We start from the raw sequence: 71,812 nt of genomic DNA on the forward strand, positions 1-71,812 counted from the left end.
AACAAGTAGATTGTAATTGTACAGACTGATACAGAGTAAAGTCTGCAAAACAACCATCAAGGAACCAAGAACATCCATTAACCTTTCTAAAAAAAAAAATCTAAAATGAAGACAGTAAGCCAAATACGTTTGGCATTCCCCCCTTTTTCTTGGGTGAAAAAGGTGCGAGCCTCTGTTATATTCAACTCAAATCACCTTTCGTCCTTCAAGTCTTAAGCATGAGGATCATTTAAACGGTTTGGTTGTCCTTTAATATTAGGTCTCACATGACTTTACACTGATCTCCACTGACAGGAGAAGATCCATTGCTGCCTCCCAGCAGTCCGTCCAGACTGAGGCCTTGGAAAGCTCCGAAGAAGGAATCGTCCTTCACTGGGGCTGGTTTTCTGGCAGTGGGGGGCTGCTTGCATGTGAAAGAGGGTGAAGTATGGATTTGCATGTCAAACAAACAAATGTCATAAAAAGTCAATAGCATGAATGTCATAGTAATAGTATGCTGTAAAAAAAAGTTATTTTATTTTTTACACAATTACCCTTTGGAGGCAGTGGTGGCTCCTGAAGTAAGTCCCTCTGACCGTCCTTTCTGCGTTCTTCTTGGCCAGTATGTCTTGCTGTCGTTTCCTTTGGCAAACCGCACAGAGCAACATTAGACAACACATGGACAAGCAGCTTATTCATGTGAGGAACAGCCTTAGCCTCATTAGGCCAAGTCTGTCTGGTCAAGAGTCTCAGCTGGATACCAGCACATTAACTCCATACTTCAATTTCTTCATCAGATATTACACTGTCAGAGAAGTATGAACACTATTCTCTAAAAAATTAAAAAAGGAAACAAACCCATCATTGGATGACAAAATATTACTATTGACAGACTAAGCCTGCTTTAGAGCTGATGACTAAGAAAAACAACAGAATTATTTGCCATTAATGAATGAGTTATACATAGAAATAAAATGGTTACCCTACCTTTCTTTCTTTAGTTCAGCCTGGTATATTCTGAGCCAGGAGTCCGGGACTTTCTGGCTGTTGCAGGGAAGGCTTCTCCTCCTACTGACACTCTTCCTGCGGGTGAAGCTGCTCCTGCGGACAGACTGGCTGCCCTTGGCTGCTCTCTTGGTGGAGGGTTTCTTCTCTGAAACACAGCTGGTGAACTGCTTCAGAGGAGCACCCAGTGAAATTAGGGAATCCATTTCAAGAGCTGTCTAGTGCCGATGTCGTTTGTGTGGTGTAGCAGATGGGGTTTCCTAGGCTCTGTGACCGCACACAGGATTATACACTGATGATGTTTTGACTCTTCCAAAGTCCAGGACAAAACTCAGCGTTGTTGCTCTTCTAATTTAAAGAATGAGGCTTTTATCTGCAAATACAAATAACAATTATGCCCACTGATATCAGAATGTATTAACAGCAAAATTTTCTAAGGTTGCCTTCATTTCTTTTATTATCTTATCAATTAAGAAAAAGCACCTGATCATTTACCTAAATTTAAAGTTAGAGCACCTTAAGTATACTTTGTTTCTGTGCCAACGAACACAATGCACTGTACATGCCTTAAAGAAAAAATGGGACTCACCAGCAAGTAGTATCTCCTGTAGACACAATCAGGTGATAGTATGAAAGCTGCAAAGTGTACAAGCCATTTGTTGCATTGCTTCCAGTACTTCAGCGTATGCACACGTAAACACCTCTGCTCGGTCACCGTCTGCTCTTATTGGGATTTGACGGATGACCTTGCTGGTCTTCAAACAAGATTAACCAAAGACGTAAGAGATTATCTCATTAACATGAGAGCAGAGCCAAACAAACCTGCACAGAAAAACAGGTGCTTGTTGACATTTGATCTCTGAAAATAGCCTGTATAAACTTGACATTTACAGTTGGGGGCTGGTTGGTCTTAGTTCGAAAGTCATATTCTCAATTTCAGTAAAGAGCACATGTATAGTTTGTGTTTAACAAGAGTAACAGCTGATGAGGTCAATTGGTGACAGACAGATGGAGCGTCGACAGACTGAGAAGATGGAAGGTATGTGACGCAGAGAGGATTTTTGTTCTTTACCCCAAATCCATGAAGCTGCCCATCGACTGAAAAAACTGAGTTACAAACAGTGAATTGTTAATATATATTTCAAAATTACTGATTTCAATTCTATATTTGCAAATTTCTTGTTTACAACAAAGCTACAGTGCTGTAAGCACTGTTAGTCAAACGGCAATCTTATATTAATCATCTCCGCTCATAAATTATATAATTTCTTCTCTGACCATCAGACAGGATGGGACCACGGTTAAAATACCAACCAACCATAGTGGGCAACTGACCCAAGTGACCCAGACCATCAACCTCCAGGGTCCCAACATTTCTCCGTTAAATTAGGCACACTTTTAACCAAGTGGTAGTAGTTATAAATTATTTTAGGAAAAAAGTGGATGGAGGTTAATAAAGCAACGGTATGTTACAAACAGCTTTTGCCAGACAAGTTGGGCTCAGTATCAACACCTACAAAACACAAGTGATGTGTGTCAACTCCATCCCCACAGCACCCATCCTTGTTAATGAGGAACCACTTGAGTTTGTGGAAGATTTCACCTCTGGGCAGTCTCATCAGTAAGGACAGCGGGACATCTAAAGAGACATTAAAGCAAGGCTGGGAAAGGCTCAGGGTGCCTTCTCCCAACTCCGTCCCATCTGGAGATCAAAACAACCTTAAAATGAAGCTGCTCCTATATAACTGCAACGTAAAGTCTGTTGGAGAATGGAAATGTCTCCGACGAACATGCCAGATCGTTTGGCCTACTAAGATCTCCAACAATGAACTGTACAAGAAAACGGGAAGCCGGAGCATCACCAAGATTACGCACAGACGCCTGAGATGGCTAGGACATATGTTGAGGATGGAGCAGGACCGCATCACAAAAGTTGCCTTAAGATGGACACCACCTGGCAAAAGAAAACCTGGAAGGCCCAAAACCACCTGGCACAGAACTGTGACACAAGAGCTGGAACAGATGAACCTGTCATGGGGAGAGGCCCAACATGCTGCCAGGGACCAAATGCAATGGAGAGTGCTCATTGAAGCCTGATGTCCCATAGCGGATGAAGAGGACTAAGTAAGTAAGTACGTTACCGACAGATGGGGAAGCTTTGGTGACGAAGCATCGATACACCCGTTGCAGGCTAGCAGATCTTCTGTCTTTCCCTCGCTTCCTGTCCTGACAGGGTGACAGCTGAGCTTTGATTTTGGAAGGAAATGAAAGAGATTAGTTTCCAAAAGAACTTAACAGACAAGAAATGAAAGGTAATAGGAAGCATACAATACCTGTAGGACTTACCAACAAAAACAAAAGTAATTTCACAATTAAAACTAATATTTAGAAGTCCTTCAAGTAGTGAAAAAAGAAGACCCATTTTGGAAACAAACCTCTAAACCTAGTGGTATACTGGTCTGCACACCTGAGCTACTTTCTAGAAAAACAATGAAGTGACAACTTTCTAAAGGTTGTCACTTTGTCAATAAGTTAACTAATATGTTAATTTCCTGCAAGCAATATATTTATCTTTATTCATTTTAAAGACCAATTAATGAGTTCACCTTAAATAGAACAACGTAGACACCATGTTCGACCTTCACTTACATATATCAGACACGCCTCTGACTTTATGCACATCATCCAGCAGTGGCTTTAGTCAGTGAGGTAAGAGATGGACTCAGACACAGTGATGGTATTTAAAGACAGAATGCCTCCCTTTAGCTACCAGAGGCCCGAACCGATACTGAGAGCCCCATAAGCCTTTGGTAAGGAGGACTTAACTTTAATTCTACACAATCTTACATATATACAGTTTTATACGCTTTAATTTCATACAAAAAAAACCAAGTCATGTACAGGTGGGGGGTGGGGACTATGACCTATTGGAACTCAAAATAAATACAAACAGGAGTTGTGTGTGGCTCATTGACAACCACTTGGAGCTGTGTGCTTAACCTCAATGGAGAGACTGCTGGTCTGACCAAAACACACATGGGAAAGGCAGTGTATGTTTTTTTTGTGTTTAAAAATATGCAAGAATGTTCCCATGACTAATGCTGAACTACTAAGAAGTCACTGAGCAAAACAGGAATATGAACGTGTCACCCATACCATCCCACCCCTACACATACACACACACACACACACTCAAAACATGGCATAACATAAACACATCTATCAATAAGACCTCTGTGTGTGTGTGTGTGTGTGTGTGTGTGTGTGTGTGTGTGTGTGTGTGTGTGTGTGTGTGTGTGTGTGGGGTCCATTATCATCTCATTAGCAAAAAATAACAGACCTAATAGACCAAGAGATTAAGGGCAAGAATCTCTTTGTGAGGGCTCTCTTTTTCTTTTTAAAGACGTAAAAAAAGAAACATGAAAAATAATATGCAACACAAGTGCTCACTTAACAAAAACTTGAAACTGCTGGAGATACTTGCAATTTCAAAGGAAATACGATATTCAATTTGAATGATTTGGTGTTAGCATAATAGAATATCTTGCATGTCTTCATGTTTAGAATTATGTGGGTGAGGACTTGTGCTGCATATACAGCTCTATCTCCTTTTTTTCCCTTTCCTTGACTTCAGAATCGGAAGACATTTCTTCTCTAAAACTGAGTTTTTGTGTAACCGGTTTTGTAGTGCTTATTTCCTTATAAAAAAGGGGAATTATTTTCTTTACATGCTGATGAAAATAATAGACGGACGGAAAGGAAGCAGGTAGTTCAGAAGTCAAAGGAAGACAGGAGCTGCATAGAGGGCTACTTTGGGTACAATCTTCCATTTGAGATTTTTGACCACTATTGAGGCTGTGGCAGCTAGAAAATAACTCTTTCCAACTCTTTTCCTGTCTTTTGTGGGTATTTTGGTCTCTCTGCTGCAAAAACATGCCTCATGTGGCTGCAGAGGTGGACGTCAGAGGGGTAGGATGGAGGAGCAAGAAGTTAAGGTGTCCATGCTTTGACAAACGACAGAAAACATCCAAATCCCCGATTAATTTAACAGTTCACCTGCTCCACATATAAAAAGACTTGATCTTCTCTGTCATTCAGTCTTTGGAGGCTCATAGGTCACCGGCTGATGTCCCTGTTGCCCTCCCAGTTCTTGCTGCTCCCTGCCTCGCTAATCGCTCCATTCTCAAAGAAAGGGTGTTTGAGGGAGTCAGCCAGAACGAGCCTCTTCGAGGGCTCATACTCCAACATGCTTTCAATAAGGTCAAACAGCTGGTGGTGCTCCTCCGCCTCCGAAAGCAAGTACCGCTGACAGGGGGAAAAGAAACAAGAAAGATTAAGAGGAATACAGAAAGACTGTCAAGAGAGCTGCAGAACAAAACAATGCACAGTTTTCACTTTTCAGCCCGGTTAATAGAGGTGGTACGGTTCATGAAAAACGCTTGTCTCGGTTCGGAGCGTGTGTGCGTAGCGCGGTTCGTCAATACACTTCTAATGTGCACAAACCACTTACTGCCGTTCTGCCCTCTTTCAACACCTATGTTAAAATACTTACCGGAAACGACGAGCGGAATGAGCATGACAAACGCAACACATGGCAGATGATTGGACGAACGCGTCACGTGGGGCTGGCTGCTCTCGAATTTCAAAACAGACTAATGGCATCTCGTTGTGAATACGATCTCATATTTTATGAAAATAGTTCACCAAAACGTGTTTCTGAAAACATTTTAAGCAAGAAATAGGCCATGCAGTTGCTGAATCAGTCTTCATTTCAAATCGACAAAGGTCAGTTTAAAAGATGTGTCAGATTTTGAGAGGCGGCGAGCCGAGTCGACCGCTCCTCAATGGTGGAGTGCTGCAGGTCACGTCACCTGTATTTTTGTAAGAGCTACACTGAAGTTGTTAGTTTGATAAATGCAAGTTATTTCAATTGTTATTCTGTAATATTTCAATCTTCATGTGCTAAAAAGGGCACATATGTTCCTGTAAATGGCAATACACACAAATTTTTTTGCCAAATAAATGAAAAGCTTGTTGAAATCAAATCATCAATGTCTTCCCTCTTGCTGTATCAAAATCTCACCTAGCTTTCCTCAGAGATGGTCCCAATAACGTGCTTCAAGTCAAATTCCGTTTGTGCATGATTACAAGATAGAACTATGTTTTAATACTGTATCCTACATTGTGGATAATTAGAAATACACTTCAGTATATATATATATATATATATATATATATATATATATATATATATATATATATCTCATATACTGAAGTGTATTTCTGGAGTGTTAAAGATTAAAGAAAAAAATAACAAGAACCGTACAGAACCGTAAACAGTGACCCTAAAACCGTGATACGAACCGAACCGTGGGATTTGTGAACCGTACCACCCCTACCTGTTAATATTAATTAATATTTCTTCCTTTTCCGCTCCCCGTCCGCCCATCTTACCCGCAAGGGTTTGCAGTTTTCTCTGACGTATTTCCCCGCTGAGGAGCTTTCGTCCCAGTCCAGACGGCCACGATAGAAATACTTCTGCTTCCTGAGAGGACACAGAGCTCAGTGTGAGCAGTGTTCAAGTGTGTGCATGCTGTTTTCTATATAAAAAGGGTTATTCATGTGTGTTGCAGGCACTTTTACCACTTTGGTGTGTTTCTGTGTTCTCTCACCTCGTTTTACGAATCATCCTAGAGGGCACTGGTCCCAGGATTCTCTCCATCATTGCCAAATGCTCCCTGTTGTCATGAGTCTAAAAGAAATATGAGTTAGACAACCATGATTCAGCAGGAAAGAAGAACAGACAGAGAGGAAGAGACTAATTCAGAAGGTAATCAAAGTTTAACGACTACTGGTTCTGCTGCTACATATAGTGTGTCAAAGACACAGTCAGAGCTCACAAATGACACCAAGGGTTAATCCCTACCAGATTAACACGTGCCATGTGCACACTTTATGTTTCACTGTTTGGTAAAATACAGGCCAAGTTATTAATATCAAAAGTAGAAAAGTCCTTAATGCCCTAAAGTAGTCCTTCAGTAATTGGCCTAAAATTCTAATTTGAATTAGATCTGACTGAGGTCAAGGTCTTGGCAGCAGCCTGTTGGCAGCAGCGGGGTGCCAATGTACCTGAAACAAGGTGAAGCCCAGGTAGTACTCAAACAGGATACAGCCAATGCTCCAAACGTCGCAGGGATGGCTCCAACCCAGCTCTGCAGGACGAAAACATGTATTGAATAAATGAAAACATCTACAAAAATGTGTCATATGTGGAGACTACTCCAGGCTGTGTTTAATGCTTGCTGACATCACCCACAATTATTTAAATGACTCAGCCTTTAAGCTACATAGGGCAATCCAGTTTAAGGCATAAATACCATGTGCTTCCAAGAAGAGATTAGAACCTAGAGGGCAATAATTCATAGACTAAAACCAGTGTGTTAATTTGTACTCCTCACATTAACTGGCCCTTGATTTTGACACTGACTTGCAGTAGTACTGTTGTTAATATGTGAATCTGCTGAATCAGGAGAGGAGGCCCATCACCTTATCTCTTGCAGAACAAGGCACCTTAAAATGCTTTTCAACAGAGGAATGCTGTGCTTGTTTTAACAGGTAGAACGCAGCCTGTGTGTAAAAGAACATGCAGGGAAATCTTTGGTCTACAAAGCTAAGTAGGAAGAACAACTGACTTGTGCCGACTAAAACAGACACAGGTATTCATCTCCAAACCGGATTCTCCGTTGAATGCCTGGACCTATTTTTATTTGAACTGTGATAGTTTGAAATATTCATAAAATCCTTTCCGAGAAATAGTGTTTTCAATGAATGTATGGCGCAGAGCCTATAGACATCCTCACCTAGTATGACCTCGGGAGCACGGTAATGCCGCGTGGACACAATGGTGCTGTGGTGCTCGTGGTCAAAAGTGGCACTGCCAAAGTCCACCACACGTACTGCCGTGCTCTTAACAGTCCGCTCTTCTCGCTTCTGCAAGAAAGAAAACAGTGTTGTTGTTTTTTTTCATAGCTTTGATGGACTTACCTACAAGGTATTATGTTAATTCAGGTCTGTAAATAGTGCTGTTTTATGGAAAATTCCAGCAGTTTTTTTGGTTTTTCCTCCATACTGCAGCTGTGGGTATTTCATATTTATTCGTGAGACATCTAAGCAATATCTACTGGCAACATTTCCTGTATAACTTTTTTTTTTTTTTTTTTAAAAAAGTACCTTTTAAAACTGACAAATACAATATAACAACAGAAAGCCAAACAGTAAGACCAGACAATGGCATTCTACAGCATCTTACCTTCTCTACGTTGAAAGACATTGTGAAGTCTGAGTTGACAAATAGGATGTTTTCAGGCTTCAGATCTGTGTGTGTCAGCTTACTGTCATGGAGATCTATGGAGAAAAAAAACACATGAATAAATTGGTTATTTAGTCTTCATATTTGCCAGTAAATGAACACAATGCATCTTCTAATCATGCAGTGTGCTGATCTAAATTCCTTCAGATTAGATGAGACAACATTAATGCGGAGTAGGATGATGATGATGATAATAAAGATAGGTAATAATAATAAAAAACATGAGAAATAGTACAAATCCACAGAATACTAAAATTCAAGACTGTAAATTGGAATAAAAAGACCTAGCCAGGAATTCTTCATGACGGAATCATTAATAAAGACACTCCTCTGCCTGGCCTTTGGCGCTATAATGCCCTCATGTGGCTACAGGCTGTCTACCAAAGATAACAGAGGCTTTCAGTCCAGCCCAGCCACTCAATTTGAAGGCAACTGATGACACATTTTGAGTGAGGGTGCATTTGTTGGAAAACTACTTATATTATAAAAAGGTGTATCTTATCTTATTTTAGAGACATTAAGACAAAAAACTAAGACAAAAAACATGAACAGTGAACATGCTAAATTGGTTGCTTTTACTTGTTAGTAATATTTTGAGATTTATATTTACATGTCTTTTGGTGGGGACTATCTGTCGGAGGGCGGGGAATAAGTTGTGTTTTAGTAATCTTCACAGTTTATAATATCATGAAGCTGCACCCCGAGTTCAGTTTTTTTCTGCAGACCAACTCAGGTCTTTCTCCACGATATAAATCTTATAATCATTCATCCATCATTGGCATCTTAAATTTAACCACAGCTGCATTTTGTTGCATTCTTTATATTAAGTTTATTTTGTACTAAAACCAAATAAATACAGGACATAAAAAAAAAAACTTACACTTCACAGCGAGACAGATTTGGTAGGCCATGTGTCTGACCTGACCAATTGAGTAGGGCAGGTAGTTGTTTTCCTTTAGAAAGTCAAAGGTGCTGAGAGCTAGCAGCTCAAATGAGATACACATGTGACCGTGGTAGTCGAACCAGTCATACATCTGTACACACAGGCTGCAAGATAAACAGGATACAGGAGGTTTGAGAGTGATGTGGTACATCATTTAGCTTCAGCTAAATCTAATATTTGTAGAGAGTAATGTAGCACAACATTTCTTGGTAACTGTCTAAAGCTTCCAGGTAAGGTAAGGTTTTTATCAAACATGAGCAAAACAGTGAAGTGACACTTTATGTCAGTACTGGTGAAATTTTAGGTTCATCGCCCAGCTCTGATACGAAAATGGTGTTGGTTCAGGCAGTGTTACTTATAGGTAAGAAGTTTATTTAAATGCAGTGCCACAATACTCAGTCAGAACTCACAATTTGTTATCAGGGTCCTTTTCATTGATCTTCTCTAGTACATTTATCTCCAGGCGAGCTGCTTCCTTGTACTTCTCCACATTTTTGATAATTTTCAGAGCAACATGGGCTCCTCCCCTGTAAAACATAAGATGATATGAAGCCAAAAACGGAGGCTATAAAAACACAAAACATGCATTACATTTGTATGTAAACCTCACTTTGGGGACTAGATGCCCCAGAAAAGGGCCTGATTGAATTGAGGACACAAAAGTGACATGATTTAAGTTTATGGTAATGACACAACACTTAATAATATGCAGCTAAGTCTCTGATATCAATATCAGTCATATGGTGGAGATATGAGAAGACCCTCCTTGCAATAAGCATCTTATCAATGCAAGTTCAGTTGGTAAACAGACATGAACAAATCTGTAAGTGTCACTTTTTAAGGCCCTGCCCATGAAAATGAACTTGCTTGATGCACATTTCTAGCACAAGACAATAAATCTTCCATTATGAATCTAACAAGGAGAGAGCACACGGTCACTAGAGAAGGTCCGATACCATTTTTTGCTTCCCGATACCGATACCTGAACTTGCATATCGGCCGATACCGAGTACCAATCCGATACCAGTCACATGTGTCATATATTTTATTATGTTTTAACAGCTGTATACTACTATCCCTGTATGGATGCGATATTATTTATATCTTTGTTGTCTGTCTGGCTCAGGTTAAACTCTTTGTGAAACATGAACAAATACAAACAATGAATGCCGTAGAACTTTCTTTTATTCTCCAATTTGTCAGTTATGGGCAGCACAGTGGCCCAGTGGTTACTGCTGTGGCCTCACAGCAAGAAGGTTCTGGGTTCGAATCCAGGCCTTTCTGTATGGAGTTTGCATGTTCTCCCCATGTTCTCTGCGTGAGTTTTCTCCGGGTTCTCCTGTTCCCCTCCCCCTCCCTAACTAGCTGATGTGTGGTGAGCGGTCTGGCGTAGTAAGGCGTTGTATGGCTGCCGTGCATCACCCAGGTGGGTGCTACACATTAGTGGTGTTAGAGAGCAGTTAGAGAGCAGTCCCTCCCCCCAAGAGCGATTTGAGTGTCTATGATAAAGCGCTATATAAATGTAATTAAATAAAATAACGGAAAAAGAACATAAATAAACTACTTTAACGTAGATTTTCTTTAGGGCTTTATTACGTGGTACCGGATCGGCGCATAAACTCCAGTACTTCCCGAACGGTCACATGAGGCTAAGATACAGCAAAGCTAACTCGCCTGCAGTAGGCTGCACCATGTTATCAACACAGACAGCAGGGGGAAAACAGAACCTTTGAAGCTGTGGACAACCTGAGGTTTTTAAATTTAAAAAACAGCCACGAAACAGTAGTAAAGGTGGATGTTAACTACTCTGGTCCTAGTCTCATTTGGCTCAAGTCTAACCCCTGAGAGGCATGACACAAGCACACTTGTTTCTAAAAATCAAACACAGTGAGCATTGGACAGTTGGTTTTCTTCAGTGTTAACTGATACATACCTGCGATGGTCAATGCACTGCATCACCCTCCCAAAAGTGCCTTCCCCCAAAGTGCTGACAATCTCATCTGCAACACAACACAGAAAGAAAAGGAAAAGAGAGGGAGGGCGGGGAAAGAAAGAACAGAAGCATTAGACATGTGGACTTAAGCAGGAATACATAATGCAAAGGTGCAGACAGGCGTATCAATTCTAGCGCCCATCCCCTTTTCAAATGGCTGCCTATTCAATCTGGCAGGTTTGAAACACTTTGAGGTAATCTATGATAATTAAAAACATAGCACTATAATACATGTGAAGAAAATAAGGGAGCAAATGTTATGCCCTCCCTTCCTTTGATGACCAATTTGCAGCCATCGAAAATAATGTCACACCCTTTTCCAGATGTGGCTGTCTTTGCCCAAAAGGACACAGGGGTATTGTGTAAAACTGAAAAAATGATTAGTATTTCTACTAAATATTGCATGACCCTGAAAATGACAAACGTGTTAAACTAACTGTCTAAAGGTGTGCTGGTTGTACGAGGAAAATATTAAATAAGTGATGTGCATGTTAGACGTCTACTAAAAAAAGAAAAGAAAATCCCTGAAACCCTCATAGCGGAAAATAGCTATCTTAAATTACAGATTTAGAACTGTAACTGAGTTTTAATCTGAAACGCAACAGAGACAAACATCTGCAAATGGGATTCTATGTTTAGGAGAGTCAAGTAACCTGTGAAACATAGAAAATGCTCCACAGCTTAAAATCCTAGAACAAAAAAGGAGAAGGTATCTAAAGTCCCTCTCAAAATCTTCAACATTCTTGCAATCCACCCTGCTATTTCAGCTAGAGCGAAGACCATTCTAGCAAGGCATCACCATCATCAGGCACTCCCATGTCATGTAAATGCTCTATGCTTTAATACTCATATGGAGAATGGTTACGATAGAGTAGTGGCAGTGAGTACATCTCTCTTGTAGGACGTCCCCACTCCGACAGATCAGGTGCCCTTCCTCGTCGTCCCTCACACTCAGTGCCCTCGTCCGGCTGTCACTCCGCTGTTTTCACACCCAAACCGCCATCAGCAGGTCACGACACGACCAGAGGGAACAGGGGGTTTTCAGGGGCAGCCGCAGCCATGGCGTCAAGCCGCACAGGTAGACGAGGAGGGAAGAGGAGGGTGGTGTTGGTGGTAGTTGTGGTTGTAGGTGGGTTTGGTGGTCATGGGGCGATTCACGCATGACAGCACGTGAAGGAAATATATAACGATAGGGATATAGTGCAAGGGAACAAGTCAAAGATTACATGTTGTCCTCTGCTCCTCTCCCCCCCTCTACCTTTAAACCACAGCTGCTTACAAATAAGGAAGCAACTGGCATATCCATTCATCAACGCAAAAACCAATTAAAACAGTAATATAATTCAAAACTTATCAGGTTGACTTTTCAGATTAAACAAGATGGAAAATAAAATGAGGACCATATGTAATCAAGCAGGAAATATTTAAAGATAACCCCAACATATATACTACATCAAATTCCATCCCTTGCTTACTTAAATGTATACTATGTAAGACACGTGTGGTTGAAAATAACCCACACAAAAATGCATTTTAACAAATCTAAGAGATTTTAAATGTCATATAAAAATGTCAAATAAATTCTAACAAAAATATGTGTTTTATTGTCTAAATTTTGCACAGTGCTTGGTAGAACATTTTCACTTTTTTCAGTGGCCAACCAACTTTTACCAGAGGCATTAAGGCTTTTTACAAAAGAACTAACAACATACAATATAAAATGTTATGAAAGGTAGGACCACGGACACGAATTGTGAGTAGTGACCAGGTGTAACTAGACTTTCAAAAGGAAAAGGTCGGAAAGCTGTGATGGGCGTGTATCTAAAGAGCATCAAGAATAAGTGGTTGATCATTAATGAAAACTACTGAAAAAGTATTTGGATAAAAATGAAAATGCTCTGCCAAAAAAAAAAAAAAAAAAAAAAAAGAATGCCCATAAAGCTCAACAGTGTGGTTCCAGAAGTGAAAATGGAAAAAGAATTTTGATTATTAGCCATCCAAGGTAGACTTACCACAAGCTATGAGATTGTGAAACGATGTTTCAAGCACCTGTAGAAGCCACAAGTCCGTATGAAATCAACCTTGTTTTACGAAAAGCATGTTTTATTCACAATGTCATGGAGAAGCACTACACTACCCACAATCGTAACAGCGACGTCTCTGATTGGTGGAGCTCGTTGTGGCGATGAAAATGTTTACTGCACCCGCGAACCCACAAACAGCTATAGCGAGCTGCTAACACAGAAGTCCATGATTTTTCATGTACACATAGTCTTGTACCTCTGCCCTTTGTCATTTTTAAAATGTTCTTTTGCACCGAATCAAATGTTTTATGGTCATGATTCATCTTGTAGCTGGTTGGATTGGTTCATGGCTTAAAACTCTTTATATAAGCCTTTTATGAAATGTTAATGGAGATATTTAATGGGGAAAATCAGCCCCGGAACCAAAGCCGTTCAAAAAGTGGGCTGTCACTGTTGAGCTCTATTTAAGCAAAACCCACCTAAACAAAAAAAGTTAAACAAAACCGCTCTGAAAAAAACGAAAAACAAATCATAAAGATTTTACTACTTACCAATTCCAGGGGCTGTGGAGAATAAATGGTTAGAGAAAGACAGAGACAGAAAGAGCTGAGTGGAAGAGACAGAGATGGAAGGAGAGAGGATGAGGAGAGTTACAACACAATCTCAGGACTGGCTGTACTCACCGAGGAGGATGGGCTATAGGACCTGGTTCTACGCCGCCTTCGTTTGTGCTTACGCCTGCTGCCTTTCCGCCGGTACGACTCATCCCGTTCGCGCCCCCTCTCGCGGCCACGTCGGTAGTCGTACATGTTTGGGGAGAAGTCACGTGGATAGTAACTTTCAGCTGCTCCATGTGGCTCCCTTTCTCTGTCGCGGTCTTTATCTCGGCTCTGATCCAAGCGTCTGTATCCCTCGTATCTTCGGTCAAATGGCCGGTTCTCCGTAGAGCGATTGTCATAGCTACGACTGAATCAGGACAGAAGCATATGTTGAAACCAAAAGACTGGCAACCAACTAAACCCACAAAAAAAAATCTGCAGAGTTGGTACTTGTGGTAGAAAATTACTGAACTGTATGCGTAAAATTTCAGCCTAACAAACCAAATAAATCTAACCGTACACACAAACATACCTCCTTGAGCGTACAAAGCTTCCTTCCTGTCTTTGTCCCCGTCCCCTTCTGTCTCGGTCTCGGTCACTGCTGGAGGAGTAAGAAGGCGATCTTCTGTGCCGGTGTCTTCGCCCTCTGTCTCTGTAACGGTCTTGGTAGCTGCTTCTACTGTCTCTGTCTGAAGACGTGTACCGTCTAGTGTGAGGCATCTAGTGGATCATTAGGACAAACAAAACATTAAGATTTGTTCTATAAAATACCCTTTAAAAGCGCATAGAAATGCTTGTGAATTAAAAACCACAGGGAACAATTGTAGGAGATCCCTTTTTACATTTACGTTTACAATTTTTTTCTTGCCAAATATTCCTTTCAGTGGGACAGCTGTCCAATGCCAGACTTAGTCATAGATGTATAGCTGTAGGAGTCAGTATGAGGAACAGTTGTAGTAAACACAGAAACACATTGGATCCAAAACGAACTGAATAAGCAGCCTCATTTTTTAATCACACACATTCTACTGCATGTGAAGACAAACGTTAACTTCACTGTTCAATAAAGCTGCCCTTGAAGAAAACACACATGGCTCCTTAAAAATCAGATAAAATGGGCTGATTGACAACAGCTTACGAAACAAATTAGTTTTTTAAACTTGGTTGTGTAGGAGACCTAACGTTACATTTGGATACAACCACAGAACCACACAGTTAAACACTCCAACTTTTACGATGATCCAGATAAAGCATACAGCCTATAAATATGTGCAAAAATAGCTGCAGCTAGACAGACAACTGTTGAAGCAGGCCTCGACGTAACGTTATGTGAACGGAGAAATGTGATTAAATGCGGCGAAGCATTTTTATAATGCCGTTGATTGATCCTATTTAACTATTAACAACGCAACACAGATAAGCCTAACACCGCTTCAAACGATTGTAAACATACTAACGTTAATTGGCTGTAACGTAACGTTGTCATTGTACAACTACTAGCGTAGCTAGCTAGCTAACTGATACCGGTAACGTTATGCCATTACCAATTAAGTTTTAACGTTAACTAAGCTAACGATCGATCCATAACAAAACGGAGTTCCCAGTTCCTAATGCTAACGTTAAAAGCGTTTTCTTCTACCATGCAGCTAACGTTAAGACGATGGGCTAGTGACTCTGCTGTTAACGCTATAAAACATTAACGTTAAGCTCTGTGACATTAAGTACTATCACTCAATATTTTTGAAACACCAACATATTAACAGCAAAATAGCTTTAAACTAAAACCAGTTGGTATAACGAGCGACGTATCTTGGCTGTTAACATGCTCTGCTAGCAATATTAGCTAATGTAAATACTTTGACCGCCATCTTAGCCTAGCTACGTTTGTCAATTAGCAAAACAGATACTTTCCCTAGCTGCTGTACTAACAGTTTGGTCGAAATGTGTCTTACTTAACAGCACGTATATAACATTTAACGTTACCGTTTTAGCAGCGAGGCCTGTACGTTTGTCCCACAAGAAATCCGTGGTTGCGTTCTAGTTTTCTCTTTTACTGTCTCGCTAGCCCGATGTTCAAAGCTCTGTTGCCAGCAAGGAGCCAGCTTTTTTTTCCTGCTGCCTTCGCTGTACGCTAGTTCTGGTTCATACTGGTGGTTCTACGCCTCCCTGCACCGAGGAAGTAACGTTAATACAGTCCTGCATGTAACGTTACTAACAACCGCAGATGACTAGCGCAATGCACTGAACCTGCTGCAAGTCATAACTAAATCATATTTTTAAACAATCAAAATGGCGTGTTTGCTAAGTTTTGAGTCAATATATATTGTGACTGAAAGCTATAACCTTAGCTCGATCATTATTCATATTTTTATTTAAAGCTGTAATCTCGAAGATTTTCATTTAAATAAATATGTTAAGTCAATATCTATCGCAGGAGGTGACACAATGGTCAACGAGCCCATGGCCCCTTATGAAAGTATTGCAATATGTATATATTTGCAGTATTACCAACTGAGTGTCTGGCGTGACATCTCCCGGAAAAATGATGCATTACATTTTTTTTTTCTCCATTTTATACACACAAAATGGAACTATGCAAACCATTCTGAAGACTGCACACACAAAACACTGCTTTTCAAATATGAATAAATATTTTTGATTAAAATTAGTTATGTTGATAATCAAGCAAGAACCCTGTGAGTGATTTTATTTTCATCATGTCCAACTTTTCATGTATTTATTTTGTTTTCATGGTTTTTATGTTCATGTACATCTAGTGAATACTGTTTCTTTAACAAGTTAAAATGAGCTTAGAAAATCTTAAGAAATTAAAGACATTTTTATTTAAGAACAATTTTAATATTAATATTTTAAAAAACTACAATATAAATACACTTAAAACAATGTAAGAAAGACACAGTTTCAATAAAGTTGAACAGTTTCCAGTCATAATAAGCAGTTAAAATCTTTAAAGTTAGTCTATGCTTGGTGAGCAAGGTTCAATGAATGCATGGGGTGCCATCTTGGGACACAGCATCCAGTTCTCTAAACACATTCATGGTCCCATCAGTGTGCCGATTGGATGACTGAAGTATACAAGACAGTGAAATACCAAAGAGAATGATGTGAATAACTTGAAAAACGTTTTAATTAGTTTACAAAAGAACTAAGACCACAGACACAAATTGTGAGTAGTGACCAGGTGTAACTAGAAGGTTTCAAAAGGAAGGTCGGAAAGCTGTGATGGGCATGTATCTAAAGAGCATCAAGAATAAGTGGTTGATCATTAATTAAACTACTGAAAAAGTATTTGGATAAAAATAAAAAATAAATGGTTCCAGAAGTGAAAATAAAAAAAGGATTTTGATTATTAGCCATCCAAGGTAGACTTACCACAAGCTATGAGATTGTGAAAGGATGTTTCAAGCCCCTGTAGAAGCCACAAGTCTTTATGAAATCAACCTTTTTTTTTTTTTTCGAAAAGCAAATGTCATGGAGAAGCACTACACTACTTAGTCTGGCTATCACCAGACCAAGCTCAAGATTGAACATTAGTTCAAATGACTCTGTACGCAATTGGATAGTCCTTCAACCAATCAGACCAATGATCCAGGATGCCGTAGCAGCGACAGCGGCATCAACGGGTTGCTGCGCTTCGGTGTCAGCTTGTTGTATGTAAACAAAAAGCTGCTTGGGTCGCTTCTCTATCGTCATCGTGTTAAACCCGCCAATAGTGCGCCAGGTGGATAAGTCAGTTTGCGATTTGTTCCTGCAAATTTGTAACGGAAGCAGGATAGATAAACGTACAGGTTTCATCAAATCGCCAGCAGATCGGGCTGGGTTTACCCAGTCTACTACACTACCCACAATCCTAACATCGACGTCTCTGATTAGTGGAGCTCGCTGTAGCAATGAAAATGTTTACTGCACCCGCAAACCAACAAACAGCTATAGCGAGCTGCTATCAAAGACGTCTACGATTGTTTATGTACACAGTCTTGTACCTCTGCCTTTTTTTGTCATTTTTAAAATGTTCTTTTGCGCTGCATCAAATGTTTTATGGTCTCGTAGCTGGTTGGATTGGTTCTTGGCTTCAGGTTGTAGATTTTGATTTACTGTTAACTGTGGTAGATGTCTTCTTCTGCTCATCCTTCTTTTTCGACTCCAAAAGCCCCTTGATATTACTCATGTGTTCCAAGCATGTGGAGCCTCGGTAGATCCACTCCTTACGTTGATCCGTCTAAGATTGATGACACACAAATTACTTAGTCTCAAAATCTAAATAAATATAACAGGGAAAACATAAACCAAGAACCAGATGGAAATAGTTTAAAGAATGATGTTCATAGATACTGACCTCAACAACAACCTGTATCAAACTGCTGTCAATCGCCTGCACCTCACACTTCTGCACGACTCCATTAAGTTCTGCATTAACTGCCTGTCCAATCCTGTACTGGGTCTGTGGTGGGTAAGGCCAGGCCTTTAGATACTGCTTTACGAAATTCTTGTAGTTGCCATCGGGAATATCGTCCAAAGGGTCTGTCACTATCACAGGAAAACAAAACAGTCTGTCACTCTGCTTACGGGCAGCATTATAATAATAATAATAATAATAATAATAATAATAATAAATGTTTGACAGGTACAAGAATTTGGCTCTGATTTCATTTGGGTTACCTGCTTAAAATGTGTCATTATGCTGCTCCATACTTCTCTTCATGGTTGAATGCATGTAAGTTGCTTTGGATAAAAGCGTAAGCTAAATGAATGTAATGTAATAGTTTATCATTTCTATCATTGGCAGGCGAGCCAACCTGCTGATGGCAACAAACGCCTGTCTTTATATTATTGGGTCCGCGGCGTCGTTGACATACTGCTGAAGTGCACTGTTGTCAGTGAGCTTTTTCGCAGAGGACATTTAGATGTAAACAACAAAAGTAATGATGGCTGAATTCCATTTAGCTGCTTCAGTTTCAGGGTCCTGGTCTTGTACAACTCCAACTCATTGTCACAATGTCATGGCTTAAAGGGACACTTGAATTGAACAGAACCAAACTACTTTTTATAGACCCGAGCAGAGCGGGCAGACCATACAGCTTTCAAACTTGACCGAGTGTACCTCTTTCAGATCAGATGGCATTGAGTCTGTAATAAATAAACAGTCTGTGTGTGTGAATGAAAACCCCCAAACTTACGTGGTCTGCACACCAGGTGAAGTAAAGGTAAGCCAACATAGACTGGCGTGTGATCATCCATGAAGACCAGGAACCTGGAAAATGATAACACGTATTTCATCAAACAATACTTGGGTTAAAGTAACTGCATTTTATCCAGGAAACCATGACTTTATTCACATTTTAAATCAGACTTAATCTTAAAAAGTTATCGATTACACAAACCTCATGCGGTTTTTTCTGCTGGGGAGCTCTGCCAGGACACCAGGGCAGAACCGGCATTCTTTATCTTGAGACTTGACTACCACACGAGCACCGATAAACAGCTGCTCCACCTTTGGCATATAGTCAAAGGCAATGTGGTGACCAGAAAATAGGGTCTTTTTTTTCTCGTCAAAATTGATCTTGTATTTCAATCTACCATCTTCTGCAAAAAAAAGAAGAAAAAAACACTTCCAATAAGCAAAGCCCTCTTTAAACATGTCATATCTCTGCATCAGTAATTTGTGATGGCTACATTTCAGAGCTTTGTTGTGGTGCTGAAACCCTAAAAATTTAAGTGGTAATGTACAAACTTGGCCGACATTCGAGAATTGTGAGAAAGTTTGTAATTCTGTTGATGAAAGGGCCCTACAATATTGGCCTACAACCAAAGCCCAAGAGTACAGCATTTACATTTTATACGTTTTACATCTACGCTGGAAGTTTCAAATAATTTTGTACAGGTTTGCAGTCTACCATGTTTACATGTTCTGAGGCAGATTGAGTCTGTGGTGGAAGTTTTTCCGTGAAGCAGCAGAGTTTAGTAAATATCAATGATAAGAATGAAAACGAATAAAGACTGTTTGAGAATTAAACCAAAGTCTGGTCTTTGAGCATTTATTATATTTTGCAAAATAGAGGAACCCACTTTCAGAGGTTCAAGCAGCACGTCTGAAAAAGTATTTCTAACCTAAAGTCTAAACATCAAAACATCATATAGTGAAAACCTCCGTTAAGCCACCCCTCTACTCTTATCTCTTAGCATGGCCATAGTTGAAAAGAGGACATCAGTAACAGTCACACCATTGTCTCACCTTCCCCTCTGCTCTCTGTTCCTTACATTAGCCTAAACAACGGTTTATCTCAGGAGGCAGAAGGAGACACGGTTTATGGCCTTCTTCACTTTATCTGCTAAAAGTTAAAAAAAATGAGAAGCTAGAGTTTCTTAAAAATAAAACTACTAGGCTGAGAGTTCATGGCTGCAGCTGTCCCTCTCTGGTCTTTAAGAGTCTAAGAGGAAGGAACAGGATTTTGTGGAGGTTTAAAACAAATGGTTAACATCATTAAACAAAATGGTTAAAATAAAATTTGCCATCACAAGTCCCTGTTTACACGATGACGCTCGCGGGTGAAAACGAAAAAATATTTTATTTTATCGGATGTGCCTTTCGTTTATACGGCGACGGCGTTTTGGGGGCTTAAAAAAAAAAAAGTTAAACCACCCTCCAAGAGTGGAAATCTTAAAAACGCTCCAACATCGCGTTCCCGTCTAAAGGGTAAAAACGCAAAAGTCTGAAGACAGCGGTGTGGAGAGAGACGAGAAAAAGGCGTCCAGGTAGTCTGTTGTTACGGAGTAAGCTACAGAAATTATAGGCTCCTGTTATCTAAAATAATTTCAATATAATGGCTCAATATTTAAATGATTTTGACAATGTGGATAAGGTTGTTACAGTTCAATGACCATATATAGGCTATTCATTTGAGCCAGAGTAGGCGACAACGTTGCGGATGGAGAAAAAGAGAGAGCGAGTGGCAGCGGCCAGAGGATTCTGCTTCAGCTTCCTCTGCCTCTCCTCTCTCTCAAGCAGCGGCTGAAGGGCTGCCAGGCTCAGGATGACTCGGTTGACTGTGCCGATCATCATCAGACAAACATGCAACTCCACCTTCTCGTCTTTCCAGACAAGCTTTTGTTGTTCGCTTTGACATGTTTTGGTTTCGCACTACTAAGGAGAGAAGTAGAAGGAAGGTTCTACGCAGGCGCGCGGACTTGGTGGTATTGTGTTGCAGTGCCACCTAGCCGCCTGGCGTGCATACTACATCGAATTTCACACACTTTTGCATCACCATATGCATACGTGGAATAAAAAGTGAGAACGCAACGCCACTTTTGCGTTTTCTCTTCAGATCGTTTCCGTCTAAACATAGCCTGACTCGGGGACAGGGACAAAGCCTGCCTACACAATAATTCTGTGTGGTACAGTCATTGACCACAGTCAGTTTTGGGTGGACAAAAACAGCTCCGTGTGAATGGATGGCCAAAACAAATGGGGGGAAGATGCGTTTTTGAAATATATATTTGTACTAGTGGACATTGGCCTCAGTCACAGGTTACACATGAGAGTACATCCAAATTATTGATCAAAACACTATTTTTGTATATTTGCAAGTTATTATATACACTTAAATCATACAAATGTACTACAAATTGTTTGCTCTGCTAGAGTGCCGGTTACTTCACGAGCCAAGGTTGAGCATAAGAAAAATTGGCAGAAATGTTATATTTAACAATATTTTAGTTAATACATATATTTAGATTTGCACTTAACATGGGACTGGATAGCTTAAACTTGAATTACACTGCTTTAGTATTTAATGGAGAGTGTACTGTTGTTTTAACATGCCTGTGATCAATTTTATTCTACCAGAAATTCTGGAAGCTTGTTTTCTATGAGGAGTTTGAGTTATGATATAAACTATTTGTAATCGACACCACACATGAACATTTTTTACATAAACACTCCAGACTACTTATTGACAAACCTATTTTTTGCTAGCTGGAGGACAACTGCATAATAAGAGCCCCTTTAACAGACTAATACCTGATACCTTGAAAAAGTTGTAGAGGAATGTATTGTTGCATTGTATTCTGTATTGTGCCAAACAGATTTTTTATTTTTTTTTCTTACCTTTTGTTACTATTTCCAAGATTTTACCCTGCTGCCAGCTCATGACCTTCCTTCTGGCCAGGACATTCATGTTCACTTTGAGCTCTCCTTGTGGAACGCTAGGAGGGGTCTTGCTATCTTTGTCAGAGGTTTGGCAATGAGCAGTTACGATGCACACAGGGTGTGTTACTGTCAGTGGAAAAGGAACACAATATGTTAATATCAAAACTGATAAACTGTTATGGTGTGTGTTGTTAATTCACAGTCATTTGTAATTGGTCCAATTAGCTGCAACTGTCTCCCAATTTAGGTTACAAAACATGGAACATGTGGTCAAGTTTTCCTATCTCACTTTCTGCTATACTTTGGTAGGAAAATATCAAATCACTCTAAAAATCTGCAGAAAAATTAACCAAAACAGCTAAGGGTTTACACTACTGCTTTGCATCAGCTGACATGTAGATGACCACATGAACTTTGCTAAACTATGCTGACAAAATGACATTCTCTATGACAGGAGTGGTGTTTGTGGCCATTACCCTTGCGGTTTGCTGGCATTGTTGATGTTTTTGTGATTTTGCTTTTGGCATCCGTATTGGCACTTGCTTGGACTGTTGATGGTTTTGTGGCGTTGCTCTTAGCATCAGTATTTGTGCTAGCTTGGGGTGTTGATGGTTTTGCTACGTTGCTCTTAGCATCAGTATTTGTGCTAACTTGGGGTGTTGATGGTTTTGCTACGTTGCTCTTAGCATCAGTATTTGTGCTAACTTGGGGTGTTGATGGTTTTGCTACGTTGCTCTTAGCATCAGTATTTGTGCTAACTTGGGGTGTTGATGGTTTTGCTACTTTGCTCTTGGCATCAGTGCTAGCTTGGGGAGTTGTATGACTCCTGGTAAGTTTTTCTTTTTTTCTCCTCTTGCTTGACCAAGTCTTATTACTTGAGATAGAATAATCAGAATCACGCAATTCAGAAGATGACTCAAGTTCGCATTGCCCATCAGTATCCAAATTGTTAAAGGATTCATCTTCACTGTTGTGGTTCTGGGGCGTTGGAGGACGTAAAGAACTGATCTGAGACATAGAAAGTTTGGTCAAGACCACCACTGGTTCTCTCTTTAGACTGATATAGCTTTTTTTGCCATTTTCTCTTTGGAGGTTCCGATTGTCCTGTAGCTTTGGTAACTGAGGAGTAGGGCTGGGGATGGCATTTCCTACAAAGAAAAAAGCTCAGGTCAAACAAACGAATTAAAATAAGCCAGGTTGCGTGTTTGAAAACAACTGAGCAATTAGCAATTGACACAGACCTACCCAGAATACATGTTTTTATTGACCCAATCATTTGCATCTTACCAGAGCCTGTTGTATTGTCGTCTTCATCAGAATCTGTGTCTCTGTATTCCCACCCCAGCAAAGAGTATTGTTTCCTCACAATCGCTTCACATGCTGACACTGACCTGAAACACATTAACAACAAAGACAACATGAATCAAGGGAAGAATATAGTACAGTAAAACTCTTCACTATTAAATAAATAAAATTGATTTTTATAATACAAAGATATTGTTCTTTAATGCCAAAATTTAATTAGCATGGTCCCAAAACCTGATCAGGAAAGGCAGTTTTTTAAGAATCTAGGGCTGGGTATCATTAAAAAAAAAAAAAAAATGTGATACTGGTACAATGCTGTGACTGTGATATTGGTTCCTGAACGATACTTTTTTTTTTTTTTTTTTATGCCAATTTTATAAAATCCATTTTAACAAAAAGAAAAACAGCACAATTTTTTAAATTTATTTATCATTTCCTACTACGTGAGCCACGTCTCTGTGCGTAGTAGTTTTTCATGCATGCCTCTATGACTTGTAACATTAGATTACAAATTACAAACATTATTAGATATTTTTTAAAGATTATTTTTTGGGCATTTTTAGGCCTTTATTAACAGGACAGTTGAATAAATGAAAGGGAAGAGAGAGGGAGAATGACATGCAGCAAAGGGCTACAGGTCGGAGTTGAACCCGGCCCGCTGCGTCGAGGAGTGTGTGTGTGCGCACACACACCTATAAAGTATTGAATTCGGAACCCAGCCCTATTATAATGGATTAGTCTATATTCATTTCCGGGATAGTTCAGGTTCCGCTGGGAAATTCCGCCAGATGTCCGTCATCTTCCGCTTTCTTTGTGTTGGCATTTTAAACTCTGGTCGACTTATGAGGACTATAGTTAACTGCTCTTCAGATCTCTGCAGGGTAAATCGAGAGTTTTTTTGTGGCACGACTAAAAACAACCTTTGAATGACATGTTCCACCAAAACAAGTTCCTTACTGAGACTATTTTGCAGAGGAACAGTTGCTCCGTCCGTTTGATGTGGTGTAACTGTTTTTGTTTGGGTCCAGTTGTCTCAGTATTGCTACAATTGTCTTATCATATGTTTTTTCCCTTTCAGTTTGCCATTTCCAGCCATCTGCATTGAGAGCCAGCAATAAACAACATATGTGAAGTGGGTGTCAACAAGGATAACCAAACAGAACAAAATGGCTAATTAAGGTCCTTTTACAAGAGGGGAGGAAAGCATATGGGTAGATATAAAACTCACTCGCAGAGCTTTAGGAAGTGGGCAGCTTGTTTCTCCCTCCTCTCCAGCAGAGATTGCAGCAGCTTGTATTTCTCTAGCACATCTGAGGAGATCAGCTTGTTCTTCTTTACCTTCCCTCTGATCCACTTTTGGAGCTCTTCTTCGCTCATCTCCATCTCATCCCCCTCCATAATCACTGCAACACACAAGGTTTCAAAACATGTGTTAAATTCAGCGTTTCCCACACATAGAATATTGTGTGGCGGTGCGCCTCACTATCAACACCGGCCGCCGCACATTGCGTTTAGTTATCTTTTTTTTTTAAAAACACAATTTAAAACGTTATTCTGCATTTCCTTTCCCTGCTCTCCTCAGTCTCTCTGTCACTTGTGTCTCACACACACACACACACACACACACACACACACACACACACACACACACACACACACACACACACACACACACACACACACACACACACACACACACACACACACACACACACACACGTGTTTGGTGTTTTTAGCCCCCCCACGTCACGGCAATGGTTATGTTTAAGGCAGGTTTAAGGTTTTAGGTGAGGGTTAGCTGCCTGTAAGGCGACGTTGGAGGCTTAAAACACCATCGAGCCCGCTGTGCATACGGCGTCTGTCTCCATAAAGGAGAGAAGACTGCTGGCAAAATTCACAAGTTCACGAAAGGTTGGCATCTATCTCATGAACACCTTTACGCAATCACACATTAACAATCACGACCCAACTCTTAGCAAACAAGCGATTGTGCCTGCTTTAGAAAGTTAACTAGTCGCAAGTTTGCGGTAAAATGCAGTTGGTTTGTCGAGGTCAAAACACTATATAGCAGCTGTGAAACAAATAAACGTATTACAAATAATTTTATGTAATTTTTTTACTCTTACACTGAATGTTTGCTGCTTCAATCCAGATGAGTATTGAAAAGTATTTTCCGCGACTGAAAAAGGCACGCGTTGAGGATGAGGACCAGCCTGAACCGGAGGTATTAGTCTGAAACAGAGCTCAACAGTCCGACCTGCGTAATTAGTTATGTTATTAATTTGTTTACAATATTTTCAGGCTTCAACCAGTGAAAGACCGGGTCAGGGAGAGAAAGAGATAGATTTGTTTGGCAGTGAAGTAGAAAAGGACAGCATCCAACAGCGTGTCCTCAGTTTTGATACTTGATTGTTACAAAAATAAGTTAGTTTTGGCATCTACAATGTGGCCCAAGTTTAACAACCTAGCTAATGGCTAATACCATGAGTGATTGGGACGAAAGACAGCAACAGCACAACATGCATAGGCACATTCAAGATTAGCTGCACCTCGCCTGTAACGTGGACGAGTGGAGGCAGCAGCAGCCGGGGGCAGTGACAAAAAGCTACGGTCAAGGTCAGACAGTTTACAGGCTTTTCCATCAGGTTCCAGGCTAAACAAGAAGTCACAGAAATACTCACATGCTGTTAGGTCCGATTCCCATTTATTAAACTGTTACCAGACCCATATAGCAGCTTGCACACAGTCTCCAGTAGAGGTGTTGAAATTAATCAAATAATTGATGCATCGAATCGTGGACATGGACGATGCTGCATCAATAATCGGCCAGGCCATAATCGATTATTTCTGTTTACAATTTAATTTCGGCCTAACAACCTTTCTGTTAACATATTCGGTTATGTTTTGCACATTCAGGAAGTGCCATGTGCTCAGTACTGTATAGTTTTATGTATCCAATTTATTTAGTATTAGAGCACTGCAGAATGTTTTGTTTTTGAAGCTTGAAAAGCTATGAATGAAATATCCTATATGGCTTTAATAGAAAAATGTATTTGACGCATCGTGATGCATCAAGATATTGAATCGAAGACATGATGATCGTAATCGAATCGGGAGATCATTGAAAATTCACACCTCTAGTCTCCAATTGTTTTAATTATGACATAGTAGCTGTTAAAATGCTCTACATGCTATCTGTTGCTGATGTTAATAAACAGACTGTAGATGATCCGTAATCTGAACGGATTTAGTCTCTCTGACTTATAAACGTCACTATCAGCCAAACATGCGTTCTTTACAGAATAAGTCTTGAACTCAGACAAATAGCAATTCAAATTCCTCTAATTCAAAATCAAAACGTTTATAAAAAAAAAAGATCATCATGCTGAGTAAATTCTGAACAAATCAGCTGTTAGATCAGCTGAGAGCCAGGCGTTTCCGTCATGCCCTGGGCAAGTTGCAGTTGGTGGAAAGCAACTACGCCGCCTGGCTCTCAAAACTGCGGCCACCTTGATCTTGTGAGGTTATAATGACTTTATTCAGGACACAAAAAGGAAGGTCCATAGTACAAGTTAAAAAACAATAATTACAACATAGCAATAAATATACAGTGTATACAAATAAATTAATAAAAAGTCAATAACTTTCACTTGAAATATACAAACAAGAGCGCCAATGTCTCCATAGTCTAGATGTATACCTGACAGAGCTAAAAAAACCATTGTGGGCAAAAGCTTGTATAATTCTATTATCAGAGACAGACATTCTACACATGTATCGAAAAATAAGATTCCTTATTAATGCCGAACAGGTAGGCACACCAACATTAACAAACATTTGACTAGCGCTACACCATCTTGGTCGTTTTAAAAGCAGTCTCATGCCATCGTTATACGCTACATTCAGTTTCTGCATATTCTTTTTGCTGTAAGACCGCCACAAGTGGGCAGTATAAAGTGGTGTACAGAATGCTCTGAATAAGACTACCTTAACCTTAGCAGAACACATGCCAAATTTACGTGCAAGCACATTAGCCTGAGCATATATCTTACGGCACTGTCTATTGATATCCTTATCATCCGATAAATCATTTACAATATAATGGCCAAGATATTTAATCTCATTACACACTTTAAGGGCGGTACCAGATAAAAAGAAATCAGGGAATACTAATTTCCTGTCTTCTTTACTTCTAACAATCATGATATTGCTCTTACTTGCATTATATTTGATATCAAAATCTGCACCGTACTGAGAGCAAACCTTCAACAGTTGTTGTAACCCAGCACTATATGGGCAAATGATTACCAAATCATCTGCATACATAAGGTGATTAGTGAGGGTATTGCCTATCATACATCCTGTATTGCAGTTATTTAATTGTTGTGACAAATCATCCATATAGACATTAAAAAGGAAAGGTGATAAAATACCACCCTGTCGAACTCCATTACCAGCAGTAAATGGTTCTGAAACAGAACCCCCCCATTTCACCTGCATAGACTGGTGTGAATACCAGAATACTAAAATTCTTATGATTACTTTAGGAATTCCTGTGTTGCAATTTAAGAAACAATTTATCATGGTTTACACGATCAAATGCCTTAGAGGCATCTATAAAAACACATAAAAGTTGTGGAATTCTGGCTATTATAATGATCTAAAATTCCCTTTAAGGCATATATGCACGTCTGTACCGTGATGACGTTTAAAACCAAATTGATTGTCAGTCGTAAGAATATACTGTTCCAACCTGTTAAGAAGAATTTCATCGAGCCACTAACACCCTCAATATTTGAGGGTAAAGACATTTTAGCAGTGTTCATGGCTCTAACCTCTTTCCAAAAGTCATTATAGCTTGGGTTATGCATCTTACATGCCAAAGAGTCAGACCTCATCGAGTTCTCATTTTTTTTTTATAAATCTTAATGCATATTTAAAATTTGCATTTGCCCTTTTCTTCTCTTCAAATAAAAGGGCCCTGTCTATCTCTACCGGACTCTATCCAGACTTTAAAAGCACACCGAGCTTTGGCATGAAGTTCTGCTACATGCTCGTTCCAACCAGGCTTGATGCTATATGCCATTCACTGAGGTTTATAAAAATCCCTACTGGCAATATTAAGTGTTTCCACAATTGAGTCATATAAAACAAAAATCTTTACTATGTTGTGTATTCTTACAATTAATCACCACATCTTATGGAGTCTTTGGGCAGTGCAATGTTTCCCAGCAACCCATCAGTCCTAACATGATATTTCTGAAAATCTTCCATGGTTCATTTAGTCCAATCTAGTCTTCCTGTATTAATGCTATTAGCCACAGTAGTTAACATTGGCAAGTTTTTAACATTTAAAGACATAGAAAACGGTATATGATCGGCAATGGAAAAATCATAATGAATCGTCATAGCATCCAAAGAAGCGTGTGCATCAGTTGTACATACACAATGATCTAACCACAAAGTGGTATGCCATGCCTCACTGATGTAAGTATAACTATTATTAGGCAAAATAACTTTGCTTGACAATATTAAACCAGTGTCTGTACAAAAATGCATTAAGTGATTAGCAAACAAAGAGTTTGCATCAGAAATGTCAGCATTCATGTCCCCTACAACAAAAATACAGGTTGAGGAATTATCCTGAATAAAAGAGCCAACAAATGCTAATCTATTTAAATATTCAGCTTCATTTTGATAACACTCATAAGGAGTGTATATATTCAAGATAATAAACTTTGTATCATGACAATTAAACTCGATACCAACAGCCCAATCCACACCCAATCTTACCACTGATATTAGTGAATCATAGTTCTTATTCCAGAGGATAGCCACGCCCCCAGGTATCCTACCTTTTACAATTTTAGTACTTAAATCAGTGGTAGATTCCCCCGCCCCGTAATATCCATTATGTAATGTATTTAGACCCTCCAAATCCTGTTTAGCTAAAAAGGTCTCTTGAATACACAAAACATCACAGTTGTCAAGAATCTTATCAACCACAAAGCGACGTGACTTATCCCCTGCACTGTGCCCGAGACGCAGGCCACGCGCATTATATGACCCAACCCGAAACTTCATATTAGGCCTTTTATAATGACTGCGCTGTGCTCACTTGCCCATTGTATGGAGTCGAAATAATCCCCAAATTGCGACCACCAGAAAGGACAGCAGCTGCTTGTTCTTGTCGCTGGCCTCCAGTGGCTCCCTCCGCTCAGTGCCCTCCATCAGCTGACGTGAGGCGTGGCAGACGAGCTTCATAGTACCGCCGAACATAAACTCCTGCTGGCCAAAGTTGTGGATCGTACATTTCCTTTACTTCATTGCATTCAGCCGAGGCATGAAACGAGCTGAACCTGTTTCTTGACGATACAATCTTCTGACACTTAACTGATCTGCCCAGTTTTTCAACATCAGGAGCAAATCTAGTGGCAAACACACTCACCAGCTTGGTTTTGACCACTTTAATATTACTCCCATCACTGGTTCCAACTATTCCGATCTGCTTTCTCTCCCTTCTCGCTGGTTCACGCGTGTTATAGGGTTTTGACTCTGCACGCCCCGCAACAGCAGTCGCGTTATTCTGCATCTGATTTAATCGTCGACCATCTTTCACAACCACGCTCCATTTAGGTGACTGGGATTGTGTTCGTGGTGGCATATTCAGTTCCGCAGTTACCGGTGGTGTACTTAGAGCCAGGGAGGTGGCGGATCGTTCATCTTCCTCCAGACCAGTATCAGCGGTATGATCAGGAAATGATTCACAAGGCCTCTCCAAGTCAGCCACACGCTGGTCCACAGCCGCAGTAACCGCTCGTAGATCCTCACATACTCTTACTTGAATTTCCATAATCTTTTTCATGTGTTTCACTTCCTTATTTAACTGATCAATCCTGCCAAGGAGTGCTGATACATCAATACTGCTAAATGTAACAGGTGGAAGCTCATCCAGATAAAACGAGACAAATCTTGGGATATCTTCCCCACACTCGTTAAGGACCTTTAGGCATGCTTTGACGTTGTTAATATCCTTCTGAGGACCCTTGTGCAAAACACATCGTTGAGTCGTTTTCGGACAAACTTCAAAGAGAATCTTCTTTGACTCCTCAATCCACTCAGACAGAAAATTTGTGGTAGCCAGCATTACGATTTCATCCTGGCTTAGTGTCCTCATTTTAGTGACGACAAAGTTTAGAAATTCATCTTCCACTATCAATTTGCCATCAACTGTTTCAAAGATCTCAGGCTTTGTACGTGAGCAAATTTTCCTGCCCCCAGCTCCACGTGAGTGTGCTGCATGCGCCATGTTTGTCTTTAGATAAAGGTTGTCGTTGCCAACATGTCCATGACGTCAGAGCAAGTTGGGATCAAGTCAGACACAAATCTAACTGGCATGCATTGGGCGGTGATCGATTCAGCATAGACCTGGCTCATCTAATCTCGAACAACGCCCCTTAGCGTTCTCATGGAACGCAGCGCAGGTAACGTACGCTGGCAGCTAGTATAGATTATTTAGTTTTGCTTAACGCTAAATAATGGCAAACAATAACAAAAACAAACTAACCAACCCAGACAGCAATCAGTTACACCAGCAACTAACTGATGGAGGCAGCAGTAAAACAGCAAGTCCCATTTTCTGCAACATAAAATTACTGTTTTGTCAAAAGAGCAGTAGCATCAAGATCAAAAAGTAGCTGATGGCATGCCACTGTGGAACGGACACCCTGAGGAACGAGCATCAAGGAGGGATCTCCGAGCAAGGATACATGAGAGCAGCCTTCTCAGAAGCCGTGCAGCTGTAAGCTGTTGCTAAGAAAAGTACGTATCATCCCTCTAAAACAGAGATCTTCAACAGGGGGTCCTCAGAGTTACTGCAGGGGGAGGGGGGGGGGGGCACCAAGTGATGGTTTTAAATTTTTTTTCAAAACTGCTGCTTAAAAAGGTCCCATGGCATGAAAATTTCACTTTGAGGTTTTTTTAACATTAATATGCGTTCCCCCAGCCTGCCTATGGTCCCCCAGTGGCTAGAAATGGTGATAGGTGTAAACCGAGCCCTGGGTATCCTGCTCTGCCTTTGAGAAAATGAAAGCTCAGATGGGCTGATCTGGAATCTTGCTCCTTATGAGGTCACAAGGAGCAAGGTTACCTCCACTTTCTCTGCTTTGCCTGCCCAGATAATTTGGCCCACCCATGAGAGAGAGACATCATGGCTTTCAAACAAGCAAAGTGGCAGTTGGTCAAGGCCACACCCCCACTCTCCACCTTGCCCCCCCTCTCCTCCTCAACAGCTACAGACACAGAAATGGCACATCCTAAGGAAAGCTCATTGTGGGACTGGCTCTAGTGGCTGTAATTCTGCACCAAGGCTGAATTTTGGGAAAGAGACTTCAGATACATCATTAGGGGATCACTAAGGTCTATATAAAAGAGACTTCAGATACAGTATTAGGGGACCACTAAGGTCTATATAAAAGAGACTTCAGATACAGTATTAGGGGACCACTAAGGCCTATATAAAAGCATCCAAAGTGCACCATGTCATGGGACCTTTAAAATTTACCAAACAAGGTCTGTAGATTGCACAGAAAAAAATTAAGTCTTGTAGTCAATCAGGTTAAATCTCTATAAGCACTTGTTAAAAGTATGACGTCTAGAAATGGCGACAGTAATATGGCACAGTAATATTAAAAATGGCTGACTTCCTGCTGAATTTAGGGTAAAAGCCCAAGAGGCTTTTTTGAAGGTCTGAACATGTAACATATGTGTACCAACTTCTGTTGATGTACGTGAAAGTTAAAGGAGGGGGCTTTCACTTTGAAAATGTTTAGGTAGCACTATTGAGCTATTTGGTCACACCCAAGCAAGAATCCCATAAAATAGTAGTAGTAGTAGCAGCCTTTATTGTCACATAGTCACAAGTACCAGCAAAATTAGCCATCAACCTGACCATACATATACAAACATACAATATGACAATGGGGTAGACAGGACAGGAAGACAGGGTATTAAGGAAGAAAAATACAGCATGACATGAGGAGAGGAGAAGAGAAAAAGGCAACTCCCAGACTATGCCCCTGATAAGAGTACAGTGTGGGAACAGGAAAAAAAAAAAAAACCTCAGCAACATTAGCACATAACCAGTACAAGAGCACACAAGACTCGCAATGGGGAGGGGAGTGTTGGGGTGGAGGTAATCCAGCACAGGCAAGCAGCCGTCTGGTCCAGCAGCCATTCTCGGCGCTGGTCACAGACCCGCCCGCCTGACTGGGGGTACAAAGTGGCGAAGGCGAGGGACAGGGTGTGGGGGGTGATTGCATATCTGTATATGTGTAAGGGTTTGTGTGTGTGTAGGCCTGAGTAGTCAAACTACGTCTGGCCCCTTAATCTCGTTGTCTCAGTCCGTAAGATTGTCATAGTGGTACACAGCCGGTTGCCATGGAGTCAACCTTGAACAGGACCCAGTCCGAGCCAACGATCAGCAGGTGTCTGTGGGAGTCTGGTAAGGAGCGCAAGAGTAGAGGTCGACCGATAGTGGATTTTACCGATACCGATAGTTAGGTTGGGCCGTATTTGCCAATAACCGATTAATCAACCGATAGTATTTAGAATTGATACTGGATAAAACAGTTGACAAAATACATACATTTTTTCAAAAAAAGTCCAGACACTTTTGCCAATAATCAAAATAATAATGTCATATTTATTGATATTATACCCACAGCAATGCTACACAAGTGTTTTGTCTAAAACAGTTCTCCTACATATTTGGAGTCATCAAGTCTAAAAATAAGAGTTATAATTCAAAAATGAGCATTATAATTCATATAAAGGACAAACTATTTAGCCTACATTTCTTCAAAAAAGGCCCAAATGAATGCCAAATCTCAAAACAGTGACGCCATTCTTCTCTGTAGAACGGTTTAGACCTAGCCTGACGTGGTCCTACTCAGATTCTAGTCAGAATGTGAGTCTGAAACCGATCCATTGGGCTGTGATTATACAGCGTGTTCCAACCAACCAGGAAAAAAATGCCTCTGCATTCATTGGATAGACCTCCAACCAATCAGAGTAACGGAACTCAACACTGTGTATCGTCTCCATAGCTGGATATATCATTTGTTGCGTGTAAATATAAATGTGGATAACCTTAGTGATAGGGACATGTTCGCTACAGTCGCATTTCTAGAGATGAATCAGCAAAAACACGTTTTATTTCTCTGATTCACGGCTTTGTTCCAACGCCGGCGCTCCCTCTCTTCAGTCTCTCTCTAGGTCTCTCCACCATATAACGTTCTCTCTCTCCAGTCGCTCTCTAGGTCTCTCCACCATATAACGCTCGCTCTCCAGTCTCTCTCTATCTGCTCCACCATATAACGCTAGTACCGTGCTTTCGGGCAGTTGATGCATTAAAATGAATGCGGTCGATTCTATACATCTCAGTTCTCCAGCGGCAGCCACTAGACGGATCGTGGACGATTTGGGTCGGACTTGCGTTCATTTTTGTCAGTGTTTTAACCGCTTGAGGTGAGTTAGCCTACTGCTAATGTTTAGCGTCATCTCAGCCTCGAAAGCAAACAAACATACTGTTGTGCTGTTCTTTCTCTACTAATGCAGCATCTATTCAACAAATGAATAACTTTATAATGATATAACAAACCTTTTTGCTGTCGATGCTTTAAACGCGCATCCGATGTCAGCCTTCTCCGCACAGCATGTGCTCTCCGTGCAGCGTGCAGTAACACGTGTTGAAAATAAACAACACGAGGCATCAGTGATAGTTTTTATTTTGCCTCTAGAGGCCGCTATTGTAATGCATGATGCCAGCAGACCCTTCTCAGCTCTCGTGTGCCGTGTAATGAATGACAACGTGCGCTTCTCAGCCGCTCCAGCAACGGACGCAACCAGGAAAAACTATCGGCATGGATTTTTGCCGATAACGATAGTTCCACCAATCAACTATTTGTGCCGATTAATCGGCAAAACCGATGAATCGGTCGACCTCTACACAAGAGTGTGCCTTGCTGCAGTGCTCCCAGGGGAAGTGTTGTTCAACACCGGCCTCGGCCAAGGCCAGTGCTGGTTCAAGGAGCCAAAAGATAAGATTGGTTTTGTTTTAGGGCGAGTAGCTGCATTTAATTTCACACGTTTCCTCTAAAATGTCCACTCTGGTCTCCGAATCGATCAAATTTCCTTTGCAAAGCCGTCAGTTACTCCAAGACGTTGTCCAGCCTTTCCAAAGCCGTCAGTTTCTCCAAGATGGTATCCGTATTTTGGTTCATGGTGTTCATAGTACCAATCTGAGTTCCGACAGCTCTGCCCACAGCTTCGACCATAACGGGCAGCCTTGTACTTTGTTCGGCTCCCGTCTTCTTCTTAATTTCTCGATAAACCAGGGTAATGCCTAATGCCAATCAGCAAAAGACCTGTTATCATGGTTCAGAATAGGTAGATATCTTCAATATCCTCCACTTAAAGAGCCGCCAGACACACGACCCGCCACCTCTCCCACACGTCCATCGTGCAGCCAGCAGCAAACGTTCCGGCAGGGCAGTCAGGTTCCCCCGAACCCAGGCTTCTCGTCGAGAAGATGGTGTCAATTGCGCTGAGAGACCAGTTGATCAAATCCATGATTCTTGGTTTTTTGGAGCAGTGCAGAGAGAGAGACTCTTGAAGTACACAGAGACAAAGACTATAAAAGAGAGCAAAGCAAGGCAGGTTACGGGAGGAGAGGGAGAGAAATGCGACCGCCTTCGTTGAGAGCCAAGAGAGAATATCAAATTTTTCACCAATTCTGATGCATGTGCACATTTTGGTAGGGTTTTAAGCATGTTAAACCCCTCAAAAATTGATTAATTGCACATAATTCCTTCAGTTTCAATAAGGTTATCGCAGGCATTCAGTACTCGGGCCCACATTGACAGCTGGCCTGCCCAATCAGAAATTCAAAAGATAAGTCTGTTGGTGTGCAAAGCGCCGCAACAATCACAAAAACCATGGATTGCTGTTGTGGCCAACAACTGGAAACTTTATACATTGTTTGTCTGCTATTTCATCACTAAATTCACTTCCAAGTTTTTTATGGAATCAACTATGTAGAGCTCAAATATGGGCCAGATAGGCGATTTTGAAAAACGGCCACATTGTAAAGAGCTTGTGATTTACTGTCCCAGCACACTGGGGTCTGGTAGATTGAAAGTTTCACAACTACAACAGCTTCTTTTTTTTCTTTTTTTCTTTTTTTTTTTAAAAAGGAAGCCTCATATTTCCTGGATTCGGGACAACTGCTTTGATTTCGGGACACCGTAGATTCAGGCCCACCTCGACTTAATCCAGGCCCACCCATCTGTCACGTTCTGAATCCGCCACTGGGTAAAGGTACCCCCATATAGGACATGTAGCACAAATACATTAAGAAGAAGTCATATCTGATGGTTGTATGTAAAGGTTCACCAGTGAAAATGAATGTGTAGACAGTAATTACATGAAAATAGCTTCTTCAGAAGCAGAGATGTACGTTTTTTTGTGCATATCTTGGACATTAGGGTCCCCAAATTTCAACCCCTGAATTTACCTTGATCTACTAAGTACATAATGGTATACTTTTAATATGTTATTTAGAAGTCTCTTAGGATCACATAAAACATTTAATGACTACTTAGGCCTATTGCAATTTCCCCTGAGTCAAACCACAGATTGACTACGACGGTTCTGGAGAATGCTACAAGCAGTTTTACCACAGGCCAAGCAATGGCCCGTTCCAAATAGGCACATTTTGAACGGGCACTGTACTAGCTAGCTAGTAAGATAAAATAAGATACTTTATTAATCCCACACTGGGTAGGGTGACCAGATTTCCTGGAGCTAAAACCGGGACACTTTGCGCATGACCGTAGTGTGTTTGTGCACGCACACGCTTTTTAACGTGAACATGTGCCAGCCCAGGTCAGACACAGACAGTAACTTCATTATTTTGATCCTAGGCTCCTCGTCTAATAATTGTTTTTTCCTGTGAAATTAACAAAATTGCAGTAACAGCCTTTTTCAGTTTAGTGTGAGATTTATGTTGAGATTTTTTCTAAAAAAAGATTTTTTGAAGTGTTATTTATTCCAATAACAGCAAAGTAATTAAAATGATTTATTGAAATAAATTTATTGAATTTTGAGCATTAAACACTTAATTTCCTGCATTCTGGTGAATTTTTATGCACCTATTTCTACCTTTTTCTGAATCAATGTATGCTGCAAATATCTTTGTGAAGAGAAACAGATTACAATCCAAATATAAAAACATAATGGAATATATTGCAGTAAGGCTGTCAGGCATTCTGTATTGCTTTCAACTATTTATTCTCCTTTGGATGGACTTTTCTAATTATATCTGAGTCAGCACACATGTAGCCTATATCATTTACTCTTACCTCCTGTTTTGTGTCTTTTGTTGGTTAAGTAAGAGCAACATTAACCAGCTCCGACTGGGGGATCCCGAGGCGTTCCCAGGCCAGGTTGGAGATATAATCCCTCCACCTAGTCCTGGGTCTTCCCCGAGCCCTCCTCCCAGCTGGACGTGCCTGGAACACCTCCCTAGGGAGGCGCCCAGGGGGCATCCTTACCAGATGCCCAAACCACCTCAACTGGCTCCTTTCGACGCGAAGGAGCAGCGGCTCTACTCCGAGCTCCTCACGGATGACTGAGCTTCTCACCCTATCTCTAAGGGAGACACCAGCCACCCTCCTGAGGAAACCCATTTCGGCCGCTTGTACCCTGGATCTCGTTCTTTTGGTCATGACCCAGCCTTCATGACCATAGGTGAGGGTAGGAAGGAAAACTGACCGGTAGATCGAGAGCTTTGCTTTCTGGCTCAGCTCTCTTTTCGTCCTGGCAGTGCGACAAATTGAATGTAATACCGCACCCGCTGCGCCGATTCTCCGACCAATCTCCCGCTCCATTGTCCCCTCACTCGCAAACAAAACCCCAAGGTACTTGAACTCCTTCACTTGGGGTAAGGACTCATTCCCTACCTGGAGTAGGCACTCCATCGGTTTCCTGCTGAGAACCATGGCCTCAGATTTAGAGGTGCTGATCCTCATCCCAACTGCTTCACACTCGGCTGCAAACCGATCTAGTGAGTGCTGAAGGTCGCAGGCCGATGATGCCATCAGGACCACATCATCTGCAAAGAGCAGCGATGAGATCCCCAGCCCACCGAACTGCAACCCCTCTCCACCCCTCTCCACTACGCCTTGATATCCTGTCCATAAATGTTACAAACAGGATTGGTGACAAAGCGCAGCCCTGGCGGAGGCCAACCCTCACCTGAAACGAGTCCTTAATGTGCATATGACAATTATTCACCTCAATGATACATTCATTTTAATTTATTAATAAACCCCTGGACTGTAATATTTCAGATGTTTGAGCAAGATTTACTGCTCTTGTCGAAAACTTTGTGCACATTCAAAGTATATAAACACAGTATATCTGTGTTCTCTGTGATTTGGAGGAGTCGTGATATTTTGAGAAAAATAAAGTGATAATAGGCTATTACAAGAATAAAGTCACAAGCTATATTTCAGAAAATAATCTATACCTGCACCATAGTCTGCTGTGCATTACGTGATTGCTCTGCTGATACGGTAGATCTCAGACCTTCTGACAGACACAGAGCCCCGTTTGGGTCTCTGGTCTCTGAATGAGACAAATTGTTTAGCTATGGAAGTGGCTGTACGCTGCTCTACGTCGGAGTTAGAAACCCGAAACTAAAGAATACACGGAGCACAAACGCAACACATCTGCCGCAGCATGTCCACAGCTGAGCGCATCCATAAACCTGAAGCTGCGCTGCATTTTACAGAAAGAGTGGACACTAAGCGACCCACAGGTCTGCTTCAGAGCTCCGTGTGTTTGAGTCTGAACCGTAGACTAGAAACGTCACATCACGGGAACTTCAAACTAAATCATTAGTATTGCGCTCCTAAACTTTGTGTTGATGGCATCACTGTATTAGACTGATTTGGCTACGATTCCTCCGAAAACTTCACCCGGCTTTCCTCACGGAGAGACGGTTGCTAGGTGATAGCAACAAATACAGCATGGTCGGACCCCGCACGTAGCTGCCCGTTCTATTCGCCTCGGAAAAATAAATGGACAAAGTTACATTCGGGGCTACACTCAAAACATTCGGGGCTGAAGACACGGCAAAATCGTCTGACGCCGCTCCTGGTGTAAACCGGGACATTTTAGCGTCCCAACAGGCTTTTGTCGGGACTCGGGACAAGCAATTAAAAATCGGGACTGTCCCGGTCAAATCGGGACTGTCCCGGTCAAACCGGGACGTCTGGTCACCCTAACACTGGGGAAATTCCTGTGCTAGCTAGTAGCTACAAACTAACGTTACTTGTCATCACACACAAATTGGAGATGCCCTTGAGTTTCGTTTGTATAATAGCTGGACAGTGTCTGATGCTGCCTTCCAGACACAATGTTTTGCCCGTAAGTTACAGCTTCAAGTCACGACTCACGACTTGGTAGGGTTCCAGGTAAAGTAAACCTTCTAGCTAGCGTTAGCTAAATATTTTGGATACTAGTGATTTCTAGTCGGCGAAATATTTTGGAATTCGTTTAATAAACATAACCTGTAGTAGTAGCTACACAATCGTGTGTGTATTGTTTTAATTACAATGTGCGGAATTACTTTACGTTGCCTATTTATTTCTATTTCTCACCGTTAATTGCCGGCGTCTGTACAGCATCAACATGGGTCGCCATTGTTGTTTATGTGTGTGTGACATCAAAAACTGTAACTGTGAGTACAACGATCTGGTACAAGTTACGGGTTTGACTCATGGTTCCAGGGCACTTTCACAGGTAGAAGGCTGTAAAAACACGGGTTACGGGTTGCCTGGAACGCAGCATTACGCTAGCTACATTAGCAGCTTGGACAAAAAAAACGCATGTGAAACACTGAGACAGCTTCACCACCTGAAAGACATTATCGGGAGTGGGGAGAAATATTCGAGATACATTTGCCAAACTCGTTAGTCTTCGTACATAAAGCCTTTACTCTTGTAAAAGTGTGACTTTTAGTTTGCAAATACTTTAAATAAGACACAAAAATTACCTTTGTGTAGACTACTTTTGGAGTGCGGTGTCTTCTTCGTCATTAATGCTGCTATACTAAGCCGTGAGCTCACTACTGCCCCCTGTTTCCCTCAAGGGGGTAAGCTTCGCTTGAGAACGCTAACCTCCGATGGCGCCATTTTGTTGCTACAAAGCGATCACCTCTTGTTAGCATTACACTGACCGCCATTTTTTTTTACGTCACTTGACTGCGAATAACTTTACATCTGAAGCGTTTGAAGACTATTTGTCCGTTGTTTATTTCTAAAGAAACACGACAATGTATAAAAGGCTCCATTACCTTGTAGCTCATGTTATAGCTCCGTAGCAGACGTTTTTGTAAAAATAGGCTAACGATTGTGTCATAACCAAGTGACTTACTGTCACACAGTAGAGGAATTACCGTATAGTACAGGAGAAGCTTGCAGGCAGTTTCGACTTACATTAGCTGTTTAGGTCTCTCTCTCTCTCTCGGTGGAAGTGTGTGTACCAACTTCTGTTGATCTACGTGAAAGTTAAAGTGGTGATAGAATGATTATATAGGGTATTTTACACTGTTCCTTAAGGTCTCCTAATGGGGTATGTAACATTGGTTGGGCTGAAAATTGCCCAAATGCTATTTTATTAGGCCCTTAACTACCCTATGAATATGGCTCCATTTGGAATAAGAGCTTTTCTTCCAAATATGGTATGCTCATGAATATTCAGAATGAGCTACGCGCTGATTGGTTTGAGCAAACTACATAGAAACACATGGGAGACTCGACAGCAGGTCTCACTGCAAAGTTATACATGGTTTGTCGGGCTATTACATTATTAAATTCACTTCTGAGACTTTTTTAAGCTAGAAATCAACTATATAAAGCTCAAATATGGGACGTTTTACGAAAATTGATGGCTTATTGCAAATTTGGTAAGACTGTGTGTCGGAGTTCAGCTGCCGGTGCTGCCTGTGTTGCTGCCTCGCTGCACGGCCTGCCTTCCTCCACAGACCCCGGTCTGCTGTGAGGTAGCTGGAGCTCCGTCACGCCTTTGGGGTTAATGGACCAAACGCTGCTGCGCTGACAGAGCTCCAGGGCCTGCAGCTCCCCTCTTTCTGCTAGCTAAATGGCCCGTGTGTGAGAGTGATAGCGCGGTCAGCGAGCTTGTTACACCAGCAATCTCTTACCACAGTTCCAGTTAATCTTGGCTGGCTGTCAGCATAACTAGCTATATTTACAGTTTGAATTTTGTCACGCCACTTATACAACATATCTCTAAAGGTCTTATAAAGCTAACAACGATGTCCGATTTCAAGTTAATGAATTTTTGTGAACAGTGGGGGTTTCGTTAGCTATGACTGTCCCTTCAATCCTAGCTATGTGTAGCTAGCTACAAATCAGGGATAGTTAGCTTCATTTACCGCATAATGTGTGTATATTTACAGTTTGAATTTCGTCACGCCACTTATACAACATCTCCCTAAATGTCTTATAAAGCTAACAACGGTGTCCGATTTCAAGTTAATGAATATTTGTGAATTTTAGAGGAATCATTTGTTTGTTTAAATAACTCAACACATTATAATTACACACATTAAAAGATTAACTGGAACCTGTGGTAACAGATTGCTGGTGCAACAAGCTCGCTGACCGCGCTCTTACTCACACACCGGGCATTTAGCTAGCAGGAAGAGGGGAGCTGCAGGCCCTGGAGCTCTGTCAGAGCACCGCGTTTAGTAGTCCATTTGCCAAAAAACGGTGACTTTGCGCGGGTATGGAGTGCTGTGGGCTGCAAGCCGTAACGGAGCTCAATCGAGCTCAGAGCAGGCCGGGGTGTGTAAAGGAAGGCAGGCTGGGCAGCGAGGCAGCAACACAGGCAGCACCGGCGCTGAACTCGAACAAAATTTGCAATTAGCCATATTTGAGCTTTACATAGTTGATTTCTCGCATAAAAAAGTTTCAGAAGTGAATTTTGTAATGGAATAGCAGAGATCTGCGTGACCTAGCTAGATTCGGAAGACTACCTGATCTCAGGTCAGTTGTGTAGCCTATGTAAATGTTGGGGCGTTCTCTTAAGGTTCCGGATTTTGAGATGCTTGCGTAAGCAACTAGCTTTGTTGAGATTCGCCCGTTTTCAGCGGCAGTTTCAAAATATGAGATTTTCATAGTAAAGGGGTGTCAGTGGGACTTTGAGCTTCTATGTATGTCCTATTTACCCACCGAACTGTCGTTATTCAACTATGACAGGGTAAAATCGGTTTAGCATTCTATCACCCCTTTAAAGGAGGGGGCTTTCACTTTGAAAACGTTTAGGTAGCACTATTGAGCCATTTGGTCACACCTAGGCAATAATCCCATAAAATATCAAATTTTTCACCAATTCTGATGCATGTGCACATTTTGGTAGGGTTTTAAGCATGTTAAAACCCTCAAAATGTGATAACACTCAGCGTCGTGGACTGACTGGTCTATGAGGCAAATGTCTGATTATTGTGATATTTTGTGATTATAAATTCTGAATCTGCAACCTTCTCCGTCAGGTAAATGTAGTACGACGTCTTCCTCTGATGTAGAAGTAAACTGTTCGTCAGTAGAGTTGCATATTAGGTGATTGGGTTGAGGGTCCTTCTGTAAAAGTGATTTTGGGGTACAACGGTTCTGGAGAATGCTACAAGCAGCAATACCACAGGCAACGGCCCGTTCCAAATAGGCACATTTTGAACGGGCCCTACTAGTGCTCTGAATAGCTACAAACTCAGAGTTGAGGTTATGTTAACGTTACTTGTCATCACAAAAAAATTGGAGATACCCTTGATTTTAGTTTGTATTATAGCTGGACGGTGCCTGATGCTAGCTACATTAGCAGCTTGGACAAGAACAAATGCATGTGAAACACTGAGACGTCTTCACCACCTGAAAGACATTATCGAATGGGAGTGTGGAGGAATATTCGCGATAGCTAGCTACATTTGCCAAAGTCGTCGGTTAGTCTTCGTACTTAAAGCCTTTACTCTTGTAAAAGTGTGACTTTTAGTTTGCTAATACTTTAAATAAGTACACAAATCTTACCTTTGTGTAGACTACTTTTTGAGTGCGGTGTCTATTCTTCTTCGCCTCTATTGCTGCTGCACCTAAGCCGTTAGCTCACTGCTGCCCCCTGTTTCCCTACAGAAGACCAACAAGTCTTTCTAATTGGCATTTTCTCACTAAATCCTAAATACCCGAAGCAAATAAATGCATATAGCAGTTAAAAATAAATAATAAAATATTACATAAAACTATGAACTTGCCAGTTTACTGGATACACCTCGCCAAAACGAATGCAGTCAATACAGCCAATTGAGTTAAATTAACACCAGTGATGGCAAAAAGTATTCAGATAATTTACTTGCATTGGAAATGCTGCTTAAGCTACGTGAAAATACAGAATACTTATGTATTTTGTATTTATGACTCATCATGCATACATTAGCCCTTATTTTATTATATATATTATTGGATTATTAGTATATGCATTAACATATTTATGTTCGCTGGTTGAAGTAGATTTTAACTGCTTTATGTAAGCTTGGATAGTTTAATCTAAAACAACACATCATATTTTATAAATGTTAATTGCTTTATTCACCCTTAGATTGCTAGATCTAAATGAAGCTAAATAAAGTGATAGTTAAATCTATCCAATTAATTTCAACAAGCCAATTTTTTATTTTTGTAGCCTATAGAATACTAGTTTTTGTTTTAGGCAGTCCTCTCCACTACTCTAATAGTTATTTGCTCACCTGTATAGGTATTACTAAAGCTGCGGTTTTACTTGTTTTGGTTGGATATATAGTACTGTCTCCTCAGCTATATATATATATATATATATATATATATATATATATATATATTTATTTATTTATTCCTGGAGTCATACATATGGAATACATTCCACAAGTTGGTGGAAGTAGTTTTGATACAGAGAACAAAGGTTACATATGTATCATCAAGTTATGTTTACTGCACAAAACATAAATTTTACATCCAAGTTTCAGTTAGTTGAGACCATGAGAGATTTACACAGTGGCATTATAATAAGTGAAGTGTTGGGACACACAGCAGAAAAAAAGACAAAGTTGAGAAATTAGATTATTATTTTTTTATCTCTGGAAATGAGACTGAGGTCACTTGCAAATGTCAAGCTAATATACAATGTAAAATGTTTGACTGTTATTACGTCTAAGAATGATAAACGATACAAAACAATTAAACGTAAATCAAATTGGATAATGTTGAGAAAATGCGGATCACTAGCTAGATGAGTAAAACAATGAAGAGTGAAAAAGCTGTTGATTCTAAAGTCCGTAGAATCACTGACTTGGTTTAGCTAGACAATTTTTTTCCAGATCTTAACTATTTACAAGGCCAACAACAAATACAGCTCAACAAAGTCACGACTGTTTGCTGTCCTGGCTCTACAATGGTGGAACATTGACATCAGGACAGCAGAAAGTCTACACATCTTCTGTGGCAAACTGAAACGGGTTGATGCAGACTGTACAAGTGAAACCAAAACATCTTGATTGCCCCCTTGTTGCTGGCTGCAGTTTAGGTCATAAATCCCACCCCCTCTAACTATAAATCGAGGAATCTCTGTGCATGTCTCCCACATGCGCAGTAAAGCAGCGGGAGTTTCTACACTAACAGAGGCCAAGCATGTCTTAGTAGTGAGGTACCGGTGTCGTGTCAAAAAGGGGGGGGCGCGTAAAAACATGGGGTCTGGGGGTCCTCTGCCAGAAAAATGTTTTTGATTTGAATCCCATTTCCTGCATTTCTAATAGGCCTGCACGATAAATCGTTATAAAATCGTGATCTCAATTCACCGTTCACAATTTAACTTTTAAATGATTTTTTTTTCTCCTTCAATTAATTTATTGAAAGCATTTGACATTGACATTAACATGCTTTAATTATGTAAAGACATGTTCAAGGAGTTCAGATAGAGCCTGTATCAGGGCCATATTTAGTTCAATGGGTTATGTCACTATTTTTGGTAGCCTACTGTACTTAAATGGCCAGTATGTACTTTATTTTCTTTATTCATTGAAACCTCTATGTTTAGGCTTGTGGTGATGCGCAATGTGCTATAGGTGCCAAAAAAAAATCTGTTTGGTACTGCCAATTTGTTTTGTTTTGTTTCATGTGTGCAATAAACACTACACTTCGTGAGAAAAAAAATCGTGGCAGATAATCGTGATATCAATTATAAGCTTAAAAAAAAAGAAAATAAAATAAAAACGGGATTCATATTTCGAATCTTGCAGGCCTAATTTCTATTTATAGGGACTATGGGGATACAGAATCCAGGAAAATTAAGTTGACCATAATGACATTGCGCTAGTAATAGTACTAAATTATGTATAGGAAAAAAGATGTCTTACTTTCTTTATTGCTTAAAATAGTGGCCAATCACCAAGACTTATAAAATAATATCAAACTAATTTGAAAGTGGAGGAGACACAAACAGGATTTTCAAAAGTGGGGGGAGATGGCCCCCTGTCCCCAGTGGAAGTTACGCCCTAGCTAGCAGGCCAAACTGGGCTCCCTGCTTCACCTGCCCAGTCCACATCGCTACTTGAATGTGTGACGGTTAGACAAAAGAAAATATATAAATAAAAATAGAGGACATGCCAAATCTCTCTTTGTACTGTGGGAGGAAGTGGAGACAACATCTTTATATACAGTCTAATGACTGAAAACACGCATTTAGACCGCACCTTGACATATCAAATAAAAATAAAAAAATCCATTTCTTCATCTTTCATTGTCTCTTAAATTTAGCACTTGAAGCAGTTCAGCATATTTGATGAAGTTGATGCACTTGCATGTACCCAATTGGTTGAATGCATCTATTGTGAGCGGTTTTGGATAAAAGTGTCAGCTGTATATAGGACATTTTAAAATAAATAAAAAAAATAAAAAAAATCATACAACTGGGGGATATTAAGAAAAAAAACATTCACAGTGATGTCCAACTGTCGTTCCAGCTTCCTAAAACTCAACATCCAAACTAGTAAAATAAAAAACAAAGCTCCTTCTCTCACATTTTTTAATAATGTTCCAACAAACCCCTCACATTTAAGTCCTAGTCTACATTAAATTCATCATTTAAATCACAATCTGGGCTTGGTCGGTCACCCTGTAAAAAAAAAGTTTTATAAAATAAAATGGAAAGCTTATATTCTTGTCTGCGACATGCACAGTTGCTTGTTTGAATTTACAGCTGCTTGATTATGCAGTTTTCTTTATGATAAATTCACATTTCATTGTTCATTATTGTTTTAATGGTGCACAACTTTAGTTGGAAACGTAAAAATACACCAACTATATCTGCACATAATTAAAATAATTAAATTCAGAAAATCAGAATGGAACAAACGTCTGGCTTGAGTCATTCATGTCCACTCATCTCATAACTGCTAATCTTAATTTTAGGCTGAAATGGTTCAGTTCATGTTTCCTAAAAATAAAAAAATAAAAAATCCAACGGTACATCACTTCAGGGTGATAAAGATTATTGAAAATGGATTTTTTCATTTTTATATTCCAGAGCCACTACCTTTGTTTTGGGCTTTTAGTCAGAATCATCACTATGCTCTTCCACTTCTTTCATTTCCAAAAATCTTGTCATGTGTTCAAGTCGCATGGAGCCTCGATGGATCCACTCCTTATGTTGATTATCCTGAGGGTGACAAAAACAACTGCATTATACCGCAGACATACTAATAAAAATAACATCAACGGTTTCCACAACGGCAGTATTTAATGATACTGACCTGAAAAACGACCTGAATCAAGCTGCTGTCAACCAACTCCACTTCGCACCTCTGCTGGGCTCCATTTATTTCAACATTAAGGCTCTGTCCAGCCCTGTACTGGGTCAAATGTGGGTACGGCCAGTCCTTCAGGTATTGCGTCATAAAAGACTTGTGAGGGCAGTCTGGAATGTCATCTAAAACGTTTTCCACTGTCAAAAAAAGGGAAAGGAAAAAAAAGCCGTCAGCATGAGGAAATCTCCGTCTGAGGGGCTTTCGGGCCTTTATTTTGGCCGACCTGACATGTTCGGTCGGCGGCAGGGCAGTCGGGACTCACCCTGAAATGGCGAGCAGAATGAGCGTGACTAGAGTCTCTCAAAATCTGACAAAAATCTTTTAAACTGACCTTTGTTGATCTGAAAGGAAGACACTGCATGGCCTATTTCTCGCTGAACACATCAGGTCGACCAAAATAAAGACTGACAGCCCCTCAGACGGACGACGGCATGGAACACGCCGAACAGACTCAAGTCACTGACCTCGCCAGACTGTCCAACGGCCGATTATCGGCCCGGTGTGTAGCTGCCTTTAAGCCTCCAACATCGCCTTACAGGCAGCTAACCATCACCTAAAAACCTTAAATCTGCATTAAACATAACCATTGCCGCGCTGCCTGGAAAGCGACGTTGGGGGCTAAAAACACCAAACACCGCACGGTGGGAGGGGCTGTGTGTGTGTGTGTGTGTGTGTGTGTGTGTGTGTGTGTGTGAGCGACACAAGTGACAGAGAGACGGAGGAGAGCAGGGAAAGGAAATGCAGAAGAACAGTTTAGTTCTGGGTATCATAGCAACGTTTGCATCCGGTTTCCCCTTTTTAAATGACGAATAGATTGCCGCCGCCTGTTGGCATGGAGAGTTGGTTCCTCTCACTTAGGCGCAGAACGCACGTGGTAGTTGGCCGTCAAGTCTTTGCGGTGTGTCCGAGTGCAAATTTTTGGCCAAGACGAACGCTGATGTCTGGCGACGCCACAGTCTGTCTCCGTCGCCACTAGTTCTTGGCCGTCTGCTTGGTGTATCAGGACCTTTACCGAAATGTCTGGCGTACTACTGTGGATACAACTGCGCATCTCAATGGGTGCAAAGATTTTGAGGCTCGGATTCTTTCTGGGGTCAGCCATGCTTGTAAAGGTTTTATGCACTTGGGGCTCTGTAGCTTTGGCTGAACATGCTCACCAGTGTGTGTTTGCATGATACATTTGGTATGTCCCAAACCCATAATACATATTAATTCTAAGCATGTTTTTAGTGTAGACTGTATATAAAGATGGACGACATGATAGCTCTCCCAAAGTAAAGCCAAAACCTCTTTGCCCCTTGGTGGCTGGCTGCAGTGTAGGTAAAAACCCCCGCCCCCTCGGATGGGATGGGACATAGGCCAAACTAAGAAAAATCAAAGTAGTAGTTCTTATCACGCTGATGTTTGGTAAAATGGGATGTGACATCATGATTGACAGTTGTGATTGCCTCACAATAGAGTCCAGCAGGTCGTATGAGTGGGACATCCGCAGCTCCACAAGCCGATCACTACAGCAAAGACTCTGGCTCCAAATTACTTCACCAACACAAGATGGCAGCACCCTTTTTCAGGATATTTTGGCATCATTTTTGTAGAGTGGGAAGAAGTGGAGACGCATCACTCATCGTTATATGGTCTATGGTTTTTAGTCTATAGTGTGTTCTTAATCAATAAGGTGACAGTATACTCACACGGATAGTATGCATCATGGTATGCATACTAAATAAGGTATAAATATATATATAAATAAAGACACTATTTTCCCATAATGCATTGCACAAAAGAAAAAAAATCTTTAAAAAAAAATGTGGGTGGTGGTGAAACAGCTCAAAAAGGTTGTGGAAAAAACAAAAATGTATTACATCTTCCGAAAGATCATTCCAAATTTCAAGTTTGATGGACGTCTAATGTCGCACATATTGTATAATTTCCTGTTAGTATAAAGCAGTTAAGAATGTAGATTTTTGTATACCAACTGCTAAACGAGTGTACTATGACAATTAGTACGCAGGATATTAGTATACTGCGTAGAATTAGTATGTAGTTATAATGGATTTAGGACGCAGCAATTATTTGTGCCCAACACAAACAAAACGAGTACCTATTCATAGCTGCTCTATAGTACTATTAATGGTCCAAAACTCTAGATAAGCTAATTGTATGTTTTGTATGTTGTTTAAAAAATGTATTAAATTGTTAAATCACAAAAACAAAACTCTGGAAAAGTACAAACTAAACAGGGAATTAGAAGTAAAGGTCCACCTCTAATCAGTTTCAGGTAAAAGGCCTACTTCTCTCTGTAAATAATAAAATAAAAAGGCCATGGACATAATTTGAGAGTTACTAACAGTAATTTACAGGACAGTTGGCTTTGGGTGTGAAAGAAAATGTGTGAGTGTGAAAACAGCCAAACTTACGTGGTCTGCAGACCAGGCGAAATAAAGGTAAACCAACATAGACCGGCGTGTGATCATCCATAAAAACCAGGAACCTGGAAAATTAAAATATGTTTTACATCAAGTCAAACCTTTACTAAAGTATTTTTTTTTATTTTTTTTTTTTAGTTTCTTCCAAAACATCTGGTGGTTCATAGATGTGTCATTTAAACACACACCTTAAGCGGTTCTTTCTGCTGGGAAGCTCTGCCAAAACACCAGGCCGGAACCGGAACTTGTTATCTGGACACCTGACCACAACACGAGCACCGACATACAGCTGCTCCAGCTTCGGTGTGGTTTCAAAGGCAATGTGATGGCCAGACACTAGGCTCCGTCCCTTTTCTTCATAACTAACTTTGTACTTCAACCGTCCATCTTCTGCAAATAAAAATATAAGTGAAATCACCAGTGTCTAATTTTTAGCTTCATTGTTCTGCAAATAATTACTGAAGTGAAAAACACTGTTCTCTCTGAACATACACTGTTGAATCTGCATGAATGTGCTACATTTTTGTGTATAAAACAACCAATCAAAATTTAAATGATCTTGAGCTGCTACCAACAATTAATTTTGTTATCGATTAAGTAAATCTAGCAAAACTTCCTTAAAATCCAGGTGTTTGGTGCATACTGAGCACAAGGCAAAATGTCCTGCTTAAAAGATACATTTTCTTACCCTTTGTTACTATATCCACTATTTTCGCCCGTTGCCATCTCATGGACCTCTTCCTGGCCAGGACTATCATGTCCACTTTGAGCTCTTCTTCTGGCAAGTTCGGACGAATCTTTGTGGTTTCAGTGGAGCAATGGGCAAAAGCAGCTGATACTATTACTGGGGCTGTTTCTGGCACTGTGAAAAAACACAAAATGTGTATATTAAAATGGCTTGGGTGATTGTAAATAAATAAATATAAATATATATACCCTTGTGTGGTCCTTTGGGTCCTTGTGACCCAAAGGACAAAACAAGGGTTAATACAGCACCTTGGTGCTTGTTTGTACAGCATTTTGGTCAGCTTAAACTGTGTTTAAATGTGCTCTAGAAACAAACTTTCTTACTTACTTTACAAGAGACAGGGTTTAGAGAGCAATTCTCAACAAAATAAACGGAAGTACATAACCCTTGTGTGATCCTTTGCTGTACAAACAAGCACTAAGGTGCTGTATTAACCCTTGTTTTGTCCTTTGGGTCACAAGGACCCGAAGGACCACACAATGGATGGATGGATGGATGGATGGATGGATGGATGGATGGATGGATGGATGGATGGATATGAATGACTGGTCATGGGAATTTTCAGGGAATAAAATATGACCTGATGATGTCACGTTTAAAAATTGTCATAATGTGAGTGGCAATCATTTTGGTATTTTCCTCTGTGAGTGATGTGGTGTTCATGTTGGCATTACCATTGTTGTTGTTTCTACTTCTTGTTGAGCCAGTCTTGGCATGCTTTCCAGTTTTCTTTTTATTGTTTGAGAGTGAGAAATCAGAATCACTCGAATCATCGTCTGGTTCCCACTGCATATCAGAATCAGAGCTGCTGAGGGAGTCATCTTCACTGTAAAACTGCTGAGGTGTTGGTGGTCGCAGAGCACTGATCTTATAATCAGGGAGTCGGGTCAAGACAACCACTGCTTTTTTAATTCCACCCAGAGAGTCAGAACCATCCTCCATTTCTGTCTCCTTGATGGGTGTTACATTTGTGGAGGGAACAGACTCACATGGGGAATCTGACATATTTTCTGCAGAGAAAAAAAAAAAAAGAAATTGGTGAAATTGTGGCTTGCAACAAACAAACAAAACCACAGCAGAGATTATTGTTCTAGAGCTGCAATGATCAATCAATGAAACCAATAGTTGTAGATTAACGGCAATTATTTTGATAATTGATTAGCGTTTAAGATGCCAATTATTTGCTGGTTCCAGCTTCTCAAATTGTGGATTTGGAGCTTGTTTGTATCATATGGTTTATTCCACAAAGGAGGTCATGTTTTTTGGTGCGGTTTGTCTGGCATTTGTCTGTCAGCAGGATTATGGGAAAATTACTGACTCGATTTTCATGAAACTTGGTGGAAGGGTTTAGTAGGGGTTGGTACAGCATAGTTTTTTTTTTTTACATTTTCTGTGGCAATACTGTATCCATACACAGATATATAAATTGTGCATGGGAATTTAACTTTTTGGTACTACAATTATAAAATCAATTGCTTTTTCAGTCAATTGAAGTGAGATGAACAAACACAGAAATGTATCTTATTAGATAAAACTGATGTTTTCCTGTGGGGACATAATTTGAAGTTGGAAAAAAGTTGATAAATTGCAATTTATCGCAATAAGTTTAAAATCCCAATAAGTATTGTGATAATATCGTATTGTGGTGCCTTTGGTGATTCCTACCCCTAGTGTTTAGTATTAACCAAAGAAGAACCCCTTAAACTGCAAAATAGATCTGAATAGAGGGGCAGATACAAATTCATTTTCACTTTCGTTAACATTACGAGATAGGGTATTTGTGCTGCATTCAAATAATAAAAATAGTTCCCGACTAGGAAAATTCACACAACATTAAAACATTGTGAGATGGGGCATGCCTTGGCAGAAATCGCTTTCCAAGTGCCCTTGTAATTACTTATAATTTAAGGACATAACTTTCTCATAGATGACACAAATAATTGCCAGAAAGCCTTTTTAAATAATAAGGTTGACCTTATTGAAAAACCACCATGATTTTTTTTTTCAATTAACATTTCAATTAAGATGTGCTTACCATCATCATCTCTTTCTTCATCAGTTTTCGTCTTTATATTGTTTTCTACCCTCTCCCCAGTCTCCAGGAGCTCCGGCATTCTCTTCTCCATCTTGGCCACCTCCATAACCACTGCAACACACACGTGATTTAAAGTAAGGGTTTGAACGCCACTAGATACCTCATATGTTTGAGTGCCAGGTGTAAGGACATAAAACGCACATTAGATCTTGACAATTGTATTGGCATGGTCAATACATTGTCTGATATAATTTCTTTTTAGCCAATATGTGGAATTATCTGCTTAGTTGTTGCTGCTGTATATGCCTGCTGTCATCAGTACCTATACATAAAAGTAATTAACGTTTTATGTATGTGCAATATCAGTATCTTATCTGTGCACTGTGAATACTGTGTATTCGACCTTTCAGTAAGTTTACTTATTACATTTTGCCTTTACTGCTTTTTTACGTAGCCTATTTATTATTATAGCTTGCATTCTTCACTGATGCCTATTTTTGCACTTTCCCGTTATGCTGCTCTAACACTGCAGAATTCCCCGTTGTGGGACTAATAAAGGATTATCTTATTTTAGCTTCTACGAAATTTCCTTCCTGGTGATGATTTTTCACAGCAAAACCCAAATCTTGAAACTGCAAATATGACTGAGTATGGAGTAATTGAACTAAACCCTTAAAACTGCAGATGCCTAACAAAAAGTAGGCCTCATCGTAAAAGAGGCTGACACATTTTGACTGTGTTTAGAGACCTTCAGTGCAAAAGAGGACTAACGTACAGGAGCTTTGGTGTGTTTTGACTTTTATATAGTAACGTTTTTTAACGGTCAGAAATAACGTTAGTTAATTTGTAATTTAAGAAATTCCACCAGATGCCGCAGGGTTAACGTTATTCATAAAGCTTAGCCTTGTTATATATAACGTTAGCCTAGTTAACAGTTTAACGATATGGCTAATAGCATTATAGCAAGCGTAAGGATAAAAGCGTAGCGTTAATAACATTACTTATACCAAAAACTTAACGTTAACGTTACCTGTTGTCGTGTCCTGAATATCTGCTTCAAAAGGACAAACGTTTGGTCAAACTAGCTACAATGCAAGTAATTGTATTGTGTGTCTTTGCGATTAAAGCTTAAGTTTGGTAATAACGATACAGACCGAAAGCTAGCTATCGTGCTAGTACCGATCATGGAAGTGGTAGCTAGCTAGCTAGCTAACTTGCCGAGAGGCACTGGAAATATGAACTAACAACGGTTTGAGAAACTCACAGTTAAACTTTCGTTTTGATTTTATGTCACGACTGTATGGAAATTATGCAAAATAACCTGCAAACTGATTCTGCTAATGAACTGTATTAAACAAAAGTAGCTAGCATAACCACGCCAGCTTCCACCATTTTAGACGTCTGTTATTGTTATTTTCTTCTTCCTACCGTTTTGCCTTTTCCTCTTCTTGATGCTTTATAGCAGTCGGCAAACACTGACATGGCGCTTTACCGCCACCAACTGGTTTGTTTTCTTCCATGGTTTTGATTGGATGGATGGATCGGGATTATGAACCAAAGCGTAACGTTCAAATTGTTATTGGACACTCAAAAGTATATCTCACAAACTCAGAGGCTATATGACATGTAAATAGTTTATTATACAACATAAAAAAAGTAATGTCATTTGTTAATTGCTTTTTTCTATGAGCAAGACAGCAACTGCAGTCCCAATATTTCCTATCGGGAATGGATCGATTTGCAGGATGGCTGAACTCCTGCTGTGGAGGATTGTTTATGTCTCAGAATAACATATTTTTTAGTTGCTGCTGCATTACCAGTTTATTCCATGGACAGATTATGAGACACTGGGCCCCTAGTCTACATATATACACATATATCTATACACATAAAGTTACACATATATCCTTAATTTCCTTCGGGATAAATAAAGTATCTCTATCTATCTATCTACATATGTAGGCCTACCATGTAGCTCTATTATAGGCTATATGAAAAATTAAAGACCGCTAAAGACCTATAACATAACAAATAAATATAGGCATCTATGCTGCTCACTAGTAGTAAGACACAAACCCTTCCATGAGAATGTAATGATGACTCCTTTTTGTCCAAAAGTTGCCTGACTCCTGTATGCAATGTAGACTTCATATCTATTCAAAGCTGCATGGTCTAAAATAGATATTAATATAGTAATGCAGCAATGAGAGTGTATCTTACTTTCCTAGAGTCCTGTTACCGACTGATTACACGCTCCTCTCTCTCTCTCTCAGGTGATCTGCTCCTCCTGGTAGGTGGAGGTGGAGATGGAGCCGTAAGGATCCACTACAGTCTGGGCACAGCGCACCACCGTCACCAGCAGGAAGAAACAAAGGACGAAGAGGAAGAAGAGAGCAAAGCCCAGGTCCACGTCTACCTCAAACTGTGGCGCGGGGTGAGAAGCCTGGTCCATGTGGGCTGATGATGACTGCTAATCCTTTCTTCTTTGTGTCCTTGTCAGTTCAGCACCACCACTCTAGGAGAAGGACAGGTGCGTGCACATGTGCTCTTGAGATGATGGTGATGACTTGATGGCGGAAATACAAATCAGAAAGACAGACAAAGATTAAAGAGGTTACAGCCAGCTTCTGAATGCAGAGACAGTATACAACCTATTGCTTAAAACATCCCGTTGGTTAAGATGCATACCATGTAACTTCAATGTCCCTGGTTGGATTCTGGTCAGGGTATTTTGTTGCATGTCATACTGTACCATTTCCCAGGGCTGTAATTATTTTCATTACAGATTAATTTCTCAATTAAATTATGAATTGTTTGGTCTGTAAAATCGCCATCACAATATCCTGGAAAGCCAAGATATTGTCTTCAAATTGCTTGTGCAACAAACAGTCCAAAGATATTTGGTTTACTATCACATAAAACTGTGGAAACGCTCAATATTCTAGAAGCTGGAACCAGAGAATGTTTGATATTTTTAGCTTGAAAAAAAGACATAATTGATTATCAAAATAAATGCTGAATATCTTTTTGTTGATTTACCATTTGGTTAATCAACCAATCTTTACAGCTCTACTACGTTTATATATTGGACAAGTTATGACACTCATAACATATTGTTCTGGGATCATGAAGTTTTATATCCACTGTAAAAGTTGACAGCAGCACATGATTTCAAAAAGAACCATATTAGCAAATAACTGAAAAATATATTATCAATTCATTTTAAAGATATGATTTCAAACTCACCATTTTTCATTGTCAACAGATGTTTGTTGCTGCAGTTTTTCCACCACCCATCCAAACCTTTGAAAAGCTTTTCATAGTATCTCCGTCCCGACTCCCTCTGAGGTTCCTTATTACTCGAGTTACATAAGACAGTCATCAGTTACCAAAGTCTTAACTGTCCTCGTGATCATCCCAGGAAAAATGAGCAGCCCACAAATTAGCTTCCTGCGCACACACATGCATACTCATTCATGCACTTGCACCTTGCGACCTCCCCCTGGCGTGTAAAGCCTTTATTAATACTTAAGCAGGAATTGAATAACGGTCCACACAGTTCACAAGTGAAGCAAACACCCCACAGCTTTTGTTCTCCTGTCACAAGGACCTCCATCGCTGTCACCAATTAGACTTCACACCACTATAACTCAAGCACCTTAGGCGACACTGAGCTTATTCATTACACAAGGCTGAAAAGGCAACAGAGGAAGGAGATATGTGAATGAAAAGGCAAAGATTTCAGGAGGAGGAAGACTGGACTCAGAAGGGGGGCGTGTTAAGGAAAGCCCAAGGGTTGGAGCAGAAGAAATAGGAGATGCACAAGCAATTAAACTGCAGAGCCAGATGCAAGAGCAGGGTGGAAATTGACCCTGCAGCTTTAAAATGGAGATTGTTACAGTGAAGCTGCCAGTGACAAGAACAGTGTGGAGGCTGAAGTGCGGGGCACTGAGGTAAAGTGATCCTACTCCATATGCAATTAGCCAAGAAGGACTTTCAGGCTGCAGCCAAAATACTGTAGGGGAAAGTGGCAAAGGAAGAAACAATATCTGGTGTCTTTTTAGGGTAGCTGGAAAAATAAGTTAATAAACTCTCTCAAACTTTCAGGCTGGATGAAGACCAACTATTTCATTCCCGAGATGATTCTAAAAACATTCAAGACATTTTTGGCAACAGTTTGCCTCCCAAAAGTGTGCCAGCCATGTGATGCTCAGTGTGTCACCACTACACTGTGCCATCTAATATTGTAATAGCTCCATGGTATCCTCAGGTCTATTCTACACTGGTGGAACAAATGACTGATGGGTGGTGCTCATGCCAGGCTGCATTTGCTCTACTTCCAGTGACTGAATATCTCCAATATGGGTGTCACCTTTGAGAGGCACATTTATCAACTCCTGAATTACAGGCTGAGTCATTTGGTTGCTTAGTCCCAAGAAAGTAAGGAAGTAAGTAATGCAGAAGGGCTGTACACATTTTTAACTGCAAGAAAAAATACTTTAAAGCAAAGTTACATTATGACTTATTCTGGTTTAAAGTGTTACAGTGATCAATTAGTCAATTGACATAAAAATTATATTAGAATTTAAGTAATTTATCAAGAAAAAATGCCAAACATTCTAGTTCCAGCTTAAACCATGTAAGGAGTTTTGATTCTCGCTTTTTGGTTTTGGATTGTTGATCAGATGAAACAAGCAATTCAAGGAAGAGCATTTTTTTTCACCATTTTCCTTACTAGTTTATCCTCAGTAACTGTTCATTGTACATGTGCATATGGACTGCTACAATGTAATTTAACCAATGTAATGTTCCACTTTTGAATGGACTATGTCCTCTTTGATTAGGTGTGGAAAAATATTGGGCTAATGACAATGCACTGATTATCCATTGTTTTTAAATGTATTGAGTGGCATTTTTTCTGCCTTTTACTGTTCACAGTCCGTGAACAGTGCCACTTTGTGAATGAATGACATCATTCAAGAGCTGGACCTGATTGGTCCTGGTTAGTCAACCAAACTATTTAAGGCTATGGTTGCCTGGTGAATGTGTGAATTTACCTTATGAAGGTCTGAGACCGAAACGTTGTCTTTTTCTTCGAAATAAATTATTGCTTGCGTAATGGTCAGTGTGCAGGATTTTCTCTAAACTTTCACTATTTTAGGACATTTTAAAGTCTAAACTATTATTTAATTGAAAAACAACTAACAGATAAATTGATAATGAAATCACCAGATGCAGCCCTCAAGGATTTCAAGTTGTTGACAAAGATTGCATCTCCTTTATTATTAAGTGGAATTAACACTTAAGAGGATGCAATTAACAGTCATCTTCATTACTTATTTATTATTTCCTCAGTTAATCAATTGGTTACTCAGGCTACTCAGCCCTTTGCATTCATTAGTTTGGTGTGAACGTCATTTCAGATTCCTATTAAAATAAGCAAACTGTAAAAGACAGAATAGTTATCCAAAATTATCTTTATCATCATCGTCCTTATGATTTTACATCTCAGCAACACATAATGCAGAATAAAACCCCTTTCTGCAGAAGCAAAGCTCGTCAGAAGGAGCTGCAGGTGATTGGTTGTCGTGAGATGAGGCAGGAAGGTTAGAGGCAGAGCATTGCAGTGCATGGAGTGTGGGGCATAAAGACAGCAAAAACAAAGACAAAAGGGACAGGAATAACCTTTTTTCTTTTTCAATTGACAACACTTGAAATGATAAAGGCACTTGCAGATTACAAAGTAGTACAAAATGTAAACCATACCATGGTGTTTCATTTTTACATCTGTTCTTAAGATTTCATCAAACCTATTTTTCTTTTTACAAAATAAACCAAAACACTGACGAGAACGATCTCGGGCAGATAATGAAAATAAACATGGAACAAAATTGAAATTGAAATCGTACCCTCTAAACTAAAAAGAAATCAGGTTTGAATTGAAACTGAACATTATTACTAAGCTTGTTTACAAGATATTTAGTCAATGGGGGATCTACTGAGGAAACCATAAAGTGCATCTTTGGATGGATGGGAAAAACTACACTCAATGGAAATGCTATTGACTCTTTCAGCCCATAAAGAATTCATAAACAGTTACTGATTGGTTTGGGTTACACTCTAACAAATTGCCCCCAAATTTAAACCGTCAACTGGATTCAAAACAAATAAAATGTAAAGCAAAAGAAAATCTAGAAGAAAAATAACTAAAAAGTATATTAAGCATAAACAAAACATTAAAATGATGTGCATTCTGCTTCCCAAAAAGGCAAAGCATTTAAAACAAACTTCCACGCAAGGCACATTTCAACAAGTGGCAGATGTAGCACTTTCTCACACTTTTTCCAGACTGTTAAAAACATTATTTACCTCCATTCTTTTTGTTTTAAACATATTTGGAACAAATATATTTTAGAAAAACCAAAGTGACAAACTGGCTGCAATAACTAACTAGCACAAATTCATTATTAACTGATACTTCAGTAAATCGACTTAAATCGGGTTATGGTCCATAGAAAGACATCTTTCGCTTTAGTGCTCCTCGCCATATCACGACTTCGGTGTGGTTATTTGGAGCAAAAATCAGTCAAGTTTAAAGGCTGGTATACTTGGAAGAGTTTTAACTGACTGTGCAGGAAGGAAGTGCCCATCCTAACCACAGCATTTCTTTAAAACACTTCCAGAAAAAACAAAAAAAACAAAGCTACAAGCAGGCAGATTTGGCATGTGGCAACAGCACAAACTCTTAGCGAAAAGCAAAAGAGAACAGAGGGTAGAGAAATAGAGGAGAAGGTGTGTGAAACACTCTGCTGCTTAGGTACTAAGCAGATCATTGTGGTTCTTCACCGCAGTCTCGCTCTCGATTTAACTTAATGTAATCCAGAGAGATGTAAAACTATCAACTTTGGAGTACCAGGGTTTCAGAAAGGAGGGTCAAGGTGTGTGTGTGTGTGTGTGTGTGTGTGTGTGTGTGTTGCCGCCTGTTGCGTATTTCAACATGCCAGGCTCCCATCTTTGGCTTTCAGGTGAGGACCACATGTGAGGGCCTATCGTCACTCCTCACACAGCCTCATCTGCAGCTCTCACAGTCCATTTAGTCTTTCTTATTGTGGTTGTTGTTGAGGAAAGAGTGGCCGTTCTGCACGTAGCCGTTCTTAAACTTTTCCCTCTGCTCGCGACCATTGTCGTCATCTTCCGACTCTGTCTCCTCTTTGTCGCTCCTCTCGTCCTCGACAATGTCCTATTGGGTAAAAAAAGACATGAAATTTGTACAGTTGCTGGTTTGAGTTAAAGTGTTATGTGGGGGGTGGGGGGGGGGGGGAATTGAAAGTGGGGATTCATACATTGCCTGGAAGGAATTTGATGACCATGCGCACGATGAGCACAGCCCAGAAGATGTGCAGAGCCTGCAGCACGAGCATTAGCCCATTGAAGAAGTAGAAGCCGAGGAAGGGTGGGTACAGGGTCAGCGGGTACACCCACGTCGTATATATGATCCTGAACAAGAGGACGAAGGCAGAACAGAGAGTCCAGTCAGAGCCACCTACAGTCACCATCAAAAGCCCATTGAGAGAAGCCAGGACTGTACACAATGTGTCTGTTGTTATCTTTCCATAAAATTGTTGCTCATGTTTTAGGCAAATTCATAAAATTTCTGCAAAATGAATCAGTGCTTCTCCATCAATTACCTGTATGCCAACATATTCAAAAGACAATGCCCATTTTGCATAATTAAAATTGAGCAAAAGTAACTCATGTAAGTTCTATGGCAGAGGAATAAGCTACATCAGACTTTGCCTACACAGACAACATTAATTTTTGGGATGAATCCATTGTTTTTTTTTTTGGCCTTTTTGTGGATTTATTGACAATAAGAGGAATAAAAAAAAAAAAAAAAAAAAACTCAACTGCAACATTATCATTTGTTTATGTGAAAAATCGGTTTCCATCAGCCTTTATCACATCTTCTATATATGTTATTACTCCTGAGCCAGGCATAAAACAACTTTTTTTTCAAATTTCTGGCATTTAGTTTTTTGTAAATGCACAAATTAAATTGCCCATGAATACATAAAAGCCTTGTAAAAGAACAGCAGCTGAAACAATTCTACTGTGCTTTTACCAAATATGTGCCAAGTGTCAATGTTGCACACATTTCTTCTAAGTTCCTATTATTCAGTAAAATCAGTTACTCATTAAAGTTACAATTAAATCTGTTGTAACATCCTTTTTACCAGAAGGGGAGGATTACGAGGCGAGTGACGATGAAAACTGCAGCAAACATGGTGAAGATGAAGTTGCAGGTTTTCCTCCAACCTGCGTAGTTGAACATTTTGGCTGACTGGAATGAATTAAAGAGAAAGAGAAAGAGAGAGAGAGAGAGCGAGAGAGAGATCAGAGTTATACCTTTTCATTCATTCTCCTCTAGAGGGCAGACAGTACAGTGCTCTGACCTTAAAGGGATAGATTGGATTTTTTAAAGTGGGGTTGCATGAGGTACTCATCCATAGTCGTATTATTACCTACAGTAGTTGGCGGTCGGCACGGCCCCAGTTCGAAGAAGTAGGCAGGAATACCGACACAGAAGTAAAGCAATGTACTGCTGTGGAATGGGGGAAGTAGCAAAGCGTATTTCAGCCACCAAATAAAGGCTCTTCTAAAAATATCAATATCAGTGTAAGTGTACGCTATATTTAGAATATTTTTACGACATTAACTTGCCGTCAGACAGCTCTTTCCGACGAGGAACTAAAACCGTTCTATCCATCTATGCTCTCTTCAAAGCCACCAGACTCCTTTGACGAAAACAGCTATTATATCTCGCAGAACACAGGAGTTGTTGTTCTAATGCTGCCTTGATAGGTTAGTTTTAGTTTGTTGTGTTATTGTGTGACTTTGATAAATCAGAACTAATACTTTAAAAAGTCACTCAATAACTAACAGACTAACCGATTGAGGCAGCGGTAGAACAGCAACTTTGTGTTCTGCAAGGTAAAACAACAGTTTTTTTAGTCAAATGAGTCTGGTGGCTTTGAAGTGAGCATATATAACGGCTTCAGCTCCGTGTCAGAAAATCTGTAAAATATTCAAAATATTGTGTACACTTAAACTGATTAGATTTCTTTTACTGCTGCCCCTGTCCACGGCAGTACATTGCTTAGCTTCCATGTCGGTAATCCTGCCTGCTGCTCCAAAATGGGACTGTGCCGACCGCCATCTACTGTTGTAATGCACCGACTATGGATAAGTACCTAATGCAACCCCACTTAAAAAAAATCTTAACTATTCCTTTAACATTATCATTAAGCTAATTAGCTATGCTAAATGTTATGAAGACCACAGGGAAGGCAGAACATTTGTTGCTTTAAATGATGTAAACTGCAATGTGATTGTAATTAATTAATTTCACATTCCCTGTTATTGGTGTTGGAAAAAAAAACTAAGAATTTATTAAAGCTTAGCATTAAAGCTAATTAATGTGTAAAATAAAACAATTTTTTTATCAGTGGAACACCCTTTTTTCCACCATATTAGCACGCTGTCATACCTCCATTAAATAGTCAGAGGCATCATGCACTAACATGATCAAAGTCCCTGCCCGGATGTAGTTGACTAGCCACGAGAAACTGATGAGGGAAATGGTGGCTACATGGTGAATTATCTGCTCTTTGAAATCCTGGAGAGAAAAACAAAAGACAGAAAGAGATGGTGTAAAAACAAAATTCAACACCATTTGGTCACTTATTGATTGAGCTGTAAAGATTGGTCACTAATCGACAGTGTGTGTTCTGATTGATTTTGGATTTACAAATGATTAACTCTCTGCACGCACATAGCAGGTTATATGGCTTTACAGCTATGAAGATAAACTAAATGTATATACAGAAGCAGAAAATAAACAACTTAACAGAAAGTTAGAAAATAAATTCTCAAATTAGGGGCTGATTTCAACACAGACGATCCCCAGAAAAGCTGTTGTTTTGGTTCAAAAGATTAGTTTCTTGCATTTGTGAGTTGTGGTTATAAAACAAGAAATGGCACAAAGGTAGCAGGCTCGAAGGTCTGCCACGTTTCCCAACAACTTTTAGACCGGTGGACATAACGATCAATCTGTCTCTCCACAGTGTGACACCACACAGAGCTCTGGTCACACATTAACTCATAGGGCACCTCCTAATGCAACATCCCTGACTGGAGAGACAGTTTAGTTTGTCGCTCACTCACTCTGACTTTACCAAACAGACAAAGTGGAAGGAATGAGTGGAGTTGAAAATTATCTTTAATGGCGTTCTAAATGCTGACAGCTCCACTCAATACAGTGCACAAAGTCAGGACATCTTAATGGGAAAATCAATATCCAACCTCAAAATACACTACCAACCCAACAGATCATTCTCATTATTTCATCATGCACTCTGTGAGTGATTTTTCCTGATGGGAGGTTTCTGAGGGGTTTTATAGTGCACACGCGGGATAACAAAATTTAAGGAGATGGCTCACTTACCTTACGTTTGACATCCGATGCTATGCTAAAAAGCAGCGAGACATAGAAGCCTAGCTCGATCACGTAGTACCAGTACTGTGAAGACAACAGTGGCTGGAAGAAAACAAGAAGAAAAAACGATTAAAATAACATGCCACCAATAATGTTACCTATTAGTTAGTTAAGTAATTTGTTAAACACTGTTTCTTCACTTTTCATACTTCCAGCATACCAAAATGGTATATAAATGTAAAAAAATAATTTAAAAAAACTATAGATATTTCAGGTTAAAGTACTGACATACCATTTTTGGGAAACCATCCCACATCTGCTTCATATCATAAAACCATGGTTTCTGAGGAGAGATGGATCCTCAATATTAATGAGGGTTTGAGAGTCCCACACAAATCCACAAGCACTTCCATGCACAAATACTTAACAAACAAACACTAAACTAGTACAAAGTGGCTGGCAATGTTTTTGTGACATCCAACAGTGCATCCACTATGGTTACAATGTCAAAATTACATTTCTGTACTTTTGTTAAGCATTTGTAACAGATCCTCCTTTATTTATCTGAAGAAGAAACAAGTCAGGATGACAAAAGTTAACAGTAGGTCAATAAAAAATAAGTTTCCATTTATGACTAGAGTCTATTTCATGGATAGGTTTCACAAAATGACACATGTAGTGATTTTTTGCTTACTGTGACAAACGCTATGAGTGCCAACCAGATTCTGACACAGTACTCACATCAATAAGGACTGCCAGGCCAGCAAAGAAAGCAAGAAGGTAAAAGGTAAATCTCCAACTGTAAGAGAATACACAGCAGTCTCAAATCAGATTGATTTAAACATCAATGCAAACAGCCCAAAAACAACATCGCAATACACAAATACACAAACAATGTTCAAACAATGGCACCATGCTTTTGTGGTTAAGGGACGAAAAATTATAAAGGAAAAAACGAGAAGACATGCTCCAAGTTTTTACTTCACTTAATTTACTTTTTACTTTATCAATTACTTCAAATCACAACAAGGAAATGATAAATGGACCAACATTTAAAAAAAAAAAATAAAATAAAAAAAATTACATATCACAGACAAAATAAAAACTCCAATCACTAGCACCCTCGTCACTGGAGTTTAAAATTCAATAAACTCAACACTGGAGGATAACACTGTGTCGTCCAATCACAACACAGTTGTGATTGGACGATGGAGTCGGTGTACAGAAGTCCCGCCCATACACCCTCACGGCCAATCGCGAGTCAATTACAGCGGCCAATCATGACAGTTCACCCCATTTAACTCATCAAATAAATGAACAAAAACATCAGCGTGATCTGAACTTCCTCAAAAGGAGTCATTTTTACTTCTCGGATTGTTTTATTTGAAGTATTTTTTAATATGTAAAATTGTTCAATAAATCTCAAGAAACATGCTGAGATTAAAGCAAAGTGTGAAAAAGTATATATGATTTTGCCTTGCAGAAATATACATTTTTGCTTTCTTATGCTGTTAATCATCTCATGACAGCTGAAATCTAACTTGCGAGCCCCTGAGGGTGTCCTGACCCCCATCTGGCCAAACACTGGGGTTTGTATTAGCAGGTCGTCCTGTTTGAACTGAAAACACACTCAACTACAGAAGTTTAACACTATCACAACCCTATTTCCATGTAAATGTACTGTTAGTGTTCCCATTCAATTTCCAATCTAAATAAATCATGAAAAAAAAAAAGTAGGGGAGGGTACATCTTTTGCATCTACTATAGAATTCAAAGCAGGCTATTAAAAAAAGACAGATTAAAACGAAAGACAGAAAATGGGTTGGGGTGTATTTGATTTGTGTGGCTGAAGATGTTTAGCTACCTTGCTTCCTGAAACTTTTTGAGCTTGCTGGGTCGGTCCTGGTTTCTCCGCCGCCTGAACCACCTCTGGACCTGTCGCACTGAACAGCCCGTCTGTTTACTTAAACTCTCTATGGAGCTCTAACAACAAAAGCAGAACAAGAAAAAAAAAGAGTCCGTACTGTCTTTAATGTCTGGAGTTATGAAATGATGACACAGAATGATACATGATATTTCTATCATGTTGTCATTCTCATCCACTTACACCTCATCCATCTCTGAATTCTATGATTAGGCTCAAGCTGTGCCATTGCCAAAAGGACACAGAATATGTAAGAAGCAGTGCTAGTTTCCTTAAGTATGCAGGATCATTACTTGTGTGGGATGCTTTGATGTGCTGCAGAAATAGGACTCCAGGACAGGATTTGGACGAGCACGAACACGCTGCTTGTCATTGACTCCCAACAGGGAGGCGAGAGGTGTCGCTACCGTCCTGGAAAGAGGAAAACACAAGTATGTTAAGAAAATGACAGTCGCAAGACAAAAAAAAAAAAAAAAATAAAAAAGTCACCGGTGGAGATGACCCACCTCTCAAATATCTGTCTGATGACCAGGAAGCAGAGGGCGATGGGTATAGTAGCCCAGAGGTCCTGTGTTTTAGGGAAAACAAGGCCATCGTGGTCCTTCAGATCAGCCCAGCCGTGGCCTTCAGGAAACCAAATCCAGTCCGCCCATATCAGCTCACCCAGCCGAGACAACATCCTAAAAGACAAAACAAAGGGAGAAAAGGATTTGTGGTTTTTTTGTATCATGTGGAAGGAAATTACGACAGGTAATAAAAAGAACATTTTGTCTGCTGGGGCAATCTCCATTCTGATTTTCAATAAGATAAATATAGCAACTCACTCAGCTGTGACAATATCCTGAGAGAAAAGGGAAGGAAACAGAGAGGGCTGAGAGGAATGAGTATTGATTGGAGGTGATTAATTGCACTGGGCATCTGCGTTCAGGTGCCGTATCTGGATACTTCCAGTTCCAGATGAAGAGGAATGAGGAAGGAAGAATTTTGCTATGCTGCACACAATGCAATCAGAAAACCAATGAGAATTCATTTAGAACTCTAACCTGGACTGCAGTTTGGTCGAAAATTTCCATATTTTTGAAAAACTATTTCTGCAGCTGGATGACATTATTTACTCAGACACAGACATGTCCAAAATCACTCCCTCGTTCATTCATCTTCTACTCCCTATATAATGAACACTCAATAGTGAGCAGTAAACAGCTGACAGAAGGGCCTTACATTAAGATTAACAGAACTTTACAGAAAAAATGTTTGTGCACCCCTTAACAACTCAGAGTTGTAATGATCAGTGTTTCCTCTATGTTGATTTTGTAGTGGCGGCCCACCATGGCAAAGTTTCTGACACCACGGTATCCGAAATAGGGCTGGAGAGGTTGTTGTTGTTCGGACAGACCTGCCCCCACTGCTAAATAAAATAAAAAAAAATCCTAAAAGAAACACTGCTGTCTTTTTACCTAATTTCCTAATTTCTCATTTATTTGTAACATACTCTGTATCTGAATGAGGAAAATGAAACTGCATAACTAACACACCACGCGCTGCTAATCTCTTGAGCAAGAGGACTTGTGACGTTAACTACTGTTAACTGATCGTTAGTGGCTTCCACTATGACTGTCTAACGCTACACGTCATAAAGGCATGCAGGAAAAACTCTACGTTACGCACAGAGACAGGGCTCCGTAGTGGGAGCTGAAAAATAAATAAAGATTTGTGCCGCAATGTGCAATGTTATAATTGTTGTAGTTTTATAAATTGGTATCGAACCGGTATCGAAGTCACGCTATTGGTATCAGTACCGAAATTTTTTGAACGAACAAACTTATTTGTATAGAACCTTTCAACTAAAAAGGCAATTCAAAGTTCTTTAGGTGTCACACTTAGGGTCAAAATTCAAGTTTGCCCAATACTTTTATGACAAAATAATGCAAAGTTAATGACATTCCTATCAGCCTCAGCTGTACTTTGAGTTTAGTGCTAATAAGCAATAATAATTTAGTTCAAAGCACCGCAGTGCCAAAGTACAGCCTTGCTGAAATTCTTACTGCTCTGTTGTTAAAGTACAGAAACAGCAACAGGATGTGCAGTCAAACGATCCGAGATGACATTTGTGTTGCTATCATCACTGGCATCCTTAAATAGAACACTAGTCACCTGTGCAATGTAGGATCAGTTGATTTTGAGCCTTATCAGCATATTACTGCTGCACCTTTGTTTCTGCAGTCAAATGTCTTTCTGATGCAAATCATTTAAAAGGAACACGCCGACTTATTGGGAATTTAGCTTATTCACCGTAACCCCCAGAGTAAGACAAGTCGATACATACCCTTCTCATCTCTGTGCGTGCTGTAATGCTGTCTGACGGCTCCAGCATTAGCTTAGCCCAGCACAGATCCTGCAGTTAACTGGTTCCAACTAGCCTACTGCTCCAAATCTTTACAAAAGTGACAAAATAACGCCAACATGTTCCTATTTACATGTTGTGATTTGGAGAGTCACAGCGTTTACAAAAAACAACGTAACATGAGACACAGCCATTTTCTAACCGTAAACAAACTGGGAACTATATTCTCAGACAGGCTTGCTGCGAGCATATGACTCCGCCCAAGTACTATATTCTTCCGCCTGAGAATATATTTCCCGGTTTGTTCACGGTTAGAAGATGGCTGTGTCTCATGTTACGTTGTTTTTTGTATACAAATCACAACATGTAAATAGGAACATGTTGGTGTTATTTTGTCACTTATTCGGAGCAGTAGGATTGCTGGAACCATTCACCTGCAGGATCTGTGATGGGCTGATGCAGCTGGAGCCCTTACAGCACACACGGAGATGAGAAGGGTATGTATCGACTTGTCTAACTCTGGGGGTTACACTGAATAAGCTAAATTCCCAATAAGTCGGCGTGTTCCTTCAAGGAGGGAAGTTCAGGTTGTCACACATTTTCTGCCAGATCCCTTAATAAGGACTTTGTGTGGACTTTAACCCATTATAAGCTTACTATGAATGCACAGTAACTCATGCAGGCTTCCCTAGAAGAAGAGTTTCTTCAACAGGATCTCCTCACCTTGAAACAACAGCAGTGAAATATCACTGATGCTTTATTTTAAAAAGGTGCTCTAAGCAATGTTGGGTGACGGCACTTCTTGTTGATGTTTGAAGTTCGAACAAAACGAGGCTAGCTCGCCCCTCCGTCCTCCTCATCCCGTCCCCCTCCCTTCCGTGCTTCTGCGCACTAACCCCCCAAACCCCACCCCCAAATCCTTCTTGTCGGTTATTGGCTGGAACGCTGGAAAACTGTTATGTTTCATGGTGCAGGTTGGCACAATTTGTTTTTGCTGGTGTTTGTGGAGCCTGGGCTGTCTACACAGACCGCGTTTTTGTGTGTTCAGGGGACAGGCAGCTCGCGGATAGTGAGGAGATGTTTGCTGTATGTGACAAAAAATGTTGTAGCCTAAAAAATGTGTGACATCGCTTAGAGCACCTTTAAGGTTAATCAGTGTGGGGATTAGGGTTGGGCATCGTTTGGATATTATATATTCTGATTCCAATTCCAATTCTTCCTTTCGATTCCGAGTCTTTGAGTGGTGGAGTTGAAATGGGTCACATGCTTATTTCACAAATAAGAGGAAAGTTATTTGGATTCAAAAGGTGGGTTGCAGTTTTACAGGGCTTTTTCGATGTAAAATAAAGCCACACTAGAGCACCGATTACTGTGCTCCAAGGCTGCAACACAACAAGTGCATGGCCGCTACGGAAACCAAAACTTGCGCATGTTAAATTTGGAACCCATGATCAGATTTGAAACCAAATCCTCCAAACGATTCCAAACGATTCCAATAAAGAAACTATTCCGATGGAATCCTAATTTTTGAAACGATTCCAAGTAGGAATTGGTTCTCGATGCCCAACCCTAGTGGGGATGTCAACCCACTGCATCCTGTTTCCCCCCTCTCATGACAGCAATTTACCATAAACTCTTATTTCTACTCTGTAAAACTGTCACTGAAATAAACCGTCTTTTATGGGTCCACCATTACGCTTAGCTGACAACAGTTCCTTTTGAGTCTTATGAATGCCTCAAACTAAGAACGGGTTCTCTGTATTTTGTGTTAAAATAATATTAATGACTGCAATTCTGTATTCAGACCTGGAGTGAATTGTGGGATTTGGGTGAACACAGATAGTTTTTCTGTCTAAAAGGGGGAAATGGGAACCAACCTTGGGGCTGCAGAGGCTCTCAGGTGTACATCCCACTTATTATATGCAAAGTAAGTATTTTTCTGTAGCGGGTCTAAAACTGAAAAGCTCACTTTCAATGCACGTGACAGCAGATGGAGATTCCCCAAACTGGCAACACTACAAGCAACCAGAAGTAAAGTGTTCACAGGTTATACTCCGTAAATATCCCTGTGTCCCTAGATGTTTATATGTGACAGGTAAGTGACATTTTTCTAATAAAAAAAAGTTAAACAGTATAGTGTGTGCTCCTGCTGGTGTATGATGAGTTTACTGACTGGAGGAGATCAATAATTGGCAGATGAACAGGTCAGGCACCAGCAGCTTGGCAGGTGCAACTGCTGCAAGCTAAAGTAAACTTGCATTTAATTTTGTTAGCTAAGCTGTGTTGAGAGATCATCCAGTATGAAGTGTAACAAACAAGTAAGACCAGTAGACTGTGTGTACAGCTTAGCTTAGACCTTTCTGAGTTTCAAATGAGTTTTGGATTTAAAAAAATGGCAGATTCTGGACTCTATTTATGCTATTCCACTTGGACATAAAACTACATTGTGCTGCTAACTGTATGTGTGAATCTATTACAGCGGTCTGTATTAATTGGTTAGTTGTATTATCCTCAATCTGATCTCTGGCATTGCTATATCATTTATTCCAGTATCATCAATTGCCACTCAGTGCATGCACATTTCCAACTTCATGACAGTGTTTGGAGAGACCAAAGTGCACTGTGCGACTTTGGGACCACTGGTGTTAGTGTCAAGGTAACAGGAGGGGTGTTCTTGGACAGGCACCAAAAAGAGTGACTTCACCTTCACTTAAATTTCAATGATTAACTAAAAATTCAATTCACATTTCACTCCTCAAAGCTGAGCAACATGATGTTATGTACTCAAAAGACAGTTACTATCCTTACTGCTGTCTATCTACAGTCCACCCAGTACAGTAACTACTTCACCCTCTCTTGCATCTGTGTCAATGGCATCCTTGCCCCTTGTGTGTATATTGTGTAGTCTGTCCTCTTCCCAGCTAAAAGTTGCTCAATGTCTTCCAAAGCCATATCCTTCATATATTTTAATTTCTGTGTACCCTGCTTATACGACATCTATTGCAGTGTCCGTCCTAGAAAAAGGGATCCCACCTCCTGGGTTGCTCTTTATGAGTTGTCTCTCTCTCTTTTTTTTTACCCAGTTAAAAAAGGCATAATCCAGCAATTTAGCATTGCACTTCTACGAAGTTGAAGGACAAACAAAAGACATATTTAAAAAGGAGTGGTCCAATTCTGTGCAGCAAAGGCTTACATATTTTGACTTTCATTCCCTATTATGGGTCAAGCTCCAAAAACACTTTCCATTATGCAACTCAAATTAGGGCTGAACGATTAATTGCATTTGCAATAATATCGTGATATGTTAAAACGCGATTTCCTAATCGCAAAGGCTGCGATTTGGTCATGTGACTCGCGAGAGCAAATCAGTCTGCACTCCACAGAGAAAGCATCAACTTAGCACGCTAACGCTGAGCAGTACCTTGAGCAGATTTCTGTCATTCAAACAACTCTGGGTTGTAGTTACAGCCATTTTAATAAAAATGAATGGTTTTATTCGGGCTTGAGTCCATACATGCAGTTAATGGATACAGGCACGCAGAACTAAAGGCTCGGTTAGCAACGATTAGCTCCGTTTAGCGGTTAGCTCCAGTTAGCTAGCTCCGTTATAAAGATATGGAGTGGAGGAGACTAAGAAGGGGTAACAACCAGACTGATAAATGACGTTCGGGGAGCTTTCACTGCAGCGTGGCTGCGTTGTGTCAATGGTTTTATTAGTACAGTACACCCCACAACAAGAACACCAGCAGCATGCTACTACTAACGTTAGGATAGCCTCTCTGTCTCAGTGCAACATTGACGCTGTCATGCACGCGGCACGCAACTTCATGAGGGGAGGGAGGGGCTGAAGGAAGCTCCTCTGTGTGCGTTGTAAAAATACACCATTGTATATACTGTATATACTATATTTTTTTAATCCACGTGTACATTTGTTTATTACAGTAAATAATTAACTAATCTAAATACTACTAAGTGTGGTAAAGCCACATATTTGTTTTTAGATTTCTGCAATCTGCACTTGAGTTTGTGTGATTAGTTTCTGACTTTCATATGAATGTTTACACCAGGCTTGGTCAGTGCTCAGTATACTACTGCGACTGAAGTAGTTAAATAAAAGATGTAATTCATATAAATTCATGCATCACCTAATTTCATCATCACATGCAGGCCTGGCCTCCAAGAAAGAACAGTTTGTTTGTTTAATCTATCTAACCTTGTGTTGTTATACTATACAATGATGTATTGCTTGTCTTTGTTGAATAATACAGAAGACAAAGAGTTTAAAAAATAATCGCATATCAGATCGCAATATTTAAAAATAAATAAATAGCAATTAGATTTTCAAAAATCGTTCAGTCCTAAACTCAATAGCATCTTTCATTAGACCCCTCCTGCGTCCTAAATGCACACTTCTTATTAACTCCACACCCACAGTTTTAAAAGGGGGGTTTCCTGTTAAAAGATACTATGTGTAGTTTTGAGCATGGGGTACACATTCCTGACAATAATGTATCACAATGACATTACATTGGTCTACAAGTGGTGATAATGTGCCAAAATATGCAAATATTAACCAGCAAAATGAATTTTAGACTGGACCTGGACGTAAACAACGCAGGTTTCAAAATGTTAAAAAAAAATACAACACACACTTTTAAAAATGTTAAATCTCAAGACACTTCACGTGTAAAAGGGTGGAATACTCCTTTTTTCTTACGTGAAACCTTGAAGGCTGACTTGTACAGACTGCAAAGTCCTTGGAGACTTATAAAATAAGACTGACTTGACTAGCTACAGGACACAAAAGAATGACTCAAAAGAATGGCATTATCTTTGATAGCAATCTCAGCTTGAACAATCATGTTTACATGTTTGTCCAGTGTCCAAGATTGGGTCAAATTTATCCAGTAGAAACCTTGAGAATGTCATACATGCTTTCATTTCCTCTCAATTGGACTACTGTAACTCTCTCTACACATGTCTGAGTCAACAGAATTTACACAAATTACAGCTTGTCAAAATGCAGCAGCCAGTCCTCACCAAAACCAATAAATGAGAACACATTACTCCTATATTAGCTTCTCTCCACTGGTTACAAGTCAATTTTAGAAATACTACTGATAACTTGTAAGGCCCGCTCTGGACTTGCACCTAAGTATATCTCTGATCTTCTGATAGTGTATGTGCCTGGTAGCAACCTGAGGTCCTCAGCCAAGACTCTGCTAGCCATGCTACAATCAAGGCTGAGGACCAGGGTTGACCGGGCCTCATTTGTTAGGGCGCCCACTCTCTTGAACAACCTCCCTGAGGAGATCAGACTGCCAAGCTCCTTATCCTCTTTTGAATCCCTCTTTAAAGCAGTGTTCTCCCTGTGGCCTAAATTCCACTTTCTGTTAAAACCCATTTATTCATTCATTCATTCATTCATTCATTATATATATATATATATATATATATATATATATATATATATATATATATATA

The 71,812-nt window shown here is 40.1% G+C and overlaps 4 protein-coding genes across 7 annotated transcripts in view; all 4 read right to left on the minus strand.

The window, feature by feature from the left end:
* Positions 1-3,719: 3,719 nt before the first annotated feature.
* On the minus strand, positions 3,720-16,316 carry clk2a (CDC-like kinase 2a). Of its 2 annotated transcripts, XM_028596589.1 has the most exons (13): positions 15,896-16,316; positions 14,445-14,632; positions 13,997-14,279; positions 12,178-12,268; positions 11,230-11,296; positions 9,707-9,823; positions 9,234-9,400; positions 8,294-8,388; positions 7,845-7,974; positions 7,114-7,196; positions 6,657-6,736; positions 6,439-6,529; positions 3,720-5,289 (listed from the first exon to the last, which is right to left on the minus strand). In XM_028596589.1, the coding sequence occupies exons 2-13, from the start codon at positions 14,630-14,632 to the stop codon at positions 5,101-5,103; spliced, it is 1,581 nt and encodes a 526-aa protein (XP_028452390.1). In that variant the 5' UTR covers positions 15,896-16,316; the 3' UTR covers positions 3,720-5,100. The 2 variants fall into 2 exon arrangements, with proteins under 2 accessions (XP_028452390.1, XP_028452391.1); XM_028596590.1 differs by lacking the exons at positions 12,178-12,268; positions 14,445-14,632; positions 15,896-16,316 and having other exon boundaries at positions 13,997-14,075.
* A 1,320-nt stretch (positions 16,317-17,636) lies between these two features.
* Positions 17,637-39,534, minus strand: setdb1a (SET domain bifurcated histone lysine methyltransferase 1a). Its single transcript, XM_028597386.1, has 9 exons — positions 39,505-39,534; positions 24,613-24,787; positions 23,367-23,470; positions 22,556-23,227; positions 22,038-22,205; positions 19,315-19,516; positions 19,111-19,184; positions 18,270-18,460; positions 17,637-18,152 (listed from the first exon to the last, which is right to left on the minus strand). Exons 2-9 carry the CDS (start codon positions 24,780-24,782, stop codon positions 18,006-18,008), a joined length of 1,728 nt encoding a protein of 575 aa, XP_028453187.1. The 5' UTR covers positions 24,783-24,787; positions 39,505-39,534; the 3' UTR covers positions 17,637-18,005.
* Positions 39,535-45,560: 6,026 nt separating this feature from the next.
* Positions 45,561-53,077, minus strand: LOC114568347 (histone-lysine N-methyltransferase SETDB1-B). Of its 3 annotated transcripts, none has more exons than XM_028597923.1 (8): positions 52,994-53,077; positions 51,566-51,676; positions 50,205-50,540; positions 49,471-49,644; positions 48,971-49,172; positions 48,774-48,847; positions 46,303-46,493; positions 45,561-46,208 (listed from the first exon to the last, which is right to left on the minus strand). In XM_028597923.1, exons 2-8 carry the CDS (start codon positions 51,669-51,671, stop codon positions 46,101-46,103), a joined length of 1,191 nt encoding a protein of 396 aa, XP_028453724.1. In that variant the 5' UTR covers positions 51,672-51,676; positions 52,994-53,077; the 3' UTR covers positions 45,561-46,100. The 3 variants fall into 3 exon arrangements, with proteins under 3 accessions (XP_028453724.1, XP_028453723.1, XP_028453722.1); XM_028597922.1 differs by lacking the exon at positions 52,994-53,077 and adding an exon at positions 52,830-52,980; XM_028597921.1 differs by lacking the exon at positions 52,994-53,077 and adding an exon at positions 52,596-52,980.
* Positions 53,078-57,024: 3,947 nt separating this feature from the next.
* The window catches only part of cers2a (ceramide synthase 2a), a 17,295-nt gene continuing 2,507 nt past the window's right edge, over positions 57,025-71,812 (minus strand). The window contains exons 3-12 of the mRNA XM_028598201.1: positions 64,491-64,664; positions 64,278-64,395; positions 63,925-64,043; positions 62,802-62,859; positions 62,353-62,403; positions 62,070-62,162; positions 61,113-61,241; positions 59,800-59,906; positions 58,909-59,062; positions 57,025-58,805 (exon numbers count right to left, since the gene is read on the minus strand). Coding sequence (XP_028454002.1) covers positions 58,659-58,805; positions 58,909-59,062; positions 59,800-59,906; positions 61,113-61,241; positions 62,070-62,162; positions 62,353-62,403; positions 62,802-62,859; positions 63,925-64,043; positions 64,278-64,395; positions 64,491-64,663 — 1,149 coding nt within the window. The 5' untranslated portion in view covers position 64,664 and the 3' untranslated portion in view covers positions 57,025-58,658. The remainder of the gene's footprint in view (positions 58,806-58,908; positions 59,063-59,799; positions 59,907-61,112; positions 61,242-62,069; positions 62,163-62,352; positions 62,404-62,801; positions 62,860-63,924; positions 64,044-64,277; positions 64,396-64,490; positions 64,665-71,812) is intronic.

Source organism: Perca flavescens, chromosome 14 (assembly GCF_004354835.1).
Source record: "Perca flavescens isolate YP-PL-M2 chromosome 14, PFLA_1.0, whole genome shotgun sequence".
Classification (NCBI taxonomy): Eukaryota; Metazoa; Chordata; class Actinopteri; order Perciformes; family Percidae; genus Perca; species Perca flavescens.

Coding starts and splice junctions, on each gene's coding strand:
- LOC114568347 (XM_028597923.1), bottom strand. CDS start 51,671: ATGGAGGTGGCCAAGATGGAGAAGAGAATGCCGGAGCTCCTGGAGACT. Junction 49,645..50,204: donor AAGTAGAAACAACAACAATG/GTAATGCCAACA, acceptor GTTTTTTCACAG/TGCCAGAAACAGCCCCAGTA. Junction 46,494..48,773: donor TCGCCTGGTCTGCAGACCAC/GTAAGTTTGGCT, acceptor TTTTTTTGACAG/TGGAAAACGTTTTAGATGAC.
- setdb1a (XM_028597386.1), bottom strand. CDS start 24,782: ATGGAGGGGGATGAGATGGAGATGAGCGAAGAAGAGCTCCAAAAGTGG. Junction 19,185..19,314: donor AGCAGAAAAAACCGCATGAG/GTTTGTGTAATC, acceptor ATCATTTTCCAG/GTTCCTGGTCTTCATGGATG. Junction 18,461..19,110: donor TCACCTGGTGTGCAGACCAC/GTAAGTTTGGGG, acceptor TTCCTGTGATAG/TGACAGACCCTTTGGACGAT.
- clk2a (XM_028596589.1), bottom strand. CDS start 14,632: ATGCCTCACACTAGACGGTACACGTCTTCAGACAGAGACAGTAGAAGC. Junction 12,269..13,996: donor CCTATAGCCCATCCTCCTCG/GTGAGTACAGCC, acceptor GTGTGAAAACAG/CGGAGTGACAGCCGGACGAG. Junction 8,389..9,233: donor AATCTGTCTCGCTGTGAAGT/GTAAGTTTTTTT, acceptor TTTTCTCCATAG/ATCTCCATGACAGTAAGCTG.